This window comes from Bombina bombina, chromosome 4, assembly GCF_027579735.1.
Source record: "Bombina bombina isolate aBomBom1 chromosome 4, aBomBom1.pri, whole genome shotgun sequence".
Classification (NCBI taxonomy): domain Eukaryota; kingdom Metazoa; phylum Chordata; class Amphibia; order Anura; family Bombinatoridae; genus Bombina; species Bombina bombina.
The window spans coordinates 1,015,398,447-1,015,470,535 of NC_069502.1; the positions used below are offsets into that span (position 1 = coordinate 1,015,398,447).

General features: G+C 38.1%; 1 protein-coding gene across 1 annotated transcript; it reads left to right on the forward strand.

Moving 5' to 3' along the window:
* Positions 1-8,893: 8,893 nt before the first annotated feature.
* CNRIP1 (cannabinoid receptor interacting protein 1) lies at positions 8,894-53,522 on the forward strand. Its single transcript, XM_053709323.1, has 3 exons — positions 8,894-9,284; positions 28,122-28,266; positions 52,897-53,522. Exons 1-3 carry the CDS (start codon positions 9,106-9,108, stop codon positions 53,059-53,061), a joined length of 489 nt encoding a protein of 162 aa, XP_053565298.1. The 5' UTR covers positions 8,894-9,105; the 3' UTR covers positions 53,062-53,522.
* Positions 53,523-72,089: the final 18,567 nt, after the last annotated feature.

Below are 72,089 nucleotides of genomic sequence, written 5' to 3' on the forward strand. Positions count from 1 at the left end.
ACAACAAATAGTATCGGTGCACATCCAACCACTTAAGTCCACTTTTTCATGGCATATTTGTATATGCTTCTGTCAGCCAAATATACTTACATAGCTTCTAATAAGATTGGGATCAACATCTCACAATAATATTGGCTTATATTTGAGCTGCAAAAACAAATATACTTCTATCTACTAAATATACTTACATAGTTCAAATAAGATTGGGATTAACATCTCACAATAATATTGACTTATATTTATGCTGCAAAAAATTGCCTGTTTGAATTTAAATAAAATAGGGATCTTAGTCACACAATATGATCATATTCTGCTAAGCCAGTCACCACTTACAAGGTGTCCCCATATTAGACTGGTCCTAACTAACCAATTTCCACACTGCAGCAAGTCATGTCTACACAGTGTGAAGCTTTCTAGCTTATTAAGTATATCACAATTTATCTGGAACACACCTGGGCTGGGTGGCGTGCATTAACCAAAGGGGAGGGATTTGGTCAGCTCCCTATTCAAAGATACAACAAAGGGTTTTTTTGGTTAAGCACACCACAAAAAAGGACTGTTTTATCTTAGCACACATATTGTGGTAGTGCTACCGAAGTGACCAAAACAATTACAAGACTTTTTTACAGAGAGGCCATTCTGGATTTTTCAGCTGAAAACCAGAAGGCCATCTGGTTTTAATATAGATGGAGATATTAACAATTTTTGGTTACACCAATAAATTATATACTTTGTCCCACTAATATTTAGATTGTATACAGTTTACCTTCCATAGTACACTGTTAGTTACTAGTGAAGGAGTATCTTATTATAGATTAAATATCTCTCAAGTAGCTTGATCACACATATATGTAACAATGTAACTATATTATTGGCTATCCTGTTCAATACACTAACTAAATCTATAACAGCCAGGTGTCACATATATGCAAGTGTGTAACTATATCATTGGCTATCCTGTTGTGTAAATAAGGATTAGGGATATATAATTATTGAATACACACTTTATTATTTTTTATACTGCTTATCCACACAAGTTGCACTGTTCTATTCACATTCTGGTCATTTTATTAGACATTTTTGTTAGCTTGCAGCTCATTAACAGATTTTATGGATCCCTCTAAGGATCATATGTTAATACTCAGAAGTTAAACTTAACATTAAGAGTTAATATCCTTGGAGGGGGCATCTGTGTAGCTGGCTATTTATGACTATGTCTATTATGTTTTGATTGGTAGGGACATTCTTCCTTCCATGATCCCAGCAGATTGTAATTAATGTAATTGCAAGAATTATATTTAAAGCACATGTTACACATTTACAGCATGTCTATGATTAAAGGGCTATGATACCCAAATGTTGAAACACTTGAAAGTGATGCAGCTTTGCTGTAAAAAGCTGACTAGAGAATATCTGTCCCGGGACAGCTAAGGGAGTGAGCTTACATGCACACTCATCTTATTTCCCTATTCAGTTTAAGGAAGTTTACTATGAAATCTCATGAGAGTTAAAGGGACATAATGCTCATATGCTAAATCACTTTAAACTGATGCAGTATAACTGTAAAAAGCTGACAGGAAAATATCACTAGAGCATCTCTATGTAAAAAAGGAAGATATTTTACCTCACAATTTCCTCAGCTCAGCAGAGTAAGTTCTGTGTAAAAAGTTATACTCAGCTGCTGCCCAACTGCAGGTAAAAAAAATTAAAAAATGAAGAAATCAACATCAGCCAATCAGCATCAGCAGTGCTGAGTTCATGAACTCTTTTACTGTGATCTCATGAGATTTGACTTAACTCTCATGAGATTTCATAGTAAACTTCCTTAAACTGAATAGGGAAATAACATGAGAGTGCACGAAAGCTCACTCCCTTAGCTGTCCCGGGACAGACATACTGATTTGCTGTTTAAAGTCCTTTGCAATGGGGTTTGAATACTTAGGATATTTTGAGGTAAAATATATTTCTTTTTTACATAGAGATGTTCAGGTGATATGTTATAGTCAGCTTTTTACAGCTATGCTGCATCAATTTCAAGTGTTTCAACATTTGGGTATCATTGCCCTTTAAGGCAGTTTGCTGCCGAAACGCATAAGACACTTTTTTCCATGCTTGGATTTTAATACACTTGATTTTACAGTGTTTTTCTTTCTCCGTTAATAGTTAATTTTTGAATGTTACACCTTGAGACTCGCCGGTTCTTTGTTTGATGTAATTAAAGGGACACTGAACCCAATTTTTTTCTATCATGATTCAGATAGAGCATGCAATTTTAAGCAACTTTCTAATTTATTCCTATTATCAAATTCTTTTCATTCTGTTGGTATCTTTATCTGAAATTCAAGAATGTAAGTTTAGATGCCGGCCCATTTTTGGTGAACACACTGTGTTGTTCTGGTTGATTGGTGGGTAAATTCACCTACCAATAAACAAATGCTTTCCATGGTTCTGAACCAAAAAATAGCTTAGATGCCTTATTTTTCAAATAAAGAAAGCAAGAGAAAGCAGAAAAATTGATAATAGGAGTAAATTAGAAAGTTGTTTAAAATTGCATGCTCTATCTGAATCACGAAAAAAAAAAATTGGGTTCAGTGTCCCTTTAATTAAATCTATTGTATTAATTAAGACCTAGGTTCGATCTACAGAAATAAAAATAAAAAACAGATTCATTTTTTTTTATCCAGAGATTATGTTAGGGGATACTGACCTAAATTAAAAGTGTAATAATCATAAAAAGTGTATTAGATTGATTAACTGATCCTGCACATTAGTGATTAATAACATGCGGCTAGATTACGAGTTTTGCGTTATGGTAAAAAAGCTTCATAACGCTGCTTTTTCACTACCGCTGGTATTACGAGTCTTGCAGGTATATCTGTACCGCACACTTTTTTGGCCGTAACGCAACGTAACTACCGCAGCTTTCAAAAAGTCATTTTTCAATGGGACTTCCATAGCGCCGGTATTACGAGTTTGCCTGTCCGGCCAAAAAGTGAGCAGTACAGCCTATACCGTCAAGATCCGTACCGTAAACTGAAAGTCAGTAGTTATGGGTTTTATGCTACAAAGCCGTAACATAAAACTCATAGCTAAAGTGCTAAAAAGTACACTAACACCCATAAACTACCTATTAACCCCTAAACCGAGGCCCTGCCGCATTGCAAACACTAAAATAAAATTATTAACCACTAATCTGCCGCTCCCGACATAGCCGCCACTATAATAAACATATTAACCCCTAAACCGCCGCACTCCCGCATCATAAACACTAGTTAAATATTATTTTCATTCAGATACTGAAAATGGTAAAGAACACATCATTTTTTAAAAGGACCACAAAACACAGTAGAGTAACAATAAATAGTAAAATGACCATGCAAAAGCACTTAGTTTGAATTTCAAATGAGTAGAAGATTTGTTTCTGACAAATTTTAAAGTTAGTTCTATTTTCCATCCCACTGCAACATACCCTGTACATCACTGGTCTTTCTATATCCGATGACCAGAAGGGAGCGTATAATAGCACAGTTCCTCTGCTTGCGGCGGGACCCGCGCTATTATAAACAAGGAAACCCTTAACGACCGTCAATGTACATGGTAAGTCGCGGTCGTTAAGGAGTTAATTTAGTTATAGGTAAACATTGCCAGACAAGTGCTAAGTGAACCTGTTTGAGAGCGTTGTCTCTCCTTTTTTAATTTGCCAACCTAAGCTGTTATTAATTTTGTGTCTCAATATTCTGATGGGAATATAATGGTATGGGGAGGGTTAAGCCTCTAAGCGCATTCGCTCACTTAAAGGGACAGTCTAGTCAAAATTAAAGTTTCAGTATTCAGATATGGCATGCAATTTTAAACAACTTTTAATTTACTTTTATCATCAAATTTGCTTTGTTCCCTTGGTGAAATTTTTGAAAAGCTAAACCTAGGTAGGCTCAAACTGATTTCTAAAACTGTTGAAAACTGCCTCTTAGCTCAGAGAATTTTGAAAGTTTTTCACAGTTAGACAGTACTAGTTCATGTGTGTCACATAGATAACAACGTGCTCACTCCCGTGGAGTTATTTAGGAGTCTGCACTGATAAACTGCATGCACTGAGGTAAGGGGGCAGTCTTCAGAGGCTTAGATGCAATGTAATCACAGAGGTAATATGTGTATTAATATAACAGTGTTGGTTATGCAAAACTGGGGAATGGGTAATAAAGAGATTATCTATCTTTTTAAACAATAAATAATCCCCAAGGCAGAACATGCTGTGATCCGAGATGTCATCGCAGAAAATGCAGCATGTCTGCAGAAAGAATGGGACACATGCAGGAACTGTTGGCTCTTTTGATTTGCAGCGCTGCTCTGCATCAGTCTGTTGTCTTCAAACTGCACTGTGCTCTGGCTGCACTGTGTAAGTTTTCCTTAACAAAGTGCATCCAGAACAAAGTGCTGTTTGAAGAGAACAGTCAAATATGGAGCATCGCTGCAAAGCAGCAGAACATTTACTATTTTTGACTGACTCAAGACATTATAAAAACAACCCTTTTTTTCTCTGCAGTTGTGCAATGCACTATATTATAAAACTTTAAAAAATGCTTTATTCTCCAGTTAATCAACACATTGCAATTGAGCTGGCGCTTTACTGTAACTGCTTAATTTAAAAATTCAAAATGATCTGCAGAAAATTTTTCACTAAAAAAAAATCTCATTGCAGAAAGTGGAAAAAAGCTCTGCCTCTGGGTAAATAATAATAATTCTTGAGTAGACTGTCCCTTTAATATTAACTATAATTAGAGCTCCCGGATTGAAGGAGCCTAGTATATTTGCAACTGTGCGAAGCGCTATCATTTTTACAAACTTAAAGGGACACTAAGCCCACATTTTTTCTTTAATGATTCAAATAAAGAATACAATTTGATGCAACTTTCGGATTTACTCCTATTGTCAATTTTTCATTGTTCTCTTGCTATCTTTATTTAAAAAGCAGCAAAATAAAGCTTAAGAGCCGGCCCATTTTTGGTTGAGAACTTGGGTTACGCTTGCTTATTGGTTTGATAAATGAAGCCACCAATAAACAAGTGCTATCCAGGGTTCTGAACCTAAAATGGGTTGGCTCCTAAGCTTTAAATTCCTGATTTTTAAATAAAGATAGCAAGAGCACAAAGAAAATTTTATAGTAGGAGTAAACATTGACATTACTTTACTAATTAATTTTTTGTTACAGAGGTGAAAACTTAATTATTAATACAGGGTTCAGCAAACTTCTCTTTGTATGTCTATATACAATTGTTTTGTAAGTGCTAAGTATATTACAGAACAATGCCGACTTTATTTAGAATTGTCTGTTGCTTTACCCCAAAACCAGTCGCACATCTTGTATTTATTTATGACAACAAAGACACTCACATGTCCAATACACATCTGCAAGTATTATATGAAAAGGACAATTGCATAATGAAGACCCCCCACTGTAACTATGTTTCATTATTTTACAACAACCTTTCTCAACTCTGTTACCTAAATTACTATTGGTAAAGAAAAAAAAGTTGAAATGAGGTAGGAATGTTCATTGTTTTAAAGGGGGGCCACTCACAGTAGCATGGTAACTAATATTACTGCTAGCAATTTCTAAATGTTTATGTTAGAATTAATTATTTAATCCATGCAATGTTTAAATAGCAAACAATTATTTAACTGATGCACATGATAGAAAAGCACTTTCACAGTTACTTTCTGTTATTTAATAAAGATTAACAGTTTAATATGACAATACCATAAATATGTTTGAAATTCAGTCTCTATTTCTGATTAAAAAAGTGAAACAAAAGATCTTTCCTCATTTTTGAAACTCATTAAATGGATATAAAAATACACAGCTCTATAATGATAGAAAATGTATATTTGACCAACCTTGCCTGTTAGTGATCCATAAATGGATTTACCTTTACAGAAAATAAACCTACCCTATCCCTATAATCCACTGTAGTCTTCCCCGAGTGTTTGTTGACTGATCCAGCTGTACAGGTAGTTAGGGAAAAGGTATCACCCACTGGATTATGTTAATTCATTTTTTATATTGTATCTCTACACCATTTTTTTTTATCTTTGGGTTCCATTAAGGTCCTTTTTCAGGTGCTTTTAAAAAACACATTCACCCAGTTCAGTTATTTAGCCATTCTTATGGAGTTAGGGACAAATAAATAAAAAAAAAAAAAAAAAGGGGAAACCAGACGTGGACTCCTTGCTCAGTGTGCTTAGAGGAATATGGCTGAACCTCACTGACAAGGCCCAATGAAGGCCGAAACTATTGTCTGGGGTTGTTGTGTTCCTTGTTCAGAGAGGAATTGCCTGGTATTTTGGTACTGGACTGACCATAATAGGTGGGATCAGACTGATTTACTACAGGAAAGTTCTTCTCTGTGAAAAGCATTACTGGGCTAAAAGAAGCTGCACCCAGGTGGTAAATCGCCATAGAACAGGCTAACAATGGTATTGAGCCAGTTGTTTGTTCCTGTTAGTGTGCTTCTGTGTGTGTGTGTGTGTGTGTGTGTGTGTGTGCAGTGGCCTAGCGTGGGGGGGGGAACAGGGGCGGTTGCCCCGGGCGCATAATTATGGGGGGCGCAAAGCGCTTGGTTCACAGCCTCCACCAGACATTAGACAGTCCCAGACTCCAGCGGTGCTTTGGCAAGCAAAGGGAACAGGGAGGGAGGATAAACATTCTAACAGGCGCCCTGCTGTTCTGTCTTGAGTCTCAAGTCAAGTGTGAACTTCAATTGTCAGTCAAGCGATGCCTGAGAGTCTGTGACTGTAAGTGTAATCAGACTGTTACCTGCTGACTAGCGTTGGTTTACGTCACTTAGCACGGCAGGTCCACCGTCCAGTCTCCTCCCACTCCCAGAGCGCAGTTCAGGAGAGAGCAAGAAGTGGAGGAAGACTGTCTCTTCTAGCGCGTTGTGCCACCCCTGACTTTAAGGTAAGTAATGTGGGAGGATAAAGGGATGTCGGTGGCTGAGCGGCCACCGTGTATGTTACGATGTGTATGTTTGTTGCTGCTTAGTTTGTCTCACAAAAAAAAAAAACACTAAAAAAAGGGAAACAAAGGTCTGACTGGAATCATGGAATGTTCTTTGGTCATGTGATAAGGAACTCATAAACCGAGCCCCCCCCCCCCCCCCCCCCACAGTGAGCATACTTGCAGCTTGCTCCTGCTTATAATAAAATAAAAAAGCACAAGACTTCTCTCTTCCCATGAGACAGACATAAGATAAATGTTGCAAAGTTAGTGTAGCTGAGCTACACTAACTTTGCAACATTTATCGTATGTCTGTCTCATCGGAAGAGAGAAGTCTGGTGCTTTTTTTAATTTTATTATAAGCAGGAGCAAGCTGCAAGTATGCAGAATAAACATGTAGAAAAAGGTAAGCAAATAAAATAACAAAAGAAACACACAGACAGATGATACCTTCTTTTATAGGGAAAACAATTGCAGGCTTAATTCTAAAAAAAGATATAACAGAAAAGATCTGAAAGTACAATGCAGGAAAACGCAGTGTTAGAAGGTGGCAGAGATACTGATAAATGATGCCAACCCTATTGACTGCAATATATCAGCCACTGCCATAGCATGTAAAAGTTATAATATAATAATTATAATGGGTTAGGGGGGCACAATTCTTACCTTGCCCTGGGCGCTGACAACCCACGCTACGCCACTGTGTGTGTGTGTGTGTATATATATATATATATATATATAGCAGACAAGAAAAGATGCACTCACAGGTCTTTCACAACCAAAACGAAGTTACTTTATTTGTAAAGTTTTCGGAGATCCCGTCTCCTTCATCAGCATCAGACGAGATCTCCGAAAACGTTACAAATAAAGTAACTTCGTTTTGGTTGTGAAAGACCTGTGAGTGCATCTTTTCTTGGCTGCTGTATTGGTTTCAAAGTTGCACCCAGGCGGTTATCCAACAGTGGGAAGGATCTGGTAATTGGAAATATATATATATATATATATGTTTATTAGGTAAATAGATTGATAGATGCTTTCAGATACACACGTCATTACATCTAATTAATAAATGTATCTTGTTTTATGGTAAATCCTGATTTGGCTTGCTTTATAACAGCCCTGTACCGTGGTAGCTGTAATTTTAGATGCTATACTATATCACTGATTGGAGATATATAAATAATATACACTATTAATTATCTATTGATATTTCTCAATATCTAACACATATCGAATCCACCGTTATATACTGTATATATATTTCTCTCTAATAGGGGTGTATTTTGGCCTAGGCAAACAAGGCACTTGCCTAGGGAGGCAGATTTGGGGGGCTGCACTTTTTGAGTCTCACATATGTACACTCACACACACACATATACACACACACTTCATTTCAAGACGAACATTTACTATGGAAATTTAATGAAAAATAAAGTCACATTACACCCTCACCAAAAAATATGGGGTTAGCAGAATTTTGAGTGCCTAGGGCAGCTCAAAACCTAAATAGCCACTGCTCTCTAATCCTCATGCTTTATACACAATATCTGTTTCATCTTATTCTTCCTGTAATATAAAGGCTAATATATAAATGTAGGCTTTTTTGGCTCCTAAAGACAGATGAGAAAACATGGACAGTGTGCGCGCCTAATCATAATTGAATTACTGTATCTGTTAAACTGTAACCGGCAAGTGATTCGTGTCCTTTCTCAATAACCCCTGTCATTAGTACAGTAGGTCAAATCTGGCTACAAATCTACACAAAACATGTTAGGATGAGCAGATTCCTTGCCCTTTGTCCCTTCCTCCTGTCACGCAGCCTTTTCCTCCTCTCCGGTAGCTCTGAGCTGTGTTTGCTGGGAGGAGATATTTGTCTCCCTCCCCCTTACCCTGGCAGAGTGGATTATAATGCTGCATTCAGAGAAGGATTAAAGTGCTCCTGAACTCCCTGCCAGGATTGCGTCTGCCAATCTGAGTCCGTATTGAATGGCTCAGGCTGTGCTGTGAGTCCCACAGGGAGCTACTTGTGGAGCAGCACTGATCTTCCCTCCCACCCCTCCCTGCGCGCTGTGCCCTGCTGCACTACAGTCTTTCCTGGGATTGAAGACATGGGGGAGATCCCGAGCCTGGTGAAGATCTTAGTCTCCCTCAAAATCCAACCCAATGACGGTCCTGTATATTTTAAGGTTGACGGCCAGAGGTTCGAGCAGAACCGAACCATCAAATTATTAACTGGAGCTAAATACAAAATCGAGGTCGCCCTTAAACCTGGAGCTGTCAGAGCTACGTAAGTAGAACCATGGTTACAAATATGTACATTAGAATGTGATTTGTAGATATCTGATGTCATGATATAATTATGTATTTGAAATAACCCATTCATCTGAACTGATAATGATTCGTACGTGTAAGGAAATCATTGTTTTTTTTCTTTGCTGTGATCTGCTGAAGTCATTTCCTTTTTCTTGGAATGAGCTGCTCAGCAAAAATCCTAAACAAAACAGTAACCCAGTCAGACGGCAGTAAAACCGTTATGTCTCTCTGTATAAGGCCGTACAGTATTGTAGCAATGTCAGACTTCTTCTCAGCACCATCTGCAAGATTTATTGTACATATATTACCCAGCAATGGCAGAAGCCAAGGTGATGTGCTGCACAATGCAATTGGACAGAAGGAACCGCAGGGATGATAAAACTGGAGCAGCCTTCTGTGCTACCATTTGCAAATACATCTTTTGCTTTGTGCTTCATATGTTATAAGCAATTTCAGTGTATTGTATATTAATATATAGTGCATAAAATAATAATCTGTGTCAGACAACTTATCAGTAAATGAAATGTTAAATACCTTTTGGAATGTTTTTGATAATGTATAGTGAATGTATCACCATTTCCCCCCAACCTTGCAATTTAATGGAAATTGGATGACATGCCAAACTGCACCTTTGCTTTCAGGATAAAGGGAGTTTGGAATTCTCTGAACCGAGTCACATAGATGTATCATTGTGAAATGAAGCTGTTATGACCTCTTAGTAATAGAGAGAATATGAATTTCTTCATATACCACTTCCTGTAATACTTATCTATTTAGAAACTGGGTGGAGATGGCATAACTATAGTTATCACAGACTTGCATTCAGCCTGTAAAATGAGATAAACTGCACTTTCAGTATTGTGGTGTAAATTGTTAATGTAACTATAAATCTATTCTCATAATATTATAGGCATATTAGTATATAAAAAAATGGAGAAAAAAAAACTTGTTCAGCTCCTCTTCTACAGAACCATTTTTAACCCTCTAAGTATTAATAAACAAATTATTGTTTTTAAGTGTTCTTTTAACCCTTCAAAGTAATTAAAAGCCTAGTCAGCGACACACCAGGAATAACACTGTGACTGGGGGATTCACAAGTATGTTGCCCTTGATTGAATCACCATAAGTGTCTTGATCAAGAGATTCATTGCTCCTGGGGATATAACTTAAAGGGACAGTATACTATAAAATTGTTTCCAATTACTTTTTTTTACCAGCTGCATTGTATAAAATGTATGAGATTTGCTTTTTAAAGACTTATTTATGTAAATGAATTAGCTGATTTTGTGTTTTGAAGCCACAACCTAATAAAACGGGTTGAGCTTGTAGGTATAATCAGATCTTATTACTTTATCACATTGTGTACATATACCTGCCTTTTTATCTTATATCTGTCCATAAACCAATCACCAATACTGGGAAAAAACAATGGAAAATTAACATTTTATTACCTTATCTCATTTTACAGTGAATAATATCTTATTTTAATAGTTACATTTTAGAAATTTATAACTCTTGAAAAGTCTATATTAGGGGCGAATCTCAGAGGTCTCAGTTAAGACAGCAATCAGTAGTAGCGTAGTGACTGGGGGGGCCTAATGGGCTCCAGGTGCCACCTGCATCATGTCTGGCCTCCCCCCCAGTGAAAAAAATTCACAGTTTAAATAATGTGTATAGATTTGCCTTTACAATATGGTGTCAGGTTTTCCAAGATGGCCATTACCGTGGTATTGTACAGAAAAACCTGTCACCATATTTGTTCAGGGAAGCTGTGCAAGAGCACAGGTTTCTTGTTTTAAGCATTTTTTTCTAACTTTATTTTTTTTTTTTCTCCCAGTGATAACTTATGGGGCTCTTATTGTGTATTGTGCATATACAAGTACTGTTTTTCTGTGCTTGACTCTATTTTCTCTATTGCTTACAGTGGTGTTTGCCGATGTTCTATTGAGAACTCCAATACATCGAAAATACCAATATGACATCACTTCCGATGAATCCATACATCTCATTGGTCCGTATCCAGTGAGTGACAGGACTCAGAACCAATCAGATGGGCACTGTAATTGCCTATCTACACTATCTATTTTGCCTCCATCTGGGGGGTTCAAGGGGGTTTACTTGGGGTGTATGCAAGAAGATCAGCGGTGCACCCCCCAGACAGAGGCAAAACAGATATTAACATAGAAGACTTACCGGAAGTGACGTCAGATTGGAGTTTTCAAGGAATTGGAGTTCTCGACAGAACACTGGCAACATTTCAAGCATTAGCTGAATAGCTGCAAATATCAGCCGGACTTCCTGATTTTCAGGCGACTTGACTCAAATCGTCAAGTTTGCTTGATTTTGAATTGGCACCATAGTCACAGAGAATGCAAAAGGGCCAAAAAGGGCCAAGTGAGATCCAATTATATCCATGGCTTCCATATGTTGTTATGGCTAATTAGGAAAATACATAAACAAGCTGCTACACTAATTAGCCAATCACTGGATAGAATGTTGTAGGGTTAGGGGTTTTGGTCCCACGGTCTCCAATGCAGTATCTCTGAGCAGTGAAACAACAATACTTTTCAGAGTAAAACTACAGAAAATGTATATAGTGTTTTAGGTTGATTTTCTTTTAAAGAGACATGAAACCATTTTTTTTTCTTTCATGATTCAGAAAGAGCATACAATTTGCTTAGTTCTCTTGGTATTAGCATACCTAGATAGGCTCAGGAGCTGAGAACTAGCTGCTGATTGGTGACTACACATCAATGCCTCTTGTCATTGGCTTGCCAATGTGTTCAGCTAGCTCCCAGTAGCACATTGCTGCTTCTTCAATAAATTATATCAAAAGAATGAAGCAGCACTGATAATAGAAGTAAACCGGAAAGTTGTTTAAAAATGTATGCTCTATCTGAATCATAAAACAAAAAATATGGGTTTCATGTCCCTTGAAATACCAATAGCAACAGCAATAATTGAAGCTATTTAATAAACACAGAGAATGTTATGTCATTTACAAACCTAATAGATTTATGTTTTTAGGAATGACTATCGGCTAGATTACGAGTCTTGCGGTATGGGTAAAAAAGCAGCGTTATGGCTCTTTTTCACTACCGTTGGTATTACGAGTCTTGCAGGTTTAGCTGCACCGCACACTTTTTTGGCCGTAACACAACGTAGTTATCGCAGCTTTCAAAAAGTCCTTTTTCAATGGGACTTCCACAGTGCCGGTATTACGAGTCTCCCTGGGAGGCCAAAAAGTGAGCGGTACAGCCTATACCGTCAAGATCCATAACATAAACTGAAAGTCAGTAGTTATGGGTTTTACGCTACAAAGCTGTAGCATAAAACTCATAACTAAAGTGCTAAAAAGTGCACTAACACCCATAAACTACCTATTAACCCCTAAACCGAGGCCCTCCCGCATCGCAAACACTAAAATAAAATTATTAACCCCTAATCTGCCGCTCCGGACATCACCGCCACTATAATAAACATATTAACCCCTAAACCGCCGCACTCCCGCCTCACAGACATTAAGTTAAATATTATTAACCCCTAAACAGCCGCCCCTGACACCACCAACACCTACATTATACTTATTAATCCCTAATCTGCCGCCGCAATGTCACTGCCACCTACATTACATTTATTGACCCCTAATCTGCCGCCCCTAACATCACCGCCACCAGCCTATACTTATTAACCCCTAATCTGCCACCCCCAATGTCACCACCACCTACATTACACTTATTAACCCGTTATCTGCCGCCCCTAACATCGCCTCCACCTACCTATACTTATTAACCCCTAATCTGCCGCCCCCAATGTCGCAGCCACCTACATTACACTTATTAACCCCTAATCTGCCGCTCCCTAACATCCCTGCCACTATACTAAAGTTATTAACCCCAAAACCTAAGTCTAACCCTAACACCCCCTAACTTAAATATAATTAAAATAAATCTAAATAAAACCTACTATCATTACCTAAGTAATTCCTATTTAAAACTAAATACTTACATATAAAATAAACCCTAAGCTAGCTACAATATAACTAATAGTTACATTGTATCTAGCTTAGGGTTTATTTTTATTTTACAGGCAAGTTTGTATTTATTTTAACTAGGTAGAATAGTTACTAAATAGTTATTAACTATTTACTAACTACCTAGCTAAAATAAATACAAATGTATTTGTAAAATAAAACCTAATCTGTCTTACACTAACACCTAACCTTACACTACAATTAAATAAATTACATAAATTAAATACATTTACCTAAATTACAAAAAAACCCCCACTAAATTACACAAAATAAAAAAAGAAATTATCAGATATTTAAAATAATTACACCTAATCTAATAGCCCTATCAAAATAAAAAGCCACCCCCAAAAAAATAAAAAAAAACCTAGCCTAAACTAAACTACCAATGGCCCTTAAAAGGGCCTTTTGCGGGGGAATTGCCCTAAAGAAATCAGCTCTTTTACCTGTAAAAAAAAATACAAACATCCCCCCCCAACAGTAAAACCCACCACCCACACAACCAACTTCAATAAATACCTCAATAAAGAGGTGACCCTTTAGGAATACATTGGAGTGTCTCTCTCATGCGGTGTAAGTAATATCGTAACCTGATCGATATCTCCATTTAGGTGACCTTATAGGAATGTTATACCCTCGGCTCCTCCAAATATTAAGATATTTGATCCCCAACGGGACTTACCCTCTCTTCACGGCCTTTTCGTTTGGAGTGAAAAGCCGTTTGGGAGACCCCTCTCCTAGGCTCTCTATGGTACGCCGTCCTGCTCGGAGCACGCTCCCACAAGCTCACTGCAGCTCACACGCTGCACAGGCGTCCATCGAAACACTCCAGGGCACTACCCGATGACGTCACTCGGACGCGGCCGACTAACAAGGGAGGAAGGAAGACCGGACCGGGACCTTTGCAAAACGATCCTTGGAACCAAACAGGACTGCAGGTAAAAAGGTCACAGTACACCGTTGCCTTTGCTTTAAGCCTCCAAGACTTCACCCACTGCAAACATGCTCCAGGCAGGAACAGGCTAAAACTTGGAACAAACACTTAAAGTCCTGGAGCCGCAGTAAAACACTTATTCTTTTATTAATCCATTAAAAGCATACATGAAGACATCAAAAACAAAAGCATGCCCTTAGTGTCTTAAGCTTACGCGTTTCGGCTGGTGTGCCATACTCATAGCTCTCTGACCACCTCCTCACTAATGGGCTATTTAAGAGGTGTAAAAACAATTGATTCGCTAAGGCTCATGCTCTGATTCTTTTTAACTGTTTAGTTGCTGAGCAGTTAAACTAACAAGCAAGTATACTACTTTCTCCTGAATTTGAGTTACATTGTACTTGCTGTTTATAATTAACATGTATCCACTACACGGGATTCACTAACATATTAAATAAATGACATTGAAGCAATTTCAACAATTTTAACAGAAAGCCAACCTACTTAATGTGATACCTGTCACTTAACCATTTGCATATACATGAAAATTTAATAATGCAAAGGGAATAATATGTGTGAATATATAGGCTAGTAATACTGAATGATATATGAAATTCTAATATTCATTCTCTTTGCCTTTTTCACACTTAAGGGTAAAGAGTGTAAATTCCAATCTTTTACATACATCATTCTCTTCATTGCCTTTGTAGCCTGTTGCTAATTATTTCTACTGCTCACCCTGACCACTATTCTCCTAAATGACTTGTATATAATGCTCATCAAAATAATGGTCTAAATATTAATTAGCCTATCACTATCCAATTTAAATAAGGTAATATAGAAACTTGCATCAAAAAATAGCTTCTAAATGACTACTCCCAAAGTTTAATGTGATTGGACATACGGGTTAGAATTAAACGTTCAGACCAGAGATTCCAAAAATATGAAAAATCTAAAATTCATTTATTCAATAATTGGACATTTCTGAACGTAAATTCTAACCTGAAAAACTTTGTAACAGTATTGAGATCATATGTCCATAAAGACTTATTATTTTCCCCCATCAGGTCACTCATTCATTCCAAGACTTAACTCCAAAAATTGATAAGATCGTAGGACGAAATAAGACCCTTTGGGTATCTAGTCTGGAGGTGAAAAATCCAGAACACCTCTCTTTTTGCTAGCGCCTGGTCTCTATCACCCCCTCTCTTTCTGGTGTTGACTATTTCAATGATAGTCCATTTAAAACTATCCACCTGTCTATTGTGTACCGATTTAAAATGCTGCACCATGGGGGTGGTCAGATCCCCACTTTTTATGTCTCAAAGGTGTTCCCTAATGCGTTCACGTGTCTCGCGTGTCGTCATGCCTACGTACTGTAGGTGACAATCCTCACACCCTGCCAGGTAGATAGTATATTTGCTTCTACAGTTCATGCACCTGTTATGTCTATAAGTTTTGTTAGTCACTTCACTCTTAAAGCCTTCACCTGTTCTGACATGTTCACATGCCTTACAGGAATTGTTGTGACACCTATACACCCCTTTAAAACGTAACCATGAACTCTGATCATCCCTTTGAGATTCTTTATGCTGTGTGGGTGCCAAGATATTGCCCAGGGAAACTCCCTTCCTGAAGGAACATTTACATCCTTCTCTTACTGTTTTCTCTAGAGTTCCATCTACTGCCAGAAATCTAAAATTTTCTTTGGATGATATTGCAAATTTGGTGGTATTGCATACTATAATCAGTGGTGAAAAAAATTCCTTCACTGTTTTGTTTTTTGGCTTCAGATTTCTCTAGCAACATTTTTCTGTCAATGTTGTCGACTTCCTGTCTTGTCTGGTTTACAGTATGGCGTTTATAGCCTCTACTAAGTAAACGATCAGACAACTGGTTAGCATGTATCTCATATCTCTGAGGGTCACTGCAGTTCCTCTTAAGTCTTGTGAATTGTCCCTTCGCCACAGACTTAAAGACTTGTTTAGGATGACTGCTCCTGGCATGGAGGAGAGTATTGCCTTTTATGGGTTTTCTATAGACTTCAGTTTCAATACCTGCATTCAAAGTGCCAATTAATGTTAAGTCTAAAAAATTGATTCTGGTTTTATTGTGTTCAAAAGTGAATTCTAAACCAATATCATTTAAATTTAACCAGGCCACAAATTCCTTTGCTAGGTCCTCTGTACCCCTCCACACCAGGAGCAGATCATCTATATAACGTTTGTAAAAACGAATAGACTGTTTGAAGGGGTTCCCATCCCCATAGATGCGGGACAGCTCCCGCCAACCCATGTAAAGGTTGGTGAAAGAGGGTGCAAATTTAGCACCCATAGCTGTCCCGCACCTCTGGAGATAGAAAACCCCCTCAAAAGTGAAATAATTGTGTGTCAAAAGGAACTGCAGCACCCCCAGAATATATTGAGTGTATTCATCCCTGTAGCCGGTCCTTCGAAGGAAAAAACTGACTGCCTCCAGACCCTTGCCATGGGGTATCGAGGTATACAGTGCCCTTACATCGATCGTAAGCCACATGTCTGATTCCTCCCAGTCCAAATCTTTAACAAGGTTTAGGACATGGGTAGTATCTTGGAGGTAGCTGCTGAGCCCACTCACCAGTGGCTGTAAAATGCCATCAAGCCATTGGGAAGTTCTCTCTAATAATGATCCAATACCACTAACGATGGGTCTATTTACCATCATCCAACAATTGGGCCAATTCTCTTTTGAATTTAATGGTAGGATCTCCTCCCAATTTCTGGTAGTGTTTCACATCCCCCAACTGTCTTTCTGCCTCTGCAATGAACTGAGACCTAGACATCACTACAACAGAACCACCCTTGTCGGCACCCCTAATTACCAAATCTGTGTTATTTTGTAGTTTCTTCAAGGCCCTCTTTTCCTTGGCAATCAAATTAGAGAAACCAACTTGGGTGGTCCGATGCAGTGATGTCAAGTCTCTCTCTACCCTTGTGAACACAGAGGTATAGCGCTAATAGCTAAAAGAGAACTAGGCCACTCTAAAACAGTCACCCCAGGACTGTCACGAAAAAGACAAAAGTTAGGAGAAAAAAGAGGGCGCTAAAAGCTAAGTTCCCACCACACTTGGTCAAATAACAGGAAATGCAAATACAAAAATTGAAATGAATACCTTTACTCACAGTAAAATACAATGAATTACAACAGTACACATTAAAATATGAATAATAAGATAGAAGGGACGTCTCCCTTTAAAAATTGGATTACCACCTTAAAAAGTATGAAAAAAAAGGGAAAAATATTTGTTAAAATGTTTGAGCGTTATAAAAAGATGCAGCAAAAATTGTTACAATGTTAATATCGATCTTGAGTGAAATCTTCACAGTCTTTGTAACAGAGTTTCTTATGTTAGCTGATCGAAAAAATGTTACAGTTCATCAGATAGTGTCAGCGTGAAGTTAGTATAATTGGATTGTTCATAAGAGTTAAACGATCATGTTGAACACCTTGTAATCAGGTTATACTCACACTTTTCAAAATGACTGTAATAACGGTTTGTTAGCTCACACTTTTGGAGATTATTAGAAGTAAACAATATCTCCAAAGTGTTAGTAACCTTTCTTACTTGCTTGAGTCGGCTGAACCAGGTCAGCGTGATTGGAAACTGCTTTCTTTACTCCAAAAATCCTATGCTTGAATCGGCTGAACCCGGTCAGCGTGATTGAAGACAGCTTGTATTTCCAAATCTCTTAATTATATATAGATTTTAAAATTAAAGATATTATAAGATGTTCTCACAAAGGTATCATATATCTTTTAAAATGTTCATGTGATTTATTTTATATTGGAGAGACCACCAGATTTTTACGTGATAGGATCAGGGAACATCTCTGTAATATTGAAAAAGGGAATCTAGACACCCACCTATACAAACACTTTAGAGAGATCCACAAAAATAATCTACAGCATTTAAAATATTGGGGAATATGTAAGGTCAGAGGAGATTGGAGGAGGGGACTTCGAAAGCAAATTACTTAAAAAAGAAGCCAAACTAATCTATAAATTTGACACCCTTTTCCCCCGAGGCCTTAATTCAGAGATAGACCTATCCCCTTTTCTAGGAATTAAGATATAATAAATTCACAATTAACATATAGACAATATATGAAAATATCTTAAACCCTATATGAAGAACTGAGAACATTGACTCTAGAATGATTCTAAAAATGTACAAAAGATAAATAATCCTTTAGAATTTTAGAAATTAGAAAAGAAAAAGAATTTTATAAAATTTAGTAATCAATAAAAGGTTTTACAGTTTGATTAATTTACTATAAGGTTGTATCAAATATAATGTAAATCATTCTCTACTCTTTAGAACCACTTAGTATATAACCTAACGGTGATAAGCTGATGTCCACAGAATTTTAAAGTATAATTTCTATGATGATTTTTATTTCTTATGTAATAGTTGATTAAACTATCCATTCTAATAGATATGAAACTTATTTTTTAATATGAAATACCACCTTTGGTTTTACCACCTTAACCGGTTTTACCACCTTAACTGAGCATTCAAACATATATCAGTATATCTCTAAGTTTGAGCGCAATAAATTTCTATAAATATTATGTGAATCAGCTTTTATTGAACGAATGGATGACCCAATTCAAATGAACATAATATACCACCTTAAGTATAAACAAGCTTGATCAAATTCCACCTTTAATTGGAAAGACTCACAACCAATGAACACATTCCAATGAACATTTAAACCTTGCCCCGGGAACTAACCAGTATCTTGAAAAAGCCCTATCGGGTGAAACACGTAGACTTACTTTGTGTTGTTCCCAACAAAGGACTTTACTGTATTTTCAAATCTAGGTACCTAGTTTTACTCTGTAGCCCGCGCGTGATCCACGCTAAGTGCGGGTCTGTGGATTTTCGTATCCCCTTGGAATCCTGCAATATCTGGCGCATAAGAGGTTTGGAAATACAAGCTGTCTCCAATCACGCTGACCGGGTTCAGCCGATTCAAGCATAGGATTTTTGGAGTAAAGAAAGCAGTTTCCAATCACGCTGACCTGGTTCAGCCGACTCAAGCAAGTAAGAAAGGTTACTAACACTTTGGAGATATTGTTTACTTCTAATAATCTCCAAAAGTGTGAGCTAACAAACCGTTATTACAGTCATTTTGAAAAGTGTGAGTATAACCTGATTACAAGGTGTTCAACATGATCGTTTAACTCTTATGAACAATCCAATTATACTAACATCACGCTGACACTATCTGATGAACTGTAACATTTTTTCGATCAGCTAACATAAGAAACTCTGTTACAAAGACTGTGAAGATTTCACTCAAGATCGATATTAACATTGTAACAATTTTTGCTGCATCTTTTTATAACGCTCAAACATTTTAACAAATATTTTTCCCTTTTTTTTCACACTTTTTAAGGTGGTAATCCAATTTTTAAAGGGAGACGTCCCTTCTATCTTATTATTCATATTTTAATGTGTACTGTTGTAATTCATTGTATTTTACTGTGAGTAAAGGTATTCATTTCAATTTTTGTATTTGCATTTCCTGTTATTTGACCAAGTGTGGTGGGAACTTAGCTTTTAGCGCCCTCTTTTTTCTCCTAACTTCTCTCTCTACCCTTGCCTGAAAGGTTTCCAAAGCATTACCCCTGCATTGAATGGGATAAAACTTGGAATCCCTTTTAAAACTCGGTGTAGTAGGGGTGTTTGGATTTTCCTCAATCATCCCTTCTTGCCATAGTTCCTCCATATTGACTATATCACAAGCCTCACTGAAGGACATAGGATTCCCTACAGCTGTCTCTCTAACTTCATTACCTCTATCAGAGTAAGTAGTAACCTCAACTTGGTCATTGTAAAAAAAAATTCTCAATGTGAGTCCTCTGATGAGTTTATTAACATCTATGAGTGTATTGAAAAGATTAAAACTTTGTGAGGGAACAAAGCCCAAACCTAAATTTAACACCTTCAATTCAATATCAGTGAGATTGTGATCTGACAAGTTTATAACATTATTTGTTATTGATATCTGTTTCTGAATCTCCCTCTTCGGGTTGGATATCGGTTTTGGCCTCCTTGGTTCTCTAAACCCCCTCTCCCACGACCCCCTCCCTCCGGTTGGGTCTTGGTAAGGGAAAAAACCTGTTCAAGATCTCTTCTATCTTCCTGATTCATATTGGGTGTATCCTTATGTCTTTCTTGCACATTATCAGGTGTATATCTGGACCCTCCAACTTTTTGTTGTTGTTGTTTCTTTAAGATAGGCTGTACCTCTTTGGATTTCACTTTAGGTTTAACTGTTTGATCTCCTACATTCTGTACAGAATTGGAGGACGTACCAAATGAGTCCTCCCCTCCTGAAGCAGAGCTCTCATCGTAAGATTCAGCCTCACTCTCAGAGAAGGTGACTTTCTTAGTGTTACCAAGCTCATTATCTGAAGAATCTGCACCCAATACACTTCTATTTTTATTGTTGCCTCGGTTATTACCTCTGCCTCTGCCCCTACCTCTGCCCCTAGTCCTATTATAGGCCCGACGGCCTTCAAATCTGTCCTTTCTATTCCAAACAAAAATTCTGTTATTGTCATAGTCAGATTGGTCCCTTAAGTATTTGTTGTGCTTAACTTCTATCAGAATGATGATGGTAAAGAATTGGGGATCCTGGATGAGTCTACCTGTGATTTCCTCCTAGTAGATAACCCTGTGATACCGATCTTCAACCACTTACCTAAAGTCCACAAATCCCTGGAGGAGGTCACGGGTAGACCCATCGTTAGTGGTATTGGATCATTATTAGAGAGAACTTCCCAATGGCTTGATGGCATTTTACAGCCACTGGTGAGAGGGCTCAGCAGCTACCTCCAAGATACTACCCATGTCCTAAACCTTGTTAAAGATTTGGACTGGGAGGAATCAGACATGTGGCTTACGATCGATGTAAGGGCGCTGTATACCTCGATACCCCATGGCAAGGGTCTGGAGGCAGTCAGTTTTTTCCTTCGAAGGACCGGCTACAGGGATGAATACACTCAATATATTCTGGGGGTGCTGCAGTTCCTTTTGACACAGAATTATTTCACTTTTGAGGGGGTTTTCTATCTCCAGAGGTGCGGGACAGCTATGGGTGCTAAATTTGCACCCTCTTTCGCCAACCTTTACATGGGTTGGTGGGAGCTGTCCCGCATCTATGGGGATGGGAACCCCTTCAAATAGTCTATTCGTTTTTACAAACGTTATATAGATGATCTGCTCCTGGTGTGGAGGGGTACAGAGAACCTAGCAAAGGAATTTGTGGCCTGGTTAAATTTAAATGATATGGGTTTAGAATTCTCTTTTGAACACAATAAAACCAGAATCAATTTTTTAGACTTAACATTAATTGGCACTTTGAATGCAGGTATTGAAACTGAAGTCTATAGAAAACCCATAACAGGCAATACTCTCCTCCATGCCAGGAGCAGTCATCCTAAACAAGTCTTTAAGTCTGTGGCGAAGGGACAATTCACAAGACTTAAGAGGAACTGCAGTGACCCTCAGAGATATGAGATACATGCTAACCAGTTGTCTGATCATTTACTTAGTAGAGGCTATAAACCCCATACTGTAAACCAGACAAGACAGGAAGTCGACAACGTTGACAGAAAAATGTTTCTAGAGAAATCTGAAGCCAAAAAACAAAACAGTGAAGGCATTTTTTTCACCACTGATTATAGTATGCAATACCACCAAATTTGCAATATCATCCAAAGAAATTTTAGATTTCTGGCAGTAGATGGAACTCTAGAGAAAACAGTAAGAGAAGGATGTAAATGTTCCTTCAGGAAGGCAGTTTCCCTGGGCAATATCTTGGCACCCACACAGATTAAAGAATCTCAAAGGGATGATCAGAGTTCATGGTTACGTTTTAAAGGGGAGTATAGGTGTCACAACAATTCCTGTAAGGCATGTGAACATGTCAGAACAGGTGAAGGCTTTAAGAGTGAAGTGACTAACAAAACTTATAGACATAACAGGTGCATGAACTGTAGAAGCAAATATACTATCTACCTGGCAGGGTGTGAGGATTGTCACCTACACTACGTAGGCATGACGACACGCGAGACACGTGAACTCATTAGGGAACACCTTTCAGACATAAAAAGTGGGGATCTGACCACCCCCATGGTGCAGCATTTTAAATCGGTACACAATAGACAGGTGGATAGTTTTAAATGGACTATCATTGAAATAGTCAACACCAGAAAGAGAGGGGGTGATAGAGACCAGGCTCTAGCAAAAAGAGAGGTGTTCTGGATTTTTCACCTCCAGACTAGATACTCAAAGGGTCTTAATTCGTCCTACGATCTTATCAATTTTTGGAGTTAAGTCTTGGAATGAGTGACCTGATGGGGGAAAATAATAAGTCTTTTTGGACATATGATCTCAATACTGTTACAAAGTTTTTCAGGTTAGAATTTACGTTCAGAAATGTCCAATTATTGAATAAATGACTTTTAGATTTTTCATATTTTTGGAATCTCTGGTCTGAATGTTTAATTCTAACCCGTATGTCCAATCACATTAAACTTTGGGAGTAGTCATTTAGAAGCTATTTTTTGATGCAAGTTTCTATATTACCTTATTTAAATTAGATAGTGATAGGCTAATTAATATTTAGCCCATTATTTTGATGAGCATTATATACAAGTCATTTAGGAGAATAGTGGTCAGGGTGAGCAGTAGAAATAATTAGCAACAGGCTACAAAGGCAATGAAGAGAATGATGTATGTAAAAGATTGGAATTTACACTCTTTACCCTTAAGTGTGAAAAAGGCAAAGAGAATGAATATTAGAATTTCATATATCATTCAGTATTACTAGCCTATATATCCACACTTATTATTCCCTTTGCATTATTAAGTTTTCATGTATATGCAAATGGTTAAGTGACTGGTATGACATTAAGTAGGTTGGCTTTCTGTTAAAATTGTTGAAATTGCTTCAATGTCATTTATTTAATATGTTAGTGAATCCCGTGTAGTGGATACATGTTAATTATAAACAGCAAGTACAATGTATCTCAAATTCAGGAGAAAGTAGTATACTTGCTTGTTAGTTTAACTGCTCAGCAACTAAACAGTTAAAAAGAATCAGAGCATGAGCCTTAGCGAATCAATTGTTTTTACACCTCTTAAATAGCCCATTAGTGAGGAGGTGGTCAGAGAGCTATGAGTACGGCACACCAGCCGAAACGCGTAAGCTTAAGACACTAAGGGCATGCTTTTGTTTTTGATGTCTTCATGTATGCTTTTAATGGATTAATAAAAGAATAAGTGTTTTACTGCGGCTCCAGGACTTTAAGTGTTTGTTCCACACAACCAACTCCCCAAATAAAATCCTAACTAAAAAAACCTAAGCTCCCATTGCCCTGAAAAGGGCATTTGGATGGGCATTGCCCTTAAAAGGGCATTTAGCTCTTTTTCAAGTGCCCAAACCCTAATCTAAAAAGGCTCCTTTAAGTTACGTCATCCAAGATGGCGTCCCTTGAATTCCGATTGGCTGATAGAATTCTATGAGCCAATCGGAATTAAAGGTGAATAGGATTGAGCTCGCATTCTATTGGCTGATTGGAACAGCCAATAGAACGTGAGCTCAATCCTATCGCCGGATGGATGAAGATAGAAGATGCCGTCTGGATGAAGACTTCTGCCCGTCTGGAGGACCACTTCTGCCGGCTTGGATGAAGACTTCTCCTGGCTTCATTGAGGACTTCTTGCCGCTTGAATGAAGACTTCTCCCGGCTTTGTTGAGGATGGATGTCCGGTCTTCAAAACTGTAAGTGGATCTTCGGGGGTTAGTGTTAGGTTTTTTTAAGGGTTTATTGGGTGGGTTTTATTTTTAGATTAGGGTTTGGGCACTTAAAGACCTAAATGCCCTTTTAAGGGCAATGCCCATACAAATGCCCTTTTCAGGACAATGGGGAGCTTAGTTTTTTTTAGTTAGGATTTTATTTGGGGGGTTGGTTGTGTGGGTGGTGGGTTTTACTGTTGGGGGTTGTTTGTATTTTTTTTTACAGGTAAAAGAGCTGATTTCTTTGAGGCAATGCCCCGCAAAAGGCCCTTTTAAGGGCTACTGGTAGTTTAGTTTAGGCTAGGGTTTTTTTTTATTTTGGGGGGCATTTTTTATTTTGATAGGGCTATTAGTTTAAATATCTGATAATTTATTTTTTTATTTTGTGTATTTTTTTTGTAATTTAGGTAATTGTATTTAATTTATGTAATTGATTTAATTGTAGTGTAAGGTTAGGTGTTAGTGTAAGACAGGTTAGGTTTTATTTTACAGGTAAATTTGTATTTATTTTAGCTAGGTAGTTAGTAAATAGTTACTAACTATTTACTAACTATTCTACCTAGTTAAAATAAACTTGCCTGTAAAATATAAATAAAGCCTAAGCTAGATACAATGTAACTATTAGTTATATTGTAGCTATCTTAGGGTTTATTTTATAGGTAAGTAAATAGGTAAGTAAATAAGTATAATGTAGGTGTCGGCGATGTCGGGGGTGGCAGATTAGGGGTTAATAAGTGTAAGATTAGGGGTGTTTAGACTCGGGGTTCATGTTAGGGTGCAAGGTGTAAACATAAATTTTGTTTCCCCATAGGAATCAATGGGGCTGCGTTACGGAGCCGGCTCTCCCCATTGATGTCTATGGGGAAATCGTGCACGAGCGCGTAAAACCAGCTCACCGCAGCTTTCAGCAGCCCTGGTATTGGAGTGTGGTATGGAGATCAATTTTGCTCTACGCTCACTTTTTGCCTGCTAACGCCGGGTTTTTGTAAACCTGTAATACCAGTGCTGTAGGGAAGTTAGCGGTGCAATAACTTGCAAGTTATTACCGAGCAGCTCTTACCGCAAAACACGTAATATAGCCGTATATTTTTTATAGATTTGTATAGGGATTAGTGCGTTTGTACAATCATACCTTACAATTTATTAAGATCCCAATATGATCAAATGTTGGAAGTGGATTAATAAGGAAGAGTTGTTAGTGTTGTGACCCCCTGTGCATTCCTGCTTGGTCTAGAAATGCCAATAGAAATGGAAGTTAAAATTAAACTCTCATAATTCAGAGAGAGTGTTTTCTTCTATAACCACATTTACATCTTTTTCTTTGTATCATTTGTTGACATGAAACACCATTTATTTTCTTTCATGATTTAGATAGATTATATGATTTAAAAAATACTTTTACTATGGTATTCTTGGAGAGAATACCTAGGTAGGGAGAATGCACGTGTCTAGAGAACTACGTGGCAGCAGATTTGCAAGAATACTTTTGAGCACTAGATGCCAGCAATGTTTGCACATTGCATAATGTTGAAAAACTGCTGCCATATAGTGCTCCAAACATACACAATTTCCTAAGCCTACCTACCTGCATTTCAACAAAGGATACACAGAGGTCAAAGTAAATTTGGTAATAGAGGTAACCTAGAAACTCTGATGTAAGCTAATAAGTGTGCGTGGGTCTTGAGCACTATATGTTTAACATTGATACAGATATTTTTGACAACACTGCTGCCATATAGTGCTCATTAAACATGCACGCTCCTCAGCCTACATAAAGGATACTGAAGAAAAGAGGTACATTTGATAATAGAAAGTAAATTGTAAATTTTGTTTTAATTGTACACTCTGTAAGAATCATTAAAGTTCCATATCCCTTTAATACAATACACACAGCGCTCATATGTGATAAGGAAAATACCTTTCCCTTTTCCCGTATGGCTGCCTAGCATATTGCACATACTCACAGCTTGTAATACACACAGTATTTGCTGCTGTTTAGCACAAAAGCAGAAAAATTGGACCAATCCTGAGACCTTGGAAATTAAACTACAAAGTGTGAGTCCCACTATTTTGGTAGGGAGGAATTTAGTAGCTATAAATAATAGTCATTTTAAATAAAAATTATTCTTTCCCCTGTTGCATTTAATAAAATTACAATTTAAAATACGTTTTTTTCTTTTTTTATAATGGAAGTTTTTGTTTATGGTTGAAGGACATGTTACGGTCTAACAATAGAACTGGCGCAGTGGCGTTTTTAGGTTTTGTGCTGCCCTAGGCACTCAAAATTTTGCTGCCCCCCACCCCCAGGCCTATTTTGTCCATAATATATTTTAGTGAGAGTGTAGCATGACTTTTTTATGGTATTTCTAAAGTAAATGTTCATGTTCAAGTGCGCGTGTGTGTATGTGTGTGTATTTATGGTGAGTGTGTGTAGTGCAGTGTGTGTATGTGTGTGTATTTATGGTGAGTGTGTGTAGTGCAGTGTGTGTATATGTGTGTATTTATGGTGAGTGTGTGTAGTGCAGTGTGTGTATGTGTGTGTATTTATGGTGAGTGTGTGTAGTGCAGTGTGTGTATGTGTGTGTATTTATGGTGAGTGTGTGTAGTGCAGTGTGTGTATGTGTGTGTATTTATGGTGAGTGTGTGTAGTGCAGTGTGTGTATGTGCGTGTATTTATGGTGAGTGTGTGTAGTGCAGTGTGTGTATGTGTGTGTATTTATGGTGAGTGTGTGTAGTGCAGTGTGTGTATGTGCGTGTATTTATGGTGAGTGTGTGTAGTGCAGTGTGCATATGTGTATTTATGGTGAGTGTGTGTATTTATGGTGAGTGTGTGTAGTGCAGTGTGTGTATGTGTGTGTATTTATGGTGAGTGTGAGTAGTGCAGTGTGTGTATGTGTGTGTATTTATGGTGAGTGTGTGTAGTGCAGTGTGCGTATGTGTATTTATGGTGAGTGTGTGTAGTGCAGTGTGTGTATGTGTGTGTATTTATGGTGAGTGTGTGTAGTGCAGTGTGTGTATGTGTGTGTATTTATGGTGAGTGTGTGTAGTGCAGTGTGTGTATGTGTGTGTATTTATGGTGAGTGTGTGTAGTGCAGTGTGCATATGTGTTTGTGTAGTGACTGAGTATGCAGTTAGACTAAAATAGTGCTGTCCCCTAGGCAAGTGCCTTGTTTGCCTAGGCCAAAATACGTCCCTAAACTGACGGAGTTGTCTCTACTAGTCAAAAAGCAATCTCATTAAAGGGACATGAAACAAAAAATTTATTTCATGATTTAGGTAGAAGATGCCATTTTAAACAACTTTCCAGTTTACTTCTATTATCTAATTTGTTTAATTCTCTTGGTATCATTTTCTGAAGGAGCAGCAATGCACTACTGGTCTCTAACTGAACACATGGGTGAGCCAATGACAATCGGTATATATATATGCAGCCACCAATCAGCAGCTAGAACCTAGGTTCTTTGCTGCTCCTGAGCTTACCTAAACCTTTTCAGCAAAGGATAACAAGAGAAGGAAGCAGATTAAATAATAGAAGTAAATTGGAAAGTTGTTCAAAATTGTATGCTCTGTCTAAATCATGAATGTCTAATTATGACTTTACTGCCCCTTTAAGAATGAGCAGTGCTACTTTATATCATCCTATGTATTAAGCAGAACTTGAGAAATGTTATGATTTTTATACATATATTTGTCTAGAGAAATGCTTGTCTGGTTCTTGAAAATGTCCCCCTCCCCAGTATTGTTGCTGGCTACAAAGTATGCCATAATTTGTCATCCCCTGTATTGGCAATCACTGCTGCAAAGCAAATATATGTTGAATCAAATTGCTTTTAAAAAATGCAAAACATTGTGGTTATACAATTCTTATTCTATTTAACATTAACAATTTCAATACAAGTTAACACATTGTAACATATGCTTGAGCAGTTGCTAATGTAAATGATCCTGACAATTTATGCAGATCAATGACCTGATCAATAACATCTGTTTCAGAACAATGAATATAGGAGGAATCATAATTCCCCTGGAAGAGAAATCCAGAGACCCACAAACAGCCTGTTACACAGCATTCTATGATACAGAGGGAGTGACCCACACCAAAAGCGGGGAGAGACAACCACTACAAGTTATCATTCAGGTATTGGATCTTCCTTATCAACTTATATACCTAATACAGTTTGCTTTTATTTAGCTTTAATTTAATATATAAGTTATTACATTTTCTCATATAATAGACTAATAAATTATTGTGTAGATTCTTTTTAATGATATTACAGACCAGTCGTTCTCATACAGGGACTCCAATGTGTTGAGATACTTTAAGGGTTTTGCAGCAATTAGGGTTACAGTTCATATGTCTTTCTTCAAGAAGAAAATCACTTAAAATGGCAGTAAAGTCAAAATTTTACATATGTATAGAAGAAAACCCATTCACAAGAACATACATACTTTTCCCTATGTGTTCAAAGGCAGTGGTGGTTCCAGAAACCTTGTTATGGGGGGTAGCGGGGCAAACATTCCTGGGTTTAGTTGTGGATGTTCCCATCTATGGGTGTTACATGGGCAGGGGAAGGTGGAGTGGCAGGTGTTCTGAGGACAGAGCCAGGTGGTGTGTGCGTGTGGTTAGGCAGTTGTGGGATGTGGCCAGCCTAAAAGGACTGGGGCAGAGAGTGGTAATTGTTAAATTTTTAGCCTCCTCCTGAGCCCAATGGGGGTGCCCAATCCTACCCTTAGAATCACCACTGCTCAAAAGCACCCTCCTGTTTTCAGAGACCTGGGGAGCACGTCCCTTCTGAAGATTCTGAACTTTTAACCTTAAGTTTTATGAACACTCACATGTACCAGTCAAATAATTGGCTGCACAAAGACACTACCAACACTATTTATTTAAATCAATGTTAAATGTTTCATTAGATTATATTCTAATAATGACTCATGGCTCTTAAATATTTCAGCTGTTGATGTAAACAATTGAAACATTTAAGAGCTATTTGAATAAAGAAAGTCAGTAGGGTGTTTGGTAAGACTGTTATTTGAATAATACATAAATATGTTTATAAATATTAGGGTTATGTCTGAAACTGTCAGAAAGAGCATGCAGGCAGGAGGATGCCTTCTTGTGACAACACGCAGCAGTATAAACATAATTTTAAGAATGGTGGTTCATAGGAATCAAAAGAATGACTCATCTTGGTGCTTATGCCTAGGTATAAGGAGCAAAATTCCAGGGAAGTCATTTGCACCATACTGCCCCCTCATGGAGACCTAGTAACCAGCATTTTTCTATATATACTTTTTATTTTGCAGGATGACATTTTCTTTTGGTGATAATGATGATGAGAGCATCTTTAACTCCTTAATGACCAGTGCTGTAAGTTGTACGGTGTTGCTCGTTTAGACCTTAAGGACCAGCGCCATGCCCTGTACGGCAGCTGTGTCCTGGGCTGTTAGAGTGCATCTGTTGCTTCTTAGGAGGCAGTTCAGAAATAGCGTAATGGAGGACACCCCAGGCTAGTGATCGCAGGGACAGGATATCCCTTTGATTCTATTCCTGTCAGTGGGTTGCCTCTATTCATGAGATACATGCTGTGATCAGCGTGTGACTCATGCTGTTGCTGGAAGCCTGCATGTGAGGCTAGCTAGCAGCAGTACAGCAACTGTCAAGAACGACTGTTACTTTGGTGTTCAATCACAGTGATCGAATACTTAAAGGGACAGTCAAGTCCAAAAAAAACTTCCATGATTCAGACAGGCATGCAATTTTAAACAACTTTCCAATTGACTTGTATCATTAAATTTGCTTTGTTCCCTTGGTGGTATTTTTGAAAAGCTAAGCCTAGCTAGGCTCAAACTGATTTCTAAACCGTTGAAAACCGCCCCTTAGCTCAGAGCATTTTGAAAGTTTTTATACAGTTAGACAGTACTGGTTCATGTGTGTCATATAGAGAACATTGTGCCCACTCCCGTGGAGTTATTTAGGAGTCTGCACTGATTGACTAAACTGCATGTCTGTCAAAAGCGCTTAGATAAGGGGGCAGCATGCTAAGGCTTAGATACAAGGTAATAACAGAGGTAAAAAGTGTATTATTATAACTGTGTTGGTTATGCAAAACTGGGGAATGGGTAATAAAGGGATTATCTATCTTTTTAAACAATAAAAATGCTGGTGTATAAAATGGAGCCTAGATACTAGCATGTCTTGTGCATGCTGGTATCAGACTCATTGGCCAATCACTGGATGCCTAAAGAGTGAGGCAGTCCAGTGGTGCACAAAAAAGTGGTCCATGGTTATGTGACCACTGTGATCACAAACAAGAAAATAGAGAGACAGACTCAATTGAGACAGAACAAAAGCTAGAAAACCTCTGTGCTTGTTCACAAGGCCAGTGCCACTCAGGTGCAGTCTCTTTTAGCACACTATGCCTTTCACAGAGAAAAAATATCCTGTTGCATATTAGTCTGACTCTGCATAATGACAGTCCAGCGCCAAAATATCAGGCAATTCCTCTCTGAACAAGAGAAAACAACAAACCCCAGACGTACGTTTCGACCTCGCTTGGGCCTTGTCAGTGAGGTGCAGTTGCATCTCTCTAGGGCATGTTTGTAAGGAGTCCACGTCTGGTTTCCCCTTTTTACTCTTAATGAGACCCAAGAGTAAGAGTGATATGCTACAGGATATTTTTTCTTTGTGATAGGCACAGTGTGCTAAAAGAGACTGCACCCTTAGTGGCACTGGCCTTGTGAACAAGCACAGAAGTTTTTCTAGCTTTTGTTCTATCTCAGTTGAGTGCGTCCCTCTTTTTTCTTGTTTGTATGCAAATTACTCATGGGTCTCTCTCTAACCAATCTATTAAAATAAAAGGAGTGCATATGTGTTATTTAGTGTTGTATGGGACTGTGTCTGTGCGTGCACTGTGTGGCTAAAAGTATGTGGACACCCCTACTAATTATTGCATTGAGGTGTTTAAGTCACACCCATTGCTAGCAGGTGCACAAAGCCATGAAATCTTCATAGACAAAGACTTGCAGTACAATGGGTCATAAAAACTCAGTAACTTTAATGGTGGCACTGTCAAAAGATACCCCTCTGCCATAGGTTAGTTTGTGAAAATTCTGCCCTACTTGAGCTGACTTGAGCAAACTGTAAGTGTTATTGTGAAGTAGAAGCATTTAGGAGTAACAGCAGTCCAGCCACAAAGTGGTAAAGTTGCAGAACCCAAGCAGATTGTATATTTCATTCAGATGTTTTGCTTATAGAACATTGTGCACAGGATGTATATTGTGTATACAAAAAGAACTATTTAAATGTATTACAATATTTTTTGCATGCAAAACGGTTTATTTGGTTTTAAACTGAGAGAAAGTTCATGTTTGTGTGCAGCTGTTCTCTGGGTTAAAAGCTCATTGACTGATGAGGATATCTCCCACAGCTTTATTGGTTGACTGTGACGTGCTTCATGGGCCTATCAACAAAAAGTGTTATTTTTTTGGTCATGTACTGCTAGGTGGATTTAGATTGTCCCCATGTCCCCAGTCACAGGGTATAAATATAATAGGGAATGTGCAGGATGGTTGGGAGCACTGTAATATGTTTAAGATAAAGGACCCAATTTACTAACCTGTCAGCAAACAAGGCCCGCAGCTAGGGGACATGTGTGCCACCAAATGGGGCTAATGGGTAGCAGCATTTATTACACAGGCAAATGCTTGTATAGCTCCTCCCGCATACACGCCATGAATCCAAGCGGATACACGCCACAAGTTCTCTGCTTAGTACCTCCTTCCTACCCAGAGTGCTCATACAGCGATAGATCAAGTCGCTACACTCCCCAAGGTACACAAATAAATACGCCACTGCAAGGTGTTAAAAAAAAGGTAAAAACAATGTTTATTGATATCATTAAAATAACAAAGAACAGCAGACATGGATGACTTCCAAATATGGGTCCTTACTGATGCATTTCGCGCCCACTAGAGTAGCTTAGCCATGGACTTTTTTTAACACCTTGCAGTGTTGTATTTATTTGTTTACTTTGGGATGTTTAGCTCCTCCCCCTGCTCTCATGTAAGCAATCTTGTGAAAGCAGGGCTTGTCAATCATCCTGGATAAATGAGTCCTACAAAGGGATTAAACACAGTTAAATTCAGCAATGCACTACTGAGACCCTTGTCAAGAGGTATACATTACAAACAAAAGGCTTTTATTTTTGTTGCATCTAGAAGAGGGAAAAATGTATTACAGAATTATTGATTTATTTTTATTTGTTGTTTTTTTAAATTGTTCCTGTGCAGACAAAAACAAATGTTTGTGGGAGTGTCCGTTCTCACCAATTGAGCTTGAGAATTGTCTTTATCATCCAGTAAGTCTTTTGTTCCTAGGGATGTGTTGTGCACAGATACACACTTCAAAATAAATGACTCTAACTTCCCTTATTTCATTAATAATAATAATTTAAACATGTTTATATACAATTGCATTGTAATATAAACTGAGCAGTGATTTGCCATTCACAGGTTCTAAATTGGAAAGCTTACAAGCGACCCACAAGAGTTTCTCTATGGCAGGTGTCTATGTAAACAATTCACTGCGAATGGTGCATGTAGTAGCCAGTATAAAAGATGAGTTAACAGTTGGTTGTGAGCCAGGATCTGTGCTCTCTGCACAGGTAGCTACTGTTAACCACTCCTCATTCATTTCCTTTAGTCACAACCTGAAGTGGCAGAACGCCACTAATCTCTTAGCAGAAGTCAAATGCTGTAAACAAACTAATTAAAGGGAAATAGAAGGATTTTCATATCAGTTGTTAAATTAAAATCCTATTAAAGTTTTCACAATAAAAACTATAGTTGTAATTACAGAATGATACAAATATAGCTATTAGCCAGTCAACACAAAGCAGCAACACATATTGGGATAATATCTAGCAGGCCTTTCTGCCAACATGTTAACTGCAAACATTGTTGTTATTTAATTTGTTTGGGAAACACAGTATCCAAAGGGAGTTACTTCACTGTATTTCCCAAATAATACAGTAAAAATATATATCTTGCAAAGTCGCAGAATATTACCTTTCATTTTTAAAGTTCAGAGGCATTGTATAAATACACATGTGCTTTACCACTCTTTAGCTTGGTTCAAAGATGCAGGTGATTGCTGTTTTAAGTCTTAATTTGACCTAGAAGGATATGACCCTCTCATATGAAAATGAGGGGTATCTCGGCTCCTTAGGATACAATCCCTTAGCATGTAAGGCTACAAACCCAGCTGTTTGTAGATCACCTTCATGAGAGCTGATTTACAACAGTACAACTCCTGGCAGGGCCTTCAACCCATTTGTTCCCTATATATGTTACCTTGCATATCATACCTATGTTTATAGCGCTGTGAAATCTGTTGGCGTCCTACAAATAACTGATCATAATAATAATAATGTGACAAATAGTGATCACCTGCCACACTGGTCACCCAGGGTTTTTTAATGAAGGATTATTTCAGGGTCTCTAGCTCCCTCTCTGGGCAACACAACATTTCATTTTAAAGAGAGGAGGAATCCCTTCAGTTTGAAGATGATTAGCATGGCAGTAAAAATGAGCTTCAAAAAAAGATGCAAGTGTTTAATAAGCAGTAGGGAGAACCTTTAGACTCTCTAGAGGCAGCATAAACCACCCACAGTATCCATTAAATGAATGTTGGTATTACTACCTTTAAAATGAAGGGCAATCAAGTTGTTTACTAGGTGACTTAAGGGCAGGTGACACTTCTTTTGAAAGAGACAAGGCAAATGTTTTAAACAAGGAGGTCATGTACTTAGGTGGCTATTGGGTGATCACCATGGCAGTGTACGTATCTTATAAAACCATAGGCAATGCAAGTGGATGTGGTATATCTCCCCTATATTACCTTTTAAAATACATAGAAACCCCTTATATGAGAACAGCAAGCTATAATACAAATGAGCAGTCTATATAGGTAGAGCTGCCAGTTGGTTGTCATAACAGTGACAAATACCTCACAGCAATTTTCTAATGTCGGTAATTCTAAATAGGCACCTTCTCCCCCCCCACCCCCCCCCACCCCCATCACATGCTTATATTCAAATCTTGATTTATTAAACAACTCACGAATATAAAAATAATTCCGGATTCATTTTTGGTTTCTTCCAAAGCTTTTGTGCCAACTTCATCAATGGGTATCCCTGTAAAGTCACAAAGCTCAAAAACTTACATTCAATATTCCAGTGATTAAACAGGTTTTCCTCAGCCAGATAGTGCTTCAAAGTGCATTTAGTACGCGCTACACTCAAGATACATAGCAGTCAAGATATTAAATGAGACTTCCAGAAGCTATGAGTATTTTGAGTGTCACCGTTCTGACTCGTTCATTCTTAAAGGGACAGGAAAGTGACTGGATGCTACCATGTGCACGATGCCACTGTAAGTGAGAAAGTAAATGCACAGTATCAATTCATGCTATCTCTACTCTGTGGCAATGGGTATCCAGGAAATCATTCCTATTGAAGACAACAGCTTCAGGATGTATCACTCCCAGCTTACTTTTGAGAAGCCTGCAAGAGAGGGGGCTGGCACAAGATGACAAAGTAGAGTGATTTTCATTTCATATACAAAAACAAAGCATCCATATTTTAAATGACACAGTATAATAAATAGCTTAAAGGTAATGCATTAAATTTGATGCATTATTTCCATCTATCTTTAATCCAACAGTATTTTAAAGGGATATAAAAGTGCAAAAAGAAAATGCTCTAAAATGTTAGATAAATTTAGTATTGCTGGAGCGGCAGCCATATTTGGTAGTTTCATTGTGTTCTGCTCCAGATTTCCAGTTATTCAGCTAAAATATCCTTAAATATATAATCATCGGCTTCAACAACTACAGATATCAGATGAATACAAGAAATATGTTTTACCTAAGCCTTTATTTCATGGTTGTCTGTCTGGAATGATGATCTGGAGCTACTTTTAAGGCTGCAGCCTTATGGCTAACTCACGGGCTGGACATGAGTGCACAATACACTAACAGACACACTTGGTCTTTGCCTTTTCAAGTTATTATATATTCATAGTGCTTGCAGAATGGAGCCCAATACAATTGTTTTGTTGGAGGAAAGTTGTAAAATCCTAATTGAACACTTCTCACAGCTTGAGATACACTTGGCCGTAGCCTTGATACAAGGTGATGAGGAGCAGTGAGACATTGCAAGGATCAGTACATATGGGACTATTCTAGAGGATACACATCAGATTGGGAGGTCCAATTAAAGCAGATAGGCTTATTGAGGAGAGAGAGCATGGTACAGTCAGAGCACTGCAAAGACTCAGGCCTGATTACAGCCCCAACATCCCTTCTCACGCTTTTTAGTGCTCCTGCAGATTTCCAACCAGTTTAAAAGGAAGTGTTCAAGCCCTCTAAACAAGCAGGGACTCCTTCGTCAAGACACCCTCAACTAGCTAAGATGGCTATAAGGAGTTTCCCTTTGCGGTCCAGGATGCTGATACGAGAGGATAATGAGAAGACGTGGCACTATTAAGAAAGCAGACAAGGCTCAACTCAGACTCAGAGGTCCTGTACAAAGATGCGCCTGGCACTGGGTGACTGTTTTACAACAATACTACTACATTTTACATTAGAGGCAAGCAGGGTTAAAGGGACACTGAACCCAAATTTTTTCTTTTGTGATTCAGATAGAGCATGCAATTTTAAGCAACTTTCTAATTTACTCCTATTAGCAAATTTTCTTCATTCTCTTGGTATCTTTATTTCAAAAGCAAGAATGTAAGTTTAGATGCTGGCCCATTTTTGGTGAACAACCTGGGCTGTTCTTGCTGATTGGTGGATACATTCACCTACGAATAAACAAGTGCTGTCCAGAGTTCTGAACCTAAAATTGTCTGGCTTCTTAGCTTAGATTCCTTCTTTTTCAAATAAAGATAGCAAGAGAACGAAGAAAAATTAATAATAGGAATAAATTATAAAGTTGATTAAAATTGCAGGCTCTAATGTTATCCAGAACATCCCATTGATTCTTAGAGCAAAGGATGTTATCTCATTTAATACCGCCCTACGAACATTTATTTGGTAGAATAGAAAACCAAGAATCTCGCTAGCCAAATCAACTTTACCCAGAAACATGGGAGGCTTATCTCTCCCCGATCTTCGTTTATACAATCAAGTATTTCTAGCACGAATTGTAGCAGACTGGCTTACTAATAGTAATTATATAATAAATGGAGAACTAGAGAGCAGTATAGTATATCCATTCTCACTAATAGCTCTGATACATTGTAATGGAAAATGATACCTTTAGAATTAAAAAGGAAAAGATCTATATATAATCCAATCTGCATGTGGAGAAAAACCTGTCTTTTGCTCCATACTAAATCTGAGACTTCAAAATATACCACAATAGTAAATAATCCACAATTTCCGGTAGGAATCCATTCCACCCTATTCTCTAATTGGGCAACGTTAGGCTTGGTAAAGCTCGAACAACTTTTGGACTTTGAAAGGAGATGTATTAGGTCATTTGACTCCCTGAGGCAGGAGTTTCATATTCCTAACCAAAACTTTTTTGCGTATCTCCAGGTGAGACACTTTGCTCTCAAACAGATAAATGATTATGGCTGGGACTGGTCACTAGGAGAGATGGAAAATTGGCTAATTTTAGTCAAAAATGGGCTCACCTCAATTTCATTCATATATCAAACTCTGACTTCATCTAATGGGCCTGACACAATAGAAAAACTCCATGCTAAGTGGTCATTATTGCTTACACAGGATGATCTAGATCCAGCTCTTTTTACATACTCAATCCAAGAGGTCTCTAGAGTAACTCTATCTGCATCTTGGAGGGAGTCCCATATAAGACTCCTCTATATGACTTATTTTACCCCAGAAAAGGGTTTCAAGTGCAGGAATATGGGGTTTAATAAATGCCCAAAATGCTCACTCAGCGCCGCCAGCCTTTTGCATATGATATGGGACTGTCCTAAAATTCATAACTTTTGGCTTAAAGTACAATATTGGCTTAATAAAATAGTCAAGGTGCCTTCTGTTAAATTCTCCCCTAGGAGGATTGTTTTTTTTGCTGATAATTCTCGAAGAATATATGATAATAATAATAATAATAATAATAATAATAAAAAAAATTATAAATATGGTTATTCTAGCCGTTAGATATTTGATTTAAAAAAAATGGAAAATAAAAACAACGCCAAGCATTACTGAAGTTAAAAACTGCCTAAAGAAGCAATGCATTATTGAACAACTAGATACCAACTTACAAAATGATAAAGATGTAAAGAGCTTCTTCTCTAATTGGACCCAATTTATTAAAGCCCTCTCCCCGAGTGAGATTGAATATATAATTTACCCCTTCAAAGATACGGAACTGATTCTATTAGGGATTTGGTAATATAATATATCTACTGGAACGTGCGGGACAGGGGAGAGGTGGGGGACGAGGGAGAGAGTGAGGGATAACTCTTCTATCCTTTTTTTTTTTTTCTCAATTTTTTTGTTTTGTTTTGTTTTGTCTTGTTTTGTTTTGTTTTTTGTTTATTTTAAGCCAAACAGACAATTGCACATCACGCTTTTGTTCGTTTAGGTTTGCTCAAGTCATTCAATGATAGAATCTTAGTATTGTTTATTTAGGGAAAAAAAAGCCAAGAAAGAGACATGTGACCAGATAATGTTAGCAATGATACATGGAATAATTTACTTTTTTTTTTTGTTTCTGTATATACTTGATTTTCTTCTTAATCTGTGTTTATTACCTTTACCCCTTCTACCCTGCGAGGTGAAGGGACAGAGATCTTTTTAATTTGTTATATCTCTTTTTTGTGTAAATAAAAAAAAAAAATTAAAAAAAAAAATTGCAGGCTCTATCTGAATCACGAAAGTAAAAATTTGGGTTCAGTGTCCCTTTAAGACATGTGGAACTTATGTCTGCGTGTGAGGAGTGGCATAGATTAATTAGCCCTAAGTACTCTTGTCCAATACCTACATGATGCTCTTGGCTTAACTGTAGACTGGATCTCCTCTCTAAGATTCACTACTATGTCTTATTGGACTTAAAACACATTTGTAAGTTAGATCTGAAGTAGGTTTAATTTACGGTCACACATCATAAGTAGTGAGCTTTTCATAGTTATTTGATAGCAAGAGCACTTGTTACTTAATGGACACAAAAGTTGATGAATAAAGTTGTCTATATGAACTTAGCTTTTACCGCAGTATATCTTTGTCACTGGCTCTCTTTATTAGCAGATAAGAAATATCCAAGGTATTACTGTAATAAGTGGCAGTTACGGGGGGCAATGTAGCAGTATTTCGTAGTGTGTCACTGTTCATTTGCTCTATATGATTGCATTAGATGTTAGATATTTGCAAACTGCATTGAAATCTGTTTGTACTTTGTCTTTACCTCAGTAAGATTTTTGTATATGATGCCAAAAATAAGGAGTAGGGTTAAGTCGTGCCAGCTACCCTTGAGTATATTTATTTATTATCTTCTATTATATCACTCAATCTTTAGAAAGGTAATAATAATATATGCTTTCTGTCCCAATTTAAGACAGACTTAAATATATAGTTAGTAAGTTAGAGCTGTTTCTAATTTGTTCTATTCATTCATGCCGGGAACAGCCCCTCCCTCATAGTATAATAAAAGTCTGCTGTAAGCTTGAGACTCACCATCCTATTTCCGCTTCTTTTGCGTTCCTTAAAAGCCCTGCTGCTGTTTCACCGAATTATTACTATTCATAGTATTTTGGTGTTTCTCCTACAGAGCAATCCAAGTACATGACCCAGCTGTTTAGAAACCCTGCACTAACTTACTTCAAAATGAAGTTTAAGGAACAGCTGTCCTTGAACGTCAATTTCTCTTTGTACCTAAGTATTCTTCAACAAGAAATTTGAAATCTAGCTGTGGCAGTCTAGTCTATATTATCTTCTCTAAAAGCATGAGCATTATTGGTACATTTTCACACCATATATCTTCTCATTAAATGATCTTGCAGTCTGTGCCTGTTTCACATCTCATAATTAATTAGATTTTTTTAAGCTCCATATGCCAAGTGTGAAACAGTACTGGTACATTTTGTTGTTGTTGCAGACACATTTGTTATTTCTTGTTTTTTTTTATTTAACACCTGCAGAACATAGTCACTTTATGTGCATCCATGTTAGTGTAAAATGGTAAATGGCACTTCATGCAAACCTTTATTAAAATGGAGAAAATACAGTTATTAATAAACATCATTTGTAAAAATGAATTTACTATATTGGAGGCATAGATTAATGTACATATTAAAGTTACATAAAATGCCTGTATGTAATGCACTTTTTTTCAAAATTAAAGTGAATGTAAAGTGCGCATCCTGACTAACGTTACCCTTAACGTCTATGAAAAATAAATAGTAGTTTCATTCATCGTTTTTCATTTTTTTGTTATATAGCTTTTATTTTTATTTTTTACCTTGTCTCCCGTTATTTGGATCCTCCACCCGGCACGCGCGCCTACTTATTCTCAGTTTGACGTCCTAATAACCAATCAAGTCTGACGTAACTACTCCTTTCTGCGCCTGCATTCTTATGTTCACTGACGTTTTACTTTTACACTTGTGCACATTTCGCGCATGCGCAGTAGTTTTACTTTACGGAGCCCTGTCATTTCTGAATTACTGTACCGCTCGGTAAGTAAATCAGTATTCTATAATGTCAGCTTATTTTGCAAACCGATATTGCTTGAATTCATATTTCTTCACATCATACCTTAAAAGTTTAGTTTCAAGATACACTTACAATCGATGTGTATTTTATTTTTAAATGGCGTTATAATGGGCTGGGGTAGCAGATCGTTTCCTTCTCTTCTCAACGATAGTATTCATTGAATGTATTGATTCAATGAATACTATGGTTGATTGACAGCGGAAACAGCATTTCACGCATGCGCAATTGGAAATGAAAACGAGAGCGCGCATTGACGAGACGTAAACAGCGGGTGGGACCGCTGTATACGTGAGATGGCTCAAAACAAGGAAGTAAACTGTGGTAGGAGCAGGTACAGTGAATCGTCAATATTTCGACTAAGAAATAAACAACATATTACTAATTTTTGGAAAAATGTATAGTGGTGGTTAGGTTAATATCATGATTGCCTACAGGAATATGTGTTCAAAACAAGGAAAATTGACAATCACTTTAAGCATGCTAAATAAAGGCCTCGTTCTTATTCTTTGTAAAATGGAGAATGGCACCTCTTACATGCCTCTACTAAGGTGGACACTTTTGTGCACAAACAAGATTAACAGGCATGGCAGTGCACAAGCCAATAATTGCCTGTCTAGGCTCCAAGACTAGCCCTTAAATAGCACATGAGGTGTCACCCTCAAAGGGACATAATACTCATATGCTAAATCACTTGAAAATGATGCAGCATAACTGTAAAAAGCTGAAATGAAAATATCAGCTGAACATCTCTGTAAAAAAAGGAAGATATTTTACCTCAAAATTTCTTCAGCTCACCAGAGTGAGTGCTCTGTGAACAGTTAGAGTTGCTGTAAAGCTGCAAGTTGGAAACAAACAAACAACAAAAAACAATAGCCAATGCATTGTTTTGCTGTGATCTCATGATATTTAACTTAAAGGGACAGTAAACACTAAATAAATGCTAGATAGGATGATGCGTTCAAAGAAAATATTAGCCTCAGAATAGCATGTAGATGCATTTTTTAAAGTTTCATTACCTGTTTAAATATTGACAAAATAAGTGTAAAGTTTTAATGTATATAAAACAATGAGAGCTGCCATGTTGTAACTTAGGTTACCTTCTCTGCTGTGGCCAATTAGGGACAAGTATAAATAGGTCACTAGAGTGTGTAGCCAATGGCTGTGTGGAATATAATAATGTTTTGCACTTCTATTTCTAATAGGAACTGAAAAGCTCACAATTTAAGAATGAAATTACAGGAAAAGGGGACAAAATAAATAATGAAAGCATATTGCAGAGTTCTTTATATATATATATATATATATATATATATATATATATATATATTACATAGAGATGTTCAGGTGATATTTTCTAGTCAGCTTTCAAGTGCTTCAACATTTGGGTATCATGTCCCTTTAAGTACACTAAAGAGCATTTTTTTTTTTTTTTTTTTAAACTTACTTTATATTTCAAAATGCTTTCAAATAGCATGCTGGGGCTGTACGATTTTAACATACTATTGATATTTTTGTTCCTTTAAACACTGAGCTCCAGATATGCCTGAAATTGACTGATCCTTAGTTGGGTACCATTCAGCATTTAACCAATGAGCTATGTCTTTAAATTCAATATGTACTCACAGCCCTATCTTACCAGAATCCATGTCCAAAAATGGGCACAGCAATAGTGAATAGACTGTGTTACTCACTTGAAATGATGCACGTGGTAGAGGTTACTGATACCCCTATATCTTACTGTAAATATTTCACATTCCAGTGTTCTGCACATAGCAAAATATGTTCTAAGTATTTCTAAATAGATATTCGGACATATATATATATATATATATATATATATAAACACCTATATATCTATACATATATATATACATACTGTGTGTGTATATATATATATATATATATATATTATCCAATTAGCACGTGTTCCAGCACTCCAGCTTCAACTAATAATGAAGCACCTGGGTGCAATCCTCAATGGATTGTAGATAAGAGCTAGGAAAGGGAGGGCACTCTCAGGATTTATATACATCAAAGTTAGTTTATTGTTTATAACAACAACGTTAGAAAGTCATAAGGATAGGTCGAAGTTTCGGCTTACATAGAAGCCTTCATCAAGACAGATGAACAAATGTTAAACGAAGAAGAAAAAATAACAGATTTAAAAACACAAAACACAGCATCAATACGTAATCCCACCACCAAATTGTTTGCAGGCAGAAAAATAAACCCACAAATAATGAAAATAAACATAGAAAAAATACAAATAAAAATGAAAATAAAAATAAGGCAAACCCATACACATAGCGCTAGGAGATACAACAATACAGTCCCTCCAATACTCTCAATCTGCTCTGGATATACACTGGTGGGGTATATATTATAATCTTAGCAAGCAAACAAAGCATATGTAACCCAATTGTAGGTAAAACACCATACGGCTGCACAGTTTATGTGTTATGCAAAGTCCGGTATACGCTGGCCTGCCATATACATAAAAGACCCTTCAAAAGAGACTAGCAAGTCCCCATACCTCATTAGAAACCACCTCAGACTCTGAGACCATATACAGTTGTTCTAATGTTTCAAAGCATATAGGTGCACCATACATAATACATTATACATTTAGCAACGAAAAGGCACTATATCACTTCCTGATGCTCATTTATCTCGCATCTGACAACCTGACATTGCGTGCAGTAGTCACGCTGGACCCTACCTTCAAAGAAAACCACAACCACGTATACAAGTATGTGCACATCTTAGTATTGCACTCGTAACACTTTCAAAAGACTCAACTAGGTCTACAGTCATGTGCACACCTTAGTATTGCACTAGTACCCCCTAAGTATATACACATGTACCTTACCAGCATTTGACAGTAGTTACAACCTTGCAAATCCACACTGCCGTTAATATGTGCCCCACATGGTATAAGCTCAATAGGTAGTCTAACTTTCCAGTCCACAAATATAGATTAAACTCGGGCACTATGTAAGCAGACCACACTATAGCAAGATTATTGTCCCATGTCAGCTGCATGTCTTATGCGTTACACACCCACCGTTAACAACGTGTGGCGCCCACAGCCCTAGCAAAAACATAACCCCCATGTTTTGGGCCACAATATTAAGAAGCAGACAAATTATATTACCTCACAACGGCGACTTGCAGCCGCACACAACACCACCAGCAAAACAGAATGCCATTAACAGAAACCGGAAACTATTTAAGCCCTGATCACCAGGCTCTCATTGGTTGGCAATAGGGGTGTGTTGAAAACACACCTGTAGCAGCTGTATCAACTACAGAGAAGTGCAGACAGTGCTGGATACTCTAATTAACTCAATTATAACCATGTTCAGCTGCTACAACAACAGCAGACACTATGGATGCTTAGAATTGGCAAGTGCCACAGATGTAAATAACATAGTAGATAAAGAATGGAAGCCATAATAAACCAGAGGTAACTGCATTCAGCTACTGTATAAACCAGAGTATACAACAAAATAAGGATGGGATCGCATATTCTCATTGTAATGCAGAGCAAATAAACGTTCCTCAAACGACCATAAATACATAGTCAAAGACATGACTAACAGTGTACAGATGTGAAAACCCAGAAATGAATGTTCCACAAACGACCATAAATATATACACTATGGATGCTTAGAATTGGCAAGTGCCACAGATGTAAATAACATAGTAGATAAGGAATGGAAGCCATAATAAACCAGAGGTAACTGCATTCAGCTACTGTATAAACCAGAGTATACAACAAAATAAGGATGGGATCGCATATTCTCATTATAATGCAGAGCAAATTAACGTTCCTCAAACGACCATAAATACATAGTCAAAGACATGACTAATAGTGTACAGATGTGAAAACCCAGAAATTAACGTTCCACAAACGACCATAAATACATACACTATGGATGCTTAGAATTGGCAAGTGCCACAGATGTAAATAACATAGTAGATAAAGAATGGAAGCCATAATAAACCAGAGGTAACTGCATTCAGCTACTGTATAAACCAGAGAATACAACAAAATAAGGATGGGATCGCATATTCTCATTATAATACAGAGCAAATTAACGTTCCTAAAACGACCATAAATACATAATCAAAGACATGACTAACAGTATACAGATGTGGAAACCCAAAACCAATATATGGGGTCCATCAGCCATTAGACACACCTCAAGTGGATGTCCGACTAGGAGGGGGGAGTATGCAGAACCAACACTAGAGGATATATAATAGTAGAACGAACCATATGACAGCACACACCAAGGTAGCACCCCAAAGTGTCAACACACTACGCATCATTTAGTTTTGAAATGGGTAACCCATCCAGTGTAACATCCCAGCAGAGAGGGGGACAAGAGAGAAAAAAAAGAAAAAAAAAATCATATTACAAGATATTGGAAGAAGTAGGGACTACTATTCATAGACAATGTCAAGAACAATATATTATTAAATGCATAATCAACTTAATAGAACACGGAATAATGTAACTGCATATTAAGTCCATGTGGGCTGAGTGTGTTCAGCCGATAGATCCACCGGCTTTCACAGCATAATAGTTCCTTATGCCTGTTGCCACCCCTTCTGGGGGGGATCACCATGTCAATGAGCATTGCTTTCAAGGATGACACAGAATGATTGTGTTCTAGAAAGTGGCGTGCCACAGGCTGGTCCGCACTGCCATCACTGCCCTGATTGCACTTTTATGATTGGCAAGCCTCTCCCTGAAGGTAGTGGTGGTCTTACCAACATAATACCGGCCACAAGGGCAAGTCAAAAAGTATACCACAAACTGAGAAGTACAAGTTAGGCGATGCCTGATCTGGTAGGTCTTATTCGTATGGGGATGGTGAAACTTAGAACCAGTTAGCAGCAAGTTACATGTGACACAATTACCACACTTGAAACATCCTGGCTTGGCATTAGCCAGTCAGGTTTGGGGTTTCTTCCACGGGTCCGTTTTCATCAGCATGGATCAAAGATTCTGGTTGCTCCTATGCACCACTCTTGGTGGTGATGATCCAGCAAAAGGCAAAGAGTGGTCATCCCTTATTAGGTGCCAGTTCTGGCGAACAATATCACCAATTTTATTTGATACTGGGCTGTATGAGGTCACAAAATTTAATTTATTATCATTTTCACCCGTCTTTGGTTTCCTTTCAATCAATGAAGATTGGTTCAAATGAGACACTTCCTTGAGAACCTGCTCCACTAGTCCTGGGCTGTACCCTCTCTCTATGAATTTCATCTTCATATCCTGTAGCTGCTTAGCCTGATTCATGAGATCGGAGTTATTTCGTATAACTCTCAACAGTTGTGATTTGATGATGCCCGTTTTTAATTGTCTGGGGTGGAAGCTGTTACTTTGTAAGAGGGTGTTCCGGTCTGTCGGTTTAGAATACAAGGTAGTATTCAATCTACATCCATTCTTTGTTATTGTTTTGAAGATGCACAGGTCCAAGAAGTGGACTTTTGAATCCAACCGAGAGTTCAGCTGTGTTGAGTTGATTGATCCATAGATCCAATTCCATTTGAGTACCACCCCAAACAACAAACAGGTCGTCAATGTAGCGTTTGTACAACAGAACTTGAGGATTACGGTCAAGGAAGATGTATTTCTCCTCAAACCAGGCCATAAAGAGATTGGCGTATGATGGCACCATGCTTGATCCCATGGCCGTCCCGACCATTTGTAGGTAGTACTTATCTTCAAATCGAAAATAGTTATGCGTCAATACCATTAGGAGCCAATCTAGGAACACCTCAATTGGAGGACCATCATACTCTGTACTCGCCACTAAAAAGCTTCTGACAGCCTCTATCCCTAGCTCATGCGGGATAATAGTATACAGACTATTCACATCTAGGGTTACCAAGATGCAGTGAGCAGGAAATGTGACATTTTGTACCATCCGTATCAATTGTATTGAATCTAGTAGAAAGGCCTCTGTGTTTCTCACTATGCCCTGGAGATGAAAATCTATGTATATTGATACATTCTGGAACAAAGACCCGACCACTGAGACTATAGGTCTTCCAGGGGGTTTCGTCAGATCTTTGTGGATTTTCGGGATCGTGTATATGATCAGATATTTCGGGTGGTCAACTGTCAGGAAATCCAAAGTAGTATCATCTATATAGTTATTATTGTAAGCCACTTGTAGACTGGTATCCAGCATCATTTTGTATGCTTGAGTGGGATTGAATGTTAGACGTTGATATGTGGTAGTGTCATTCAACTAGGTTAACAGTTCAGATCTGTAATACGTGTAGTCCATAACGACCACCGCCCCACCCTTGTCAGCTGGGCGTATGATTATGGTATCATCAGACTTGAGTCTCTCCAGGGCATCAAGTTCCAGTTTATTCAAGTTTTTCCGACCAGAGGTCACATCCTTACAGGCGTGTTCTATGTCCCGGACACAGATATTTGTGAATGTTCGAATAGTCAGATGGGTTGTCTTGGGTTAAAAGCTTGAAGGTCGTGACAGAGAAGGTTTAGGTCCTGTAGGAGGAGAATGCTTAAAGTGATCTTTTAACTTTAAAGTACGTTGAAATCTGTGGATGTCTACCAAGTAGTCAAAAGTATTGGTCTTTGGAGTGGGGACAAAACTTAACCCTCTACTGAGGATATTGATTTCATAGTTGTCCAACGGTCTACTGCTGATATTAATGACCACACCCTCCTTTTTGTTCAATTTCTTGGTGGTTTTCTTCCACATGCCTCCTCTGCGAGTAGCTGGCCTGCGTCTTTTTTCTTTGAAGCCTCCTCGTTTTTTGGCGGTACGGTGGTCCGTCTTTTGGATCTTGTAAGCACCCTGTCCTTGAACTGTGCACTGCGTGTGGTTCCAGTAGCATTGTCTGACCCACTGGATTCTCCTCCACTGGTGTCCACTGTGTTTGCCATGGAATTCGCACTCCGTTCATATCGTCTACGCCTGTAGGAATTTTGTTTACCTGAGAGCCATTGGTACACCCTCTTCTCCCTATAATCCATTTCAACAGTATTTAGTTTTTTATTTTTGAAGCTGATAAGTTCTTTTTTGTATTTGTCAAGTTGTGTGGTCAGTTTGTTAATCCAATCTTCATTGGTATCTTCTCTCAGTATTCTCTCTTTAGATAAGGTTAATGTGGTCAATTCGTCTACTACTAATTTCTTTAGACGAGTCACCTCCTCAATGACTAGGAGGATCCAGTCCAATGAACATTTGTTCGCTATGTAGCACCACTTGCGGCAGAATTCTATATTGTTTCTACCAATAGTTGGCGAGTTTCTTACCCTAAATCCTCGAGGGATCATTCTCCTCTTGAAGTAGTCCATGAGGTAGTTGGCATGTAATTTGTAGTCCACCTCTTTTCTCCTCAGGTTCAATATTTTGTAATAGATATTTAATGGCATCTCCTCAACTGTCTCTGATTCACATAGTTCCAGGATGCGTGCCGCATCTTCATCTGTGAATGCAAATATGCCTTCTTCCACGGCTACTCCTACCTGGCCGCCATATGAGAGACCACTAGCCTGTGGTAATTCATCCATATTGAGTTAACCATATATAGGAGGTTACTGAGATGTTGCAATCAACGTTAGAAAGTCATAAGGATATATATATATGTATAGATATGTATTGTACCAAAATACCATCAGATATATGTAGAAATATGTATTTATGTGCAGAACATTGGAATGTGAAATATTCATATTTTCATATCGGGTTAGAGCACATGAGAATTTAAGATCGGGTTTGCACACTAGTAGGGTGTTTTTTGCTCCATTTACTTCTTTGGGGGAATAGGTTATCACATGAATAATATTGTAAATTCGGCTTTTTGCAATTGTCGGGTTAGTGCGAGAGTGATAGCGTTTTACTTTAAACTCGTAATACAAGCGCAACCCTACGCACTAAATAGCGCTCCACTCGTAATCTGGCCCTTAGTGTTTAAAGGGACAGTCTAGTCAAAATTAAACTTTAATCATTCAGATAGGGCATACAACTTTAAACAACTTTCCAATTTACTTTTATCATTAAATTTGCTTTGTTCTTTTGGTATTCTTTGTTGAAAGCTAAACATAGGTAGGCTCATATACAAATTTCTAAGCCCTTAAAGGCTGCCTCTTATCTCAGTACATTTTGACAGATTTCAACAGCTAGACAGCACTAGTTCATGTGTGCCTGAACATTGTGTTCACTCCCGTAGAGTTACCTAGGAGTCAGCACTGTTTGGCTAAAATGCAAGTCTGCAGAGGCTTAGATACAAGGTCATTACAGAGATAAAAAGTATAATAATATAAAATTGGTGGTTATGCAAAACTGGGGAATGGGTAATAAAGGGATTATCTATCTTTTTAAACAATACAAATTCTGAAATAGAATGTCCCGTTAATCTATCTATCTAATAATCTAATATGTCACTTTCTTTCTAGCAAATACACACACACATATATATCATACATAAACTTTAAATCATAAACATACACTGTTCATGTATTAAGGAGGGATTCTACTGTATAATTTGTTTCCCCTAATGTGTTCCAAATTACATTTTATATTTGCTGCAGAGTATTAAATGTATGGGTTGTTGTCCCTTCATGTTTATTTTTGTATTTATATTTTAAATGGACAGTCTATTCAAAATGAAACTTTCATGATTCAGATAGGGCATGCAATTTTAAACAACTTTCCAATTGACTTTTATCATTACATTTGCTTTGTTCCCTTGGTGGTATTTTTTAAAAGCTAAACCTAGCTAGGCTCAAACTGATTTCTAAACTGTTAAAACCTGCCACTTAGTTCAGAGCATTTTGAAAGTTTTTCACAGTTAGACAGTACTAGTTCATGTGTGTTATATAGATAACATTGTGCTCACTCCTGTAGAGTTATTTAGGATTCTGCACTGATAGGCTAAACTGCAAGTCTGTCAAAAGAACTGAAATAAAAGGGCAGTTTGCAGAGGCTTAGATACAAGATAATCACAGAGGTTAAAAGTATATTAAAGGGACAGTCTAGTCCAAACAAAACTTTCCCGATTCAGATAAGGCATTTAATTTTAAACAATTTTCCAATTTACTTTTATCACCAATTTTTCTTTGTTCTCTTGATATTCTTAGTTGAAAGCTTAACTTAGGAAGTTCATATGCTAATTTCTTAGACCTTGAAGGCCGCCTCTTAAGAATGCATTTTAACAGGCTTTTCACCACTAGAGGGTGTTAGTTCATGTTTTTCATATAGATAACACTGTGCTCGTGCACGTGAAGTTACCTGGGAGCCATCACTGATTGGCTAAACTGCAAGTCTGTCAAAAGAACAAATAAAGGGGCAGTCTGCAGAGGCTTAGATACAAGATAATCACAGAGGTAAAAAATATATAAATATAACTGTGTTGGTTATGTAAAACTAGGGAATGGGTAAACAAGGGATTATCTATCTTTTAAAACAATAACAATTCTGGTGCAGACTGTCCCTTTAATATAACTGTGTTGGTTATGCAAAACAGGGGAATGGGTAATAAAGGAATTATCTATCTTTTTAAACAATAATAACTTTAATTTCAAAATTGGCAAAAACAGTTAACAGCTATTCATTTTGTGTTCAAATGCTAAACTGCTGCTGAACCCATGAATAATTTTCAAGCTAAAAGTGAAGCATAAAATCCATATGTATTTAGTTAGGTTATACCACTTTTTTTTTTTTATATATTAAAGGGACATGAAACCCCAAAAATATTTTGTGATTCAAACAGAGCATACAATTAAAAAAAAAAAAACTTTCCTATTTACTTCTTTTATCAAATTTGCTTCTTTCTCATGGTATTCTTTGTTGAAGTTGTGTCTGGAGAACAACATGGCAGGAAATAGTGCTGCAATCTAGTGCTCTTGCCAATGGAGAACATTCTTGCAAAACTGCTGTATTCCAGACATATGCATGATCCTGAGCTTATGTCCCTGATTTTCAACAAAATATTCTAAGAGAACAAAGAAAATGCGATAATAGAAGTAAATTAGAAAGTTGTTTAAAATTGCATTTTCTATCTGAATCATGAAAGAAAAAAAATTGAGTTTCTTTTCCCTTTAATGGCTTCATTTTTAGAAAATTTTGCAGATTTCTCCAAAAAATGTAAGAAAAATTGAACTACTGAATATATCATAAAGTGTATTAGCAAATACAATTTGCAAAACTTTAAAATGTGTGTGCAGATTAAGTTTCATTTTTTTGTTCACAAAATATCATTTGCTTGTTTACATTATTTTGGTCAGTGTAGCAGTGAACTTCATTATTTACAGCACAAAGGTACACTTGGCATTTATTCATGTGTTTTCAAGATATCTAACAGCAATTCCAAAGCAATAAAAAATAGATACATGATGAATAGTTATATCATATTATCATACTGGTAGATTTGTTTTAGTTAAACAATAAAAAACTAAAACATCTCTGAATTAATTAGGGATTATATATATTACAAGTTAAAAGCTGCCCGCTCACTAGTATCAACTAATTAATAGTTTAATATTTATTTTAGTTAGTTTAGTTAGTATTGTGTTAGTTCTGACAGTACCAGTCATAATGTTTGGACTGTTACTGGTACAAATCAGATATTGAAGCTGTAGAAAAAGTAGACTCTCATGACAATTTAAACGGTTAAAATACCCTTGACATTAAAAAATAAAAAATAAAAAGGTTGCGTCATTGCTGATTTTGATACTAACAGGAAACACCTGTATGTTTATAGCCAGGCCTAAAAATGCATTAAATTGTTTACAAATCAATTCCTGACCTTTATTTTGTTGTTTTGAAATAAAAAAAATAAAAAAATTTGTTTAAAAAGATAGATAATCCCTTTATTTACCTTTCCCCAGTTTTGCATAACCAACACTGTTATAGGAATACACTTTTTACCTCTGTGATTAATTTGTAGCTAAGCTTCTGCTGACTGCCTCTTTATCTCAGATCTTTTGACAGACTTGCATTTCAGGTAATTAGTGCTGACTTTTAAATAACTCCACGTGCATGAGCACAATGTTATCTATATGAAACACATGAACTAACGCCCTCTAGCTTTGAACAACTGTCAAATGCATTCAGATAAGAGGCAGCCTTCAAGGGCTTAGAAATTAGCATATGAGCCTACCTAGGTTTAGCTTTAAACTAAGAATACCAAGAGAACAAGCAAATTTGATGATAAAAGGAAATTGGAAAATTGTTTAAAATGACAAGCTCTATCTGAATCATGAGTTTAATTTTGACTAGCCTGTCCCTTTAATGACTAATTGCTCACTAGCTGATAAGCAGAACTCCACCCTCTTCATTGGTTCAATGACACACATAAAAACGTTATATATATATATTAATCCTAAAGCCCGTTTACACAGACCATTTTTTTGCAGTACGGCAGTCCCACCCCTTGCTCTTTCTTTCTCCCTCTCTTTTGCTCTCTCTCTCCCCCTCTCTCTTTTGTTCTCTCTTCCCCTCTCTTTTGCGCTCTCTCTCCCCCTCTATTTCGCTCTCTCTACCCCCCTCTTTTGCTCTCTCTCTCTCCCCCTCTCTTTTGCACTCTCTCCCCCTCTCTTTTGCTCTCTCTTTCTCCCCCTCTATTTTGCTCTCTCTCCTCTCTTTTGCTCTCTCACCCTCTCTTTTGCTCTCTCTCTCCCCCCTCTCTTTTACGCTCTCTCTCGCCCCTTTCTTTTGCTCTTTTTCTCCCCCTCTCTTTTGCTCCTTCTCTCCCCTCTCTTTTGCTTTCTCTTCCCTCTCTTTTGTTCTCTCTCCCTTCTCTTTTGATCTCTCTCCCCCTCTTTGCCCTCCTTTCCCTCTCTTTTGTTCTCTCTCCCTTCTCTTTTGATCTCTCTCCCCCTATTTTGCTCTCCTTTCCCTCTCTTTTGCTCTCTCTCCCTTCTCTTTTGCTCTCTCTCCCCCTCTTTTTTGCTCTTTCTCCCACCTCTCTTTTTCTCTCTCTTCCCTTCTCTGTTGCTCTCTCTTTTCCCTCCTCTCTGTTGCTCTCTCACAGCCATGGCCGCTCCCGCCCAGCCCCACCACGCCCACCCGGCCCCATCCCTGTCATGCCCGCCCCTGTCATGCCCAGCCAGCCCCGCCCCATCATGCTTTTAGTTTGTTGAAGGCAGGTGTGTTTGACCTCGCGCAGTCTCTACTGTGCATGACAGCTTCGAACAAACACACTTGGCCTTTTATATTATAGGATATATATATATCATGGTAAAGGAACATCTGTTTTACAAAAATTACTAAACATTTAAAAAAGGGCATCTTTTTATATGCACCAAAGAAAAAATATATATATTTAATGTCCCTTTATCCCATATATTTTTTTATTTGTGCCAATTTATTGTGTTTTAGAAAACTACGTTGAGGGAACATATTAGTCAAAATTAAACTTTCACGGTACAGTTGCAGCATGCAGGTTTAAGAGACCTTTTAAATGGACACTAAATACTAAAATACATTTCCTGCACCTCCCTATGTTACACTGTAGGTATCTGAAGGAGACTTGCTGCACATGTGCAAACACATCAGCACTGGAATATAGTGAAAGATAGGTTTCAACATGGAGGTACCAATGACTAGAGGGAGGTGGGGAATAACCTTAATACTATGTATTGAATGTTTAATGTCCCGTTACTTTCCTTTTATTTTTAAACTGACTTTGTTCCTCTTAGTATTATTTGTTGAAAAAGCATACACAGGTAGGCTCAGGAGCAGCAATGCACTAGTAGGAACTAGATGCTGATTGGTTGTTATTGGCTCACCAGATGTGTTCAGGTAGCTTTTGGCAGTGCATTGCTGCTATGAAGTTGCATGGGGTTAAATGCATAATTGTATGCAAACAATAGTGAATATAGATAGATATATATAATTTAATTAATTAATTGATTTAATTAATTTAATTAATTAATATTTTTAAATGCTTATTATGCTGTATTTAAATATACTATGGAAGTACATATTTAATGCTTTTCATGTCTTACTTTTGCAGTTTAATGACATTGGAAGCTTTGAAACTGTTTGGCAAGTAAAGTTCTACAACTACCACAAAAGAGAACACTGTCAGTGGGGAAACTGCTTCAGCAGCATTGAGTACGAGTGTAAACCTAATGAGACTCGTAGTCTGATGTGGATCAATAAAGAGATGTTTCATTAGACGCTCCAGAAGCCATTCATGCTGGACAATCTTCGAAAACGCTCTTACCAGCAAAAGGCCTATACAAAGAAACCACTAAACACAATGTAAATAACATATCACAAGCTGCAAATGCTTCCACACCTCAACAAGTGTGTTTATTGTTCATTTAAAATTACATTTCAATTTGTATACATATGTTTATATATTTTGTGTAAGTTTTTAATTGTGTTGTTGAAATTGTATTATTTTGTAAGAATTATTATTTTTTAATAGCTAAACGTCATTCCTCGTTGTATTTTAATTTGCTAAACCAGTATTTAAATAATGTTTCTTTCATATAGAAAAAAACTAAACTGTGAAAAAGTGTGAAAGTAGCAGATTTTTTTTAATTTTAAATTGGTCTGCCTTTGCTTAAAAGGTTGAAATGAATTTGTGACTATATTAACTGTTTTGGTAAACTCTTATTGTTGTTTTCCAAATTGTGTGTTGTGCTTTTTTTATGGGGTTGAAAGAAAAACAAAAAAATATTAAAGAGGTTATGAAGTAAATTATATATATATACAAAACACGGAAGGGATCTGCACTCTCATACCGGACCGGGTACACATCCCATGACCCTGCAACATGCTCAGCCCTGGGTGCCACTGGCACTCACAGGAAGATGTGCTGTTCCCAGAGCCACAGGCAGTTAACTCCAGACAGGTCTGGGTGCAGGAACCATAGGGAAAATTACAAAACAAATTAATACAACACACAGAGAAAACCTAGCACTCACTTACAAGCTCTCAGCTAAGATTTTAAAGCAAAAATGGAAAGGTTAGTCACCGCATCTGGCCAAATGGGACAAGCCTAGGTACCTCGTCAAGGTCCTTTCCAATACCGGAGACCCTAAAACAGCCACACAATGCAAGCTTTCAAATCCAAACAAACTGGGAACAAGAGAAAGGGTGCACAGGCATATGTAATCACCCTAGACATATACAAAACCACGGAAGGGAACTGCACCCTCATACCGGACCGGGTACACATCCTATGACCCTGCAACATGCTCAGCCCTGGGTGCCACTGGCACTCACAGGAAGCTGTGCTGTCCGCAGAGCCACAGGCAGTTAACACCAGACAGGTCTTGGTGCAAGAACCATAGGGAGAATTACAAAACAAATTAATACAACACACAGAGAAAACCCAGCACTCACTCACAAGCTCTCAGCTAAGATTTAAAAGCAAAAATGGAAAGGTTAGTTACCGCATCTGGCCAAATGGGACAAGCCCAGGTACCTCGTCAAGGTCCTTTCCAATACCTGGGACCCTAAAACAGCCACACAATGCAAGCTTTCAAATCCAAAGTTGTTTGCTTTTAAATCTTAGCTGAGAGCTTGTAAGTGAGTGCTGGGTTTTCTCTGTGTGTTGTATTAATTTGTTTTGTAATTTTCCCTATGGTTCTTGCACCCAGACTTGTCTGGGGTTAACTGCCTGTGGCTCTGGGGATAACACAGCTTCCTGTGACTGCCAGTGGCACCCAGGGCTGAGCATGTTGCAGGGTCATGGGATGTGTACCCGGGCCGGTATGAGAGTGCAGTTCCCTTCCGTGTTTTGTATATGTCTAGGGTGATTACATATGCCTTTGCACCCTTCCCTTGTTCACAGTTTCTTTGGATTTGAAAGCTTGCATTGTGTGGCCGGTTTTAGGGTCCCAGGTATTGGAAAGGACCTTGACGAGGTACCTGGGCTTGTCCAATTTGGCCAGATGCGGTAACTAACCTTTCCATTTTTGCTTTTAAATCTTAGCTGAGAGCTTGTACAAAGAGTAGGACAAGCGCACTGGGGGTGCTCCTAGTGCAGTATGTTCCAACTGAATAGTTTATAAGGTATATAAGGTGAGGAGTAGTGAGAAAGCACTCACTTGAATCTACCTCAAATGGTATGAGGTATATAAATAGCACTGATAGTAAGATGTTCTCCGAACAAACTTTCTTACTCCTTAAACTCGTCACTGAGTGTCAATCCTAGTCTCCTGTGTAAGTCCAATTGCGCTGTATTCCGTTGTTGTTACCTCTCCATAAACCCACAGTGATTGAGCTCTGTGTCTGTAGCACACCATTGAAGGAGTCTACTTGAGAATGGTAGCGGAATATCAAGGGATAGTGAGCCGTGTAAGTTAAAACATATGTTTATTGCAGTAAATTTTTATTACCATATATCAGCACCAGTTCCATAAAAAATCATCAACAATGACAATAAAACATAAAAATGGATGTAATCAGTACCCAGTAAAGGGGTAGTTTATCGTCCCAAATTTTGAAGGTACCACATCCTGCCGTGGAATTGGGGGGGAATTGGAACAGAGCGATCAACTCCACATTTACCTAAACATGTAACCTTTATCCCACCGTGGGGGGGGGAATGGTTAGGTTCCCAGCAGCGGTTGCGGCACCCGGGAACAACATTGGAATAGAGTGATCAACTCCACATTTCCCTAAACATGTAACCTTTTTACTGTTCCAATATCCATGCCCCCCCCCCCCCCCCCCACGGCGGAATGTGGTACCTTCCGATTTTGGGACGCTAAACTACCCCTTTACCCAGTACCCACATATAAAAGTGCATAAAGCAGAGCTAGGCAAGTAAAAAGGAGCGTGAACGTTATCAGCACTAAATGTGCTTGTTCTCACAACAGCTGTTCCGCTATTCCGCTCCGTGTAGCTAGTGTGTAGGCGGGGGGCGGAGCCTGTAGCCTTTTACAGCTCTATTGGCTGCTTCATCAGAGGTGGTACCTGTGTGTGTGTGTATATATATATATATATATATATATATATATATTTTGTGACAGGAACACTTTTAACCACGGTCTTCTAGGGCACAAATGCAGCACAGGACAATCCACTGTAGTTTAAAAGGCTTTATTTTTCACAGCAATAACAAACAGGCAGTTCATTTTCAAAAGAGGGAAATCCTTCCTCTGCAGCAAAGTTAAGTGCTTTTAAATGTGTCCCAGCACTTCACAGCATTCCACAAGTGCTTTGTAAAAATAATGTCCTTTTACAGTTCACAGGAACAAAAGTCTTTTACACAGTGTAACAAACACACACACCAGCTTCTGTAGCTGTGTAACTCTCTCTCAAGGTCTAAGTGAGGCTGCTATTTAAACCCTCACAACTTCTAATTAGCCACACCTGTGATTAGCTGCTGGACAGCTTCACAGCTGTCTGGGATAATCAAATACACACTCTTTCTCCCTGGGGTTTTAACTGAAAGGAGAAATAGCATGTACAATGCTTGGTCTTAAATATCTTCCATTTATAACCAGACCTTGCTTTCTGTCACATATCCTCCCCCCCAGCTCACACCCAGTGGGTTGAGCGACCATGGACATCAATGAATGTACCCGAGACAAACCATCAGCATTGCCCTGCAAAAGACCGGCCCTGTGCTCAACAGTAAAATTGAAGGGTTGCAAGCTAAGAAACCACCTAGTAACCCTTGAATTTGTTTCCTTATTCTGACTCATCCATGTGAGAGGAGCATGATCTGTTATTAATTTAAATTTTCTTCCCAACAGATAGTACCTAAGGGTCTCTAAAGCCCACTTAATGGCAAGGCATTCTTTCTCCACTATAGAATAGTTCTTTTCCTGTGAAATAAGTTTTCTGCTTAGGAAAAGGACAGGATGCTCTTCTCCCTGACACTCCTGCGAGAGAACTGCTCCTAAACCAACATCAGAGGCATCTGTCTGTACAATAAAATCTTAAGCGAAATTGGGGGTTACCAAAACTGGATGGGCACAAAGGGCATCTTTCAACTGCTTAAAAGCTTGTTCTGCTTCTGGGGACCATTTTATCATAATTGGGGCCCTTGCTTTTGTGAGATCCGTCAAGGGTGCCGCAATTGTAGCGAAATTCGGGATAAACCTTCTATAATAACTAGTTATCCCAATAAATGCTCTTACTTGTTTTTTAGTTAGAGGCTGTGGCCAGTTCTGTATGGCCTCTATTTTTGTTGTCTGAGGTTTAACTAATCCTCTACCAATAGTATAACCCAAGTACTTAGCTTCCTGTAAACCAACAGTGCATTTTGCAGGATTGGCAGTTAACCCAGCGGACCGTATTGCATCAAGTACTGCTTGAACTTTTGGAAGATGGGATTCCCAATCTGTACTATAAATTATAACATCATCCAAATATGCTGCCGCATAACGAACATGGGGTTTCAGAATTCTATCCATCATCCTCTGGAATGTTGCCGGGGCCCCATGTAAACCAAATGGCAACACAGTATACTGAAATAAGCCCTCTGGGGTTGAAAAAGCTGTCTTTTCCTTTGCTTGACTAGTGAGAGGCACCTGCCAATACCCTTTCGTTAAATCAATTGTAGTGAGATAACGTGCTTTTCCTAGCCTTTCTATTAACTCATCTACTCTAGGCATTGGGTAGGTGTCAAATTTGGAAACACAATTAAGCTTACGAAAGTCATTACAGAACCTTAATGAACCATCCGGCTTTGGAACAAGCACGATTGGACTGTTCCACTCACTTTGTGATTCCTCAATTACCCCAAGCTTTAACATTTTTTCTACCTCCAGTTTAATAGCCTTTCTACGAGCCTCAGGGACCCTATAGGGTTTAAGGCAGACCTTCTTCCCTGGTTCTGTTATTATGTCATGCTTAATAACATTAGTTTTTCCCGGTACCACAGAAAATACCTCTTTGTTTCTTCTAATAAAATCCTTGACCTCTCGCTTCTGATGTACAGATAGGGTTTCTGATATATTTACCTCTGGTTCAGTGACAGGGAGTTCTGTAGGTTTTAAGGCAACTAAAACTTCCCTATCTTTCCAAGGTTTTAACAGATTTATATGATATATTTGCTCAGGTTTCCTTCTCCCTGGCTGACTTACTTTGTAATTAACATCACCCACTTTCTCAATTATCTCATATGGGCCCTGCCAAGTAGCCAAGAATCTATTTTCAACTGTAGGGACCAGAACTAACACCCTATCCCTAGGTTGAAACACCCTGGCTCTAGCATTACGGTTGTAGCTGTACTTTTGTGCTTCCTGTGCTTTTCCCATATGTTCCCTTACAATGGGCATGACAGCTTCCATACGATCCTGCATTTGGGAAATATGTTCAATAATACTTCGATAAGGTGTTGTCTCTTGCTCCCAAGTCTCTTTAACTATATCTAGTAATCCCCTGGGATGCCGCCCATATAACAGTTCAAATGGGGAAAAACCTGTAGAAGCCTGGGGAACCTCCCTGATAGAGAACATTAAATAGGGTAACAGAAGGTCCCAATTTCTCCCATCTGTGTCAATTACCTTTCTTAGCATACTTTTGAGAGTTTTGTTAAACCTTTCTACTAAACCATCAGTCTGAGGGTGATATACTGAGGTCCTTAGTTGTTTTATGCCAAACAACTTACACAATTCTTTTGTAACCCTGGACATAAATGGAGTTCCTTGGTCTGTCAAAATTTCCTTAGGTATCCCGACCCTGCTAAACATTAGCATGAGTTCTTTTGCTATGGACTTTGCAGAGCTGTTACGAAGGGGAACTGCCTCAGGATAGCGTGTAGCATAATCAAGGATTACCAGTATATACTGATGTCCTCTAGCAGATTTAACCAACGGACCCACCAAGTCCATAGCAATTCTTTCAAAAGGCACATCAATTATAGGCAAGGGCACTAAAGGGTTACGAAAATCTTTAGCAGGAGCTGTAAGTTGACACTTAGGGCATGAAGCACAATAATCCTTGATGGCTACAAATATCCCTGGCCAATAAAACCTTCTAAGAACTCTCTCTTTTGTTTTCTCAACTCCCAACTGCCCCCCTAGAATGTGGTTATGTGCAAGATTTAAAACAGTGTTCCTAAAAGTCTGGGGCACCAAAAGTTGTTTAACAATGTCTGTTCCTTTCTTCTCTACACAATATACCAAATCATTAACTGCTTCAAAATAAGGATAGAGTAATACATTTCCTGGCTGTGTCACAACATCATTTATAACCCTGATATTATTTCTTGCCTCTACCAATGTTGGATCCTCCCATTGGGCTTTTTTAAAATTACCAGGGCCACCAACCAGATCTATCAAATCATCAATATTTTCCGAGCTAGTACTTGGTACTTCATTACTCTGAGAAGGTTGATCACCTACTAATACAGGCATAGGGCAATAAATCTTATTTTTCTCCTTTTCAATGGAACCCCCTTCAAAATCAGTTTCAGAGAAAGGAAATACATAAATATCAGAAGTTTGACATATTTCTGGAGATTCCCATAACTCCAGAAATTTTGGAAAATCTCTCCCTATCACCACCTCATGGGCTAAATTTGGTACTACACCAACACAATATTTTAACTTACCACACTGAGTCTCAATCTCCACCTGAGCTGTAGGATATTCCCGTTTATCTCCATGAACACAGATAATTCCCATTTTTTCCCCATAATCTAATATTGCATCTGGTACTAAAGATTTAGCCACTAGTGTGACCATACTTCCTGAATCAAGCAAAGCCCTAGACACTTTACCATTAACCATCACAGTACACCAATGGGAATCATTATTAACAGAGCTGTTGCTATTAGACAATAGTGAATGTGCAACATTACAGTCCATAAATTCATCTTTATCACAGTCTCTAGCAATATGCCCAACCTCATTACATTTAAAACATCTTACAGGTTGGTTATATTTAAATGTTTCCTTAATTCCTGGGGAAATGTCTCTGGTGTTTTGCCTATACACCTGCTGCTCTCTTATCCCCTTTATCCCCTGAACAGTCTTACCAGTTCTTGTAGAGCTCTGGGACTTGGGATTGTGGGGCTGATCCATTGAAGATTGTTGCAAAACTTCTCCTGAAGCTATAAATCTTTCGACCAATACAATCAACTGATCCGCTGTTTGAGGATCACCTTGATTAACCCACCGCCGCAGGGAAGCAGGTAATCCACGCTGAAACCGGTCCATCACCAGTAGTTCCACTATTTTGGTAGCCGAATTAACCTCTGGTTGCAGCCACTTCCTGGCAAGGTGTATAAGGTCGAACATCTGGGATCTTGCAGCATTATGAGATGAAAACATCCAGGAATGGAATCTTTGTGCACGGACTGCCGAAGTCACCCCCAGGCGTGCAAGGATTTCTGCTTTCAATTTCTCATAGTCACCGGCTTGTGCTGGCTCTAAATCAAAGTAGGCCTTCTGAGGTTCACCACTAAGAAATGGCGCAAGTATACTCGCCCACTCAACTGTCGGCCATTTTTCTCTTTCTGCTGTGCGTTCAAATGCCAAAAGATATGCCTCAACATCATCAGCTGCTGTCATTTTTTGAAGATAATGACTAGCCCTTATTACTCTGGAACATTGGCTGCCACCAACATATTCAGAGTTCAGTCTTTCTGATATGGCTTGAACCTCTCGTTGCAGAGTCTGTGTAGCACTTTGCTGCTCCTCCCGGGTCTTCCTGAATGTCTCAGCTTGCACAGCAGCCATCTGTTGTATCAACAATTCAGTGTTCTCCTTCTGTGATTTAGCCAGCAGCATAGCACTCTCTGACTGGGCCAAGACCAACTGTTGCAGTGCTGCACTATTTTCAGCAGCTTTTCTGTTAGTCTCCTGCTGTATAGCATTAGAATGGATCAAAGCTTTAATGACTTCCTCCATGTTGCTTGCAGATTATTATGCCCACAGACATACAACGTGGTTGCCCGCATTCTCCACCAAGTGTGACAGGAACACTTTTAACCACGGTCTTCTAGGGCACAAATGCAGCACAGGACAATCCACTGTAGTTTAAAAGGCTTTATTTTTCACAGCAATAACAAACAGGCAGTTCATTTTCAAAAGAGGGAAATCCTTCCTCTGCAGCAAAGTTAAGTGCTTTTAAATGTGTCCCAGCACTTCACAGCATTCCACAAGTGCTTTGTAAAAATAATGTCCTTTTACAGTTCACAGGAACAAAAGTCTTTTTTTTTTTTTTTTTTTTTTTAATATTTTATTTATAACCAACATGTGGTATTGCAGACAAAAGAAAATAAACAACATAACAAAAAAAAACACCACGCAGGGTGAAATAATATAGAATACAATTAATAGTATTGTAAGATACCATAGCATACATCAATGCACCATTAGCAAGTACTATGGCAGTTTAAATTGAACATGATTGTATTCAAGTATATACAACACATTTATAATTTGTGTAACATATTCTTCTACATAATCAATATCTTATTAATACCACAATGTTGGGATTTTTTTTGACATTTTGGGGATCACTCTAAACCTACCTACATCAACAAACAAAACAAAACAAAACAAAACAAAAAAAAAAAAAAAAAAGGCCCCAAAATAAACCAAAATAAAACAGAACCGAACAGGGGAAGATAAAAGAAAGAAATGGAGAGGAGAGGAAGAAAAAAAGGAAGAAAAACCCCTAAGAGCTCCCTTCCTCAGTCCCACCCGTTGCCGCCATCTATATCTTTATCCGAGTACTATCCAATCAGCAGGGAAATCTCCTAATAAGACCAAGTCCATAAAACTTTCTGAGCTCAAAAAGGGAAACAGGATCGATTTTTGAATACCAATTGGGTAAGATTTAATTATAGGCAACCAACCAATTAAAAATTGTTTGATTTTTTTCTCTTTCAGAAACCTAGTATGATAAGATTCAAAAATAATCTGATTTTGGATTTCTTGAAGGACTAATTTTAATGGGGGGGCTCGCTTAGCCTTCCAATTTTTAGCTATTAGATGTCTTACTAATAGGATTATAGTATTTAATATACTCAAACCTAGCGGAGAAACCAAGGTCTGGGTATTTAAAAAAAATATGCTCTCTGGCTCTAAGACAACATTTAGCTGATAATGCTTATTGAACCAAAAAACCACCTTCTTCCAAAGCTGTAAAATCTTTGGGCAATACCAATACATATGTACCAAATCTGCTGCCATCGATGAACACCGAGGGCACATGAAAAATAGCTGGGAAGAAAATCTTGAGAGCCTAGCCGGGGTTAAATAAAAATTATTTATGAGTTTAAAATGAGATTCCCTCCAACTCATCGGGATTTGATATTTACTTATCATAGTGCAGCTTGCTATGATTTTATCCGTATTTATATCTGGCAGATACAATAACCAAGACTCACAGGTCTTATTCAACAAAAATAGACTTTGTTTGGCAAGCATTATGTCATACATCAAGGATATGGAAGTATTCCCGGCTCTGAAGATTTTCATCCAACTCTTAACCTCAGCCCACTCTACCTCCCTATTAACATCCCAATTCCATTCCTGTATATAGTGTCTTATTTGTAAATACGCATAAAAATTATTACTATGAAGACCAAACTTATGCCGAAGATTCTCGAACGTTAATATATACCCCTCAGCTGAGAAAAACTGTTGAATGACTGTGAGGCCCTTTTCGGCCCAGATCTGAAATACTAACTGGTATATCCCAGGGGAAAAATTTACGTTACCCCTTATTGGCAAGAACTCTGAAAAAGAAAAGTCCATTTCTAATATAATACACAACTTCTGCCAGCCTATTACTACATTCTTTAATGACACAAGACCAGTAATATTTGCCGGGAGTTTCTTTACTGGACAATGCAAAATAGCTTTTAGAGAAAAAGGGTATGCCAGATAGCTTTCCAGGTCAATAGTAGAAAAGATATTAACATCTGACAGCCAATCTAATGCAATCCTTGCCAACATAGTAATATTATATAGATAAATATTAGGTAAGGCCAGTCCTGCCATTCTACATGGTTGCATTAATTTTTTGTTACTGTGTAAAAGGAACAAAAGTCTTTTACACAGTGTAACAAACACACACACCAGCTTCTGTAGCTGTGTAACTCTCTCTCAAGGCCTAAGTGAGGCTGCTATTTAAACCCTCACAACTTCTAATTAGCCACACCTGTGATTAGCTGCTGGACAGCTTCACAGCTGTCTGGGATAATCAAATACACACTCTTTCTCCCTGGGGTTTTAACTGAAAGGAGAAATAGCATGTACAATGCTTGGTCTTAAATATCTTCCATTTATAACCAGACCTTGCTTTCTGTCACAATATTTATATAGTGTGAAACCCAGGTTTTCCAGATTTATCATTGATGTTGATTGCCTAACACTTTCAAGTACAAGCACTATGCAGGGGTGGGAATGCAGTTGTTAAAGGGAAAGTAAAGTCAAAATTAAGCTTGCATGATTCAGATAGAGCTTGCAATTTTAAGACACTTTTAAATTCACTTCTGTTTTCAAATGTGTTTTGTTCTCTTGGTATCCCTTGTTGGAAAATAATATGCACATATCCTACACTAGTGGTAGCTAGCGGCTGATTGGTACCTGCACACATTTGTCTAACTAGTGATTGGCTAACTAGATGTGTTCAGCTAGCTGCTAGTAGTGCAATACTGTTCCTTGAGCAAAGGATAACAAGGATAACAAGAGAATAAAGGACATTTGATAATAAAATTGGAAAGTTGTTTAAAATTGTATGCTCTATCCAAATCAAGAAATATTTTTGTTGTTGTTTCCTTTCCCTTTAATAATACCAACAAATAGCCAAGTTTTAAACTAACTTTGCAATACAATCTGTAGTGAGGTAATCAGTTAGACAAATATCTGCATATTCAAAAATTTATACCCCAAATGTTCCACTATGATTTGGACAGCACATGTGATTTAAAACAACTTTCCAATTTACTTCTATTATCTATTTTTCTTCATTCTCTAGGAATATTTATTGGAAAGCATGCCTAAGTAGGCTCAGGAGCAGCAGTGCATACTGGGAACTAGCTGCTGATTGGTGGCTACAAATAAATGCCTCTTTTCATTGGTTCGCAAGAGGTGTTCATCTAGCTCCCAGTCATGCAAAACTGCTCCTTTAACAAAGAATACCAAGAGAATGAAGCATATTTGATAAAAGAAAATAGTAACTAAACCTTTCAATTTATTGTCCTATTATAAATCACACAGGTTGTGCTGTGTTTTGATCAGTTATAGGGACAGCCAAGTCAAAAATTAACTGTCATGATTCAGATAGGGCATGTAATTTTAAACAACTTTCCAATTTACTTTTATCATCAAATATTCTTTGTTATCTTGGTATTCTTAGTTGAAAGCTAAACCTAGGTAGACTCATATGCTAATTTCTTAGCACTTGAAGGCCGCCTCTTATCTAAATGTATTTTGACAGTTTTCACAGCTAGAGGGCATTAGTTCATGTGTGCCCTATAGATAACATTGTGTTTCCCGTCCGTGGTGTTACCTAGGAGTCAGCACTGATGTGCTAAAATGCAAGTCTGTCAAAAGAATTTAAATAAGGGGCAGTCTGCAGAGGCTTAGATACAATATAATCACAGAGGTTAAAGTATATTAATATAACTGTAAGAAGAACAGAATAGAAGGCGCCACATAATGCAGATCATAAACAACTTGGAAGGGGTAGCGATAGGAACTAAAGAATCCTACTCACACAATGTAGAGCACTGAAGTGCAATACCAGCAATCCGGAACCACACGTCGTCCGGTAGACCAGAGGAAGAAGTCTCCAATAGGGATCCTCGTCTCACCAGGGAGAGTCCAAAGATGCCCAGAGTGGAATGGTAGATAAACCGGTATGGCAATGACCAGCCAGCAGGTCCAGAGACTCTGTGCAAAGTGTCCAGAAGTTCCGGAGAATATTTTGCAGGAGCAAAAATAGTAATTGGGCAGCAGGTAGAGAGTTAAAAAAGTTTAAAAATTTATTATAACAATAAAAACAACAGCAACGCGTTTCTCAGTGTAACACACTGTTTCATCAGGCTACATATAGCTAAAATAATACAAATTTACCTGTAAAATAAAACCTAACCTAAGTTACACTAACACCTAACACTACACTACAATTAAATAAATTAAAAACAATTAAATAAATTAAATTAGCTAAATCACAAAAAAACACTAAATTACAGAAAATAAAAAACAAATTAAAAGATCTTTAAACTAATTACACCTAATCTAATAGCCCGATCAAAATAAAAAAAGCCCCCCCAAAATAAAAAAAACCCTAGCCTACACTAAACTACCAATAGCCCTTTTTCCTGTAAAAAAAAATACAAACACCCCCACAACAGTAAAACCCACCACCCACACAACCAACCACCCAAATAAAATACTAACTAAAAAACCTAAGCTCCCCATTGCCCTGAAAAGGGCATTTGGATGGGCATTGCCCTTAAAAGGACAGTTAGCTCTTTTGCGGCCCAAAGCCCTAACCTAAAAATAAAACCCACCCAATACACCCTTAAAAAAAATTAACACTAACCCCCTGAAGATCGACTTACTGTTCTGAAGACCGGACATCCATCCACAAGGAAGCTGCAGAAGTCTTCATCCAACCGGGCCGAAGTCCTCAATGAAGCCGGGAGAAGTCTTCATCCAAGCTGGGCGAAGTGGTCCTCCAGACGGGCAGAAGTCTTCATCCAGACGGCATCTTCTATCTTCATCCATCCGACGTGCAGCGGGTCCATCTTCAAGATATCCGACGCGGAGCATCTTACTGAATGAAGGTACCTTTAAGTGGAACAGCCAATAGAATGCAAGCTCAATCCTATTGGCTGATTGGATCAGCCAATAGGATTGAACTTCAATCCTATTGGCTGATTGCATCAGCCAATAGGATTTTTTCTACCTTAATTCCAATTGGCTTAATTAATTAATTAATTCCAATTAGAATTCTATCAGCCAATCGGAATCTAAGGGACGCCATCTTGGATGACGTCACTTAAAGGTACCTTCATTCAATAAGAAGACTCCGGATGAAGAGGATGCTCCACGTCGGATGTCTTGAAGATGGACCCGCTCTGCATTGGATGGATGAAGATAGAAGATGCCGTCTGGTTGAAGACTTCTGCCCGTCTGGAGGGCCACTTCGCCCGGCTTGGATGAAGACTTCTCCCAGCTTTGTTGAGGACTTCAGCCCGGTTGGATGAAGACTTCTGCCGCTTCCTCGAGGATGGATGTCCGGTCTTCAGAACAGTAAGTCGATCTTCAGGGGGTTAGTATTAGGTTTTTTTGAGGGTGTATTGGGTGGGTTTTATTTTTAGGTTAAGGCTTTGGGCCACAAAAGAGCTAACTGCCCTTTAAAGGGCAATGCCCATCCAAATGTCCTTTTCAGGGCAATGGGGAGCTTAGGTTTTTTTAGTTAGTATTTTATTTAGGGGGTTGGTTGTGTGGGTGGTGGGTTTGACTGTTGGGGGGGGTGTTTGTATTTTTTTTTTACAGGAAAAAGAGCTGATTTCTTTGGGGCAATGCCCCGCAAAAGGCCCTTTTAAGGGCTATTGGTAGTTTAGTGTAGGCTAGGGTTGTTTTTTTTTTTTTTGGGGGGGGGGCTTTTTTTATTTTGATAGGGCTATTAGATTAGGTGTAATTAGTTTAAAGATCTTGTAATTTGTTTTTTATTTTCTGTAATTTAGTGTTTGTTTGTTTTCTGTGATTTAACTAATTTAATTTAATTTATTTAATTGTTTTTAATTTAGTTAATTTATTTAATTGTAGTGTAGTGTTAGGTGTTAGTGTAATTTAGGTTAGGTTTTATTTTACAGGTAAATTTGTATTTATTTTAGATAGGTAGTTATTAAATAGTTAATAACTATTTTGTAACTATTCTACCTAGTTAAAATAAATACAAAAATACAAATAAAACCTAAGATAGATACAATGTAACTATTAGTTATATTGTAGCTAGCTTAGGGTTTATTTTATAGGTAAGTATTTTGTTTTAAATAATTTTCTTTAGATTTATTTAAATTATATTTAAGTTAGGGTTAGGGTTAGACTTAGGTTTAGGGGTTAATACATTTAGAATAGTGGCGGCGGCGTTGGGGGGCGGCAGATTAGGGGTTAATAAGTGTAGGTAGGTTGCGGCAACATTGGGGGCAGCAGATTAGGGGTTAATAAAAATAATGTAGGTGTCGGCGATGTTGGGGCAGCAGATTAGGGGTTAATAAGTATAATGTAGGTGGCAGCGATGTCCGGAGCGGCAGATTATGGGTTAATAAGTATAATATAGGTGGCGGCTATGTTAGGGGCGGCAGATTAGGGGTTAATAATATTTACTTAGTGAGCCAGCCGTATCTTGATAAAGACTACATATATAGCACTCTGGGGGTATACATAACTGTATTGTATTACAAATTAAGTCAAAATGCATTGAGATAAGACGTGGCTTCAAGGGTTTAGGATTAGCATATGATCCTACCTAGGTTTAGTTTTCAACAAAGAGTACCAAAAGAACAAAGCACATTTGATGATAATAGTAAATTGGAAAGTTGTTTAAAATCGCATGCCCTATCTGAATCATGAAAGTTTAATTTTGTCTAGACTGTCCCTTTAAGTTACAGTATTTGCCCATCTGCCTAACAGCACAATAACCTATATATGGCTAGATTACGAGTTGTGCGTTAGGCTGAAAAAGCAGCGTTAACAGGTCCTAACGCTGCTTTTTTACGCCCGCTGGTATTACGAGTCTTACAGGTTTAGGGGCACCACACAATTCTTTGGCCTTACCGCAAAACGACTTACGTAAACTTCGTAGACCCTTTTTTCTATGGGACTTCCATAGCGCCGGTATTACAAGTCTGTCCTGGGAGGCCAAAAAGTGAGCGGTATACCCTCTACCTCCAAGATCCCTAAGGCATTTTAAAGTCAGTAGTTAAGAGTTTTATGGTACATTGCCGTAGCATAAAACTCATAACTAAAGTGCTAAAAAGTACACTAACACCCATAAACTACCTATTAACCCCTAAACCGAGGCCCTCCCGCATCACAAATACTAAAATAAAAATTTTAACCCCTAAACCGACGCACTCCCGCCTCACAAACACTAGTTAAATATTTGAAAAAGAAGAGAAAGCTACCAATGGCACTACTTATTAAGGATATTAGTTATACCCCTGGATTATCTAATACATAGTGTGAATTTAGTCACATTAAAGGTGAGATAAAAAGGTTAGGTGCTATGTAGTAAAAGAATTACTGAACAACCAACAAGATAGGCTGAGCCAGCCGTATCTTGATAAAGACTACATATATAGCACTCTGGGGGTATACATAACTGTATTGTATTACAAATTAAGTCAAAACAGAGGATCTGCAATAAAGATTGCGGATGGTAGCTATAATAAGTTAAAAATTAACTTTTATTAGAAGCATAATTAAAATTGGAAAAACACACACTTAAAAACACACTTAGGAGCCTAGAGGTTATTATAATCTCTCTCAGTTTATTTATTGCTGGGTTTAGTAGACATACATCCCCATTCTTGTTATTATTATATGGTATTAAGATAAACAATAAATAATACCATATTATATATATTTCGTGTAAAGTGGGTTAATGTTCAACTGCTAGTGGGTTGAAGAGATGTATTCCCCTTTTACGAGTAGGAGTAACTGTTAGAACTGTAACAATATAGTCCCTAACACATTAGAATGTTGTTTATTTTATATCAGCATAAGTTTGAAAATACTGCTTAAAACGATTGAGGCTTCTATTTAACCAAGCAACGATGGTCAACTAGTTCACTTCTATTCAAATTCAATAAATGGCAATATTAATATTGGATGACATAATTTTGTCATCTTATTTCAGGAACATATATCATGCTTTGATTTAACTTAGTTAGCATATAATAACGCTGTATTTCTGCAGCTGTGCTGCCTGTACTGTATAGAGGTTAACACCTAGTTGCATATGTTCGTGTTATTGTATAAACCTGAAATATCAGTCACTCACAATAGTGATTTATTAATGTATGATTGCATGCGGCCACCAATGAAGTTAGTAGGGGTGTTGCTTCAATGAGCTCAATAACCTTATTGTGTTGTTTTAGCGGATGGCTTGTGTCTTTATTCTCTTATTTCTCCAACATTTGGTGTGTCCGGTCCACGGTTTCATCCTTACTTGTGGGATATTCTCCTCCCCTACAGGAAATGGCAAGGAGAGCACACAGCAAGAGCTGTCCATATAGCCCCCCCTCTGGCTCTGCCCCCCAGTCATTCTCCTTGCCGCTCTGAACAAGTAGCATCTCCACGAAGATGGTGAGGAGTTTGTGGTGTTAGTTGTAGTTTTTTATTTCTTCTATCAAGAGTTTGTTATTTTAAAATAGTGCCGGTTTGTACTATTTACTCTACAACAGAAAATGAAGAAGATTTCTGTTAAAAGAGGAGTATGATTTTAGCAGCAGTAACTAAAATCAATTGCTGTTCCCACGCAGGACTGTTGAGCCCAGAGAACTTCAGTTAGGGGGAACAGTTTGCAGACTTATCTGCTTCAGGTACGATTAGTCATATTTCTAACAAGACATGTTAATGCTAGAAGACTGTCAGTTTTTCCCTTAGGGGATCGGTAAGCCATTTTCTTAGATTCATAACAGGGTAAGGCTTATAAATGGGCTCTATACTGGTTGACACTATTGTGGGCTAAATCGATTGGTTTATATCAGATTTATTGGACATTTAGAGTGTTTTTTTGTGTTATAAAAGCACTTTTGGGAACGGTTTTTTTTTTTTCGCCTGGCATCTAGTTAGACTACTACTTTAGTCAGAAAGGCCCCTTCACTCTGGTAATGCAGATGGAGGAGGCCCCGTTTTCACGCCTCAATTGCGCAGTTTATTTCCTTGGCAGTGCATGCAGCTTCATTTGAGGGTCCTGTGAGTAAAGAACACGGACTCAGGAAGGTTTATTTCAGTGCTTAATCACTTTAAGGGAAGGTAAAAAGCCGCAGCAAGGCTGTGGCAGTGATTGTTGTGTGATAAAATTGTTTATTTGAACAAATAGCTCAGTTTTGCTCATTTTAAGGGTTAAAGTCTTGAAACTTGGTGTGCAATACTTTCAAGGCACTAGGACTCTGGGGTGCAAATTTTGTAAAAATCGGACATTGCCTTCATAGTTTCTCAAACTTTCAGAAATAAAGTGTGCTTGTTTATTATTTAAAGAGACAGTAACGCTTTTTCTTTAAAAACGTTTTTATTGCATTATTAGCCTGCCATATTCTGTCTAACATGTCTGTACCTTCAGATAGCTTATGCTCTGTATGTATATAAGCCAAGGTGGTTCCCCCTATTAATGTTTTGTGCAAATTGTGTCATAGCGTCCAAACAAAGTAAGGACAGTACTGTCACATTTAATAAGATTGCCCAGGATGATTCTTCATGTGAAGGTAGTGGGGATAGTTTATCATCCTCTCCTTCTGTGTCAACACCAGTTTTGCCCGCGCAGGCGATACCTAGTACATCTAGCGCGCCAATTCTGGTTACTATGCAGCAATTAACTGCAGTGATGGATAATTCTATAGCAAATCTATTATCCAAACTGCCATTCTATTCTAGAAAGCGTGATTGCTCAGTTTTTAAATACAAAAGATGAGCAGGTTAGCGCTGAGGACAATTTATCAGTTGTTCCCTCACATCAATCTGAGTATAGCAGTGAGGGAGGACCTGTCTGAAGGGGAAGTTTCTGATTCAGGAAAAGTTTCTCAGCAGGCAGACACTGATATAGTGATTTTTAAATTTAAGTTAGAACACCTCCGCGCCCTGCTTAAGGAGGTCCTAACTACTCTAGATGATTGTGATTCTCTGGTAATTCCAGAGAAATTGTGCAAGATGGACAAATTCTTAGAGGTTCCAGTGCACGCTGATGCCTTTCCGATACCCAAGCGGGTGGCGGACATAGTGACTAAGGAGTGGGAAAAGCCAGGTATACCTTTTGTTCCACCTCCTATATTCAAGAAAATGTTCCCCATTGTCGACCCTAGAAAGGACACATGGCAGACGGTTCCTAAGGTTGAGGGGGCGGTTTCAGTGTTAGCTAAGCGCACAACTATTCCTATTGAGGACAGTTGCGTTTTCAAAGATCCTATGGATAAAAGATTAGAAGGACTGTTAAAAAAGAATTTATTCAGCAGGGCTTCCTTCTTCAACCAATCTCGTGCATTATTACTGTCACTACCGCAGCGTATTTTGGTTTGAGGAACTGGAAAATTCGCTTCAAAGGGAGACTCCATATGATGAAGTCATGGACAGAATTCACGCACTTAAGTTGGTTAATTCATTTATTTTGGATACCGCTTTTCAATTAGCTAAGTTAGCAGCGAAAAATTCAGGGTTTGCTATAGTGGCACACAGAGCGCTTTGGCTAAAATCCTGGTCGGCGAATGTGTCGTCCAAGAACAAATTGCTTAATATTCCTTTCAAGGGTAAGACCCTATTCGGGCCGGAATTGAAAGAGATTATTTCAGACATTACTGGTGGAAAGGGACATGCCCTCCCACAAGATAGGCTTTTAAGGCTAAGAACAAATCTAATTTTCGTTCCTTTCGCAATTTCAGGAACGGACCAATTCCTAACTATGCGGCCTCCAGACAAGAAGGCAACACTTCCCAACCTAAACCAGCATGGAAACCATTGCAAGGTTGGAACTAGGGTAAACAGGCCAAAAAGCCTGCTTCTGCTACCAAGACAGCATGAAGGGGTAGCCCTGATCCGGGACCGGATCTAGTAGGGGGCAGACTCTCTCTCTTTGCTCAGGCTTGGGCAAGAGATGTTCCGGATCCCTGGACACTAGAATAGTCTCTCAGGGATATCTTCTAGAATTCAAGGAACTTCCTCCAAAGGGAAGGTTCCACATGTCTCGCTTATCTTCAGACCAGATGAAGAGACAGGCGTTCTTACACTGCGTAGGAGACATAGTAAAGATGGGAGTGATACACCCAGTTCCAATAACGGAACAAGGAAGATTTTTCCAACAATCCAGGAGGGTCAATACATGACTACCGTGGATTTAAAGGATGCATACTTGCATATTCCTATCCACAAAGATCTCCATTAGTTCCTGAGGTTCGCCTTCCTGGAAAGGCAGTTCGTGGCTCTTCCATTCGGTTTAGCCACTGCTCCCAGAATTTTCACAAAGGTGCTAGGGTCCCTTCTAGCGGTATTAAGACCGAGGGGCATTGCTATAGCACCTTATCTAGACGACATTCTAACCCAAGCG

Bases quoted from the DNA above. Each gene is read 5' to 3' on its own strand.
- CNRIP1 (XM_053709323.1), top strand. From the start codon at position 9,106: ATGGGGGAGATCCCGAGCCTGGTGAAGATCTTAGTCTCCCTCAAAATC. The intron at 9,285-28,121 runs GTAAGTAGAACC...CATCTGTTTCAG, and splicing joins CCTGGAGCTGTCAGAGCTAC to AACAATGAATATAGGAGGAA. The intron at 28,267-52,896 runs GTATTGGATCTT...TTACTTTTGCAG, and splicing joins CACTACAAGTTATCATTCAG to TTTAATGACATTGGAAGCTT.